This window comes from Ooceraea biroi, chromosome 9 (genome assembly GCF_003672135.1).
Source record: "Ooceraea biroi isolate clonal line C1 chromosome 9, Obir_v5.4, whole genome shotgun sequence".
NCBI classification, from domain to species: Eukaryota; Metazoa; Arthropoda; class Insecta; order Hymenoptera; family Formicidae; genus Ooceraea; species Ooceraea biroi.
Window position 1 is genome coordinate 5,482,871 of NC_039514.1, and position 72,089 is coordinate 5,554,959.

Here is a 72,089-nt window from a genome sequence, read left to right on the forward strand (position 1 = left end):
CATTGCTTATAGCATGTCGTACAGCTTCACTTAACTCTCCTAGACACGGTATTTCCTCATATAGGTTGTGTGTCCTTTCATCTAAAGGACCGTACATCCAGAAAGCTGTAGGTATTGTAGGAAATTGAGGATATATATGTTGTCGTGTTGTTGTTTGTGTTGCGCCTAATATTTTAAGCTGCATCAAAATGGGCTCTGGTATTGCAAATGATGTTTGTTCCATCAATAGCAATAAATCGCGTTCTTCTTGCGTTAACCCTTGTCTAAGTTTTACTTTTAAATTAATTATACGAAACCACAACACCTAATTTTTTACAATAATTGCAAATTAATGGATTGTCGGGTCCGCTAACCCGCAATCTCTCAGTATGGTACTGTGTTTTCATTATAATGTGTGAAATTTTTGCGCTAAGAGAAATTGAGCTGTACTTTTGTGTAACCCGCCTAAGGAGTGGTCTATTAATTTATTCGCGGCGAAAACTCTTAGCCCTGCTCTAACTGCCGAATCAGGATAATCGGAGATTGCAAGTATCATTTCGGAATTTAAATTTATTATTTCTGCTTCCCATAGTTTGTCGTCAGGATCGACTAAGTCAGAAACCCCCTTACAATCGGCCGTAAATTGTGTGACCGGTACATTTTTGCCATCGAACACTGGTAAGAGTGATAAACTTTGACGAACAGGGAAATAACTACCATTGCTCGCAATAGACGATCTTCGATTTCGTCGGTCTATGTCTAAATGATCCGCTTCTTCCGCAAGATTCGCTAACCTATTCGCGCGATCGCTTGCCCCGTCCATTATTATTTCCGTTAAAATCTAATGAACTATTGGTAATACAATGATTTTTACAGTCTCTAGGAATTTGAAAATTTATTGCTTACAGTAGTAAGATGCGCAGCATGTCGATGATCTGCCTCTCGAAATGTTCTACTTCCTTCGCTGTGACCCATTATTGTGTTGATCATCCACGGAATTCCGTCGTCGTGGTTGCACTCTTCAATCACTGGTTGCCACGTTCCTCGAAACGCTCTAGTCTTCGCCTTTTGCCTCGATCGTCACCGTCCGGGCTTTATCGGTCGCCAGATCCCAGCATATTGTTCACGCTCTGGAGCTCGCTCGCACTCTTTACCAAATAGGGATATAAGTGACCTGAAGTCTTCTACTTCACAAGTTTTCTCGAACTCTAGTCCTCGAAGTCCTCCACTTCTTCCTTATATTCTCGTGGATTGTATCCCGATGGATAAAGAGAAAATTTTCTTGCACTTCTAACAGCGTATCCCACCGCTGCCACCAATTGTTACGTTCTGCTCAGGAAAGGACGTAATAATATTTTAGGGTTACGTTGTACACAGTGCCTTTATTAGAGTAAAACTCACAGAGATGTTGCTTGAGTGCGATTCGGACAAGAAGTAACTAAGGTTGGACTACGGCTAAAAATGGTGCAAAAGGGATCCGTACAGGGAAGGGATGATGTTTACAGCATGCATTCAATAGATGAGTCGGAGTTGTAGTAATAAAGTTAGAAATTCGGAAAGCTCTACCGGTAAGGTTACGGCACGTAAACTACGCATAAGGCGCGTAGGAGGTCTATCTATTTTTGGATAAATTCGTCTTTCGGAATGACATTGTTATACATGATTGGATTCGGTATCACGTAGAATACCCTTTCATTTGATCAAAACAAAACTTTTATGTTAAAAAAAATAATGAGTGGTGAGGATATATTAAACATTATGACACTTTCACAAAATCTAGAAATGTCATTATAAGTACTTTTGAAATCATTAAAGTTTTATTAAACAATTTTTCATAATATTAGAATAGCACGTTAGCGGCCAGTAGAGGCGCTAGTGCAAACAGCTGATACGATGCGTCCTATCAGTTGTTACTCTTTGAGAAAGTATTGTTAATTAATGGCGCTCCGAAACTAACGCAGCAGGCTAGACAAAGCACTCTCCTTCGGGATGTGTAGCGATATAGTTCAGTTGAAGTCGCTTACACGGGAGTCGTTTCGGATTACAGAGTACAAGAGTTGTGTTAAATTGTTAAGAGTTATATTCAGAGTTACATTTAGTAAAATACATTTATTAATAGGTCATAGCGATATAATCTAATGTTGATTTATTGGTATTCATACAAATATACGTTTCCGCGATCCGTCATTATCCGATAGCCATTCTTCCAGAAAATTCTGACATATTATTTATATCCTTCTTACATTAATATTAGTGATATACTAAAAGAAAAAAACTAGGTTTTATCAAAAGAGTGTTTCACTCTTTAAAAGTGCATATGGACATGTATAAAAAAATGGACATTTATAAAAAATATAAAATCGTGTGTTCTATTTTTGTATACATTTTGTACACATGAAATATTTCAAATTCATCACAATCGGTAGCGGACACTTCTATGGGTTTTCTTGTAAGCTACATTCATCAAAATTGGCATTATTTTCCTCATCTTTATTTTAAATTGTATCGTTACTAATTTGCAAAGCTTCTATTTTATTAGTTTTCCTTTATTGATGAGGAACACAAATAATAACTAAATTCTGTATATACTCAAGTTGTAAACAGAAGTCCAAGAGAGGTAGAAGAGTAAGATACGTGCGTGCGTGCGTGTGTGTGTGTATAAAGTAGGGGTTAGAATAGAAGGTTGGGAAAGTTACTTTTTAAAAGGAACGCGTTACCGTTACCGTTACTTTCGGTAAAAAGTAACTTGTTACCGTTATTCGTTACCGATTATAAAAAATAACATGTTAACGCGTTACCGTTAGTTAAAAGTAACGATAAAAAAATCGTTACTTTTCGTTACTTTTTCCTTAATATTTACCCTTATCGTATAATGTGAAAAACGGCACTTTATCCGTACAAATATGGGTCTTTCGAGTCCGACAATTTTTCACTTATTTCAAGTGGTTCAAAAAATCGGAAATAATTCATGAACATACTTTCAAGTTTATAGAACAAATGTCCTTGATTTTGGAAAAAATTAAAATGTAGTATAAATTAATTACCGAAAAATAAATGAGCGAATAAGTGCGAAATCACTCGAATTCAAAAGATTCAGGTTTGTACAATAAGAGTTAAGACAGAGTTATAAGAAAGAATGATAACACAGAATATACCAGTCAGTCAGAAAATGGTTCGCTCAGTAATTGATGTTTATGATCGGATTATACCTTCAGATTTATAATCTAGAGGAATGTACCAATAGCACTAAGCACTCACTCAACTATTGTGTGCGCTGATGATGACCAATGACTTATTTGCCTCGGTCTCCCGTGTAGGGTGCGATGTAAATTCTCCATTTTGAGACCGGTTCATAGAAATGTATTAAAAAGTAACGATAAAGTAACTGTCAATTTCGTTATTGTTACGAAAGAAAGAGTAACGCCGTTACTATTTCGTTACAAATAGAGAAAAGTAACGGCGTTACCAAATCGTTACCGAAATAAAGTAACGAAAACGGTAACGGCGTTAAAAGTAACGCGTTACTTCCCAACAACAGATATAGGTTAAGTAGATTAAAGTTAAGTTAAAGTTAGAAAAAGAAATTAGTTTATAAGTTATGTATATGTATATGTAAATGTATTTATATAAAATTTGTAAACCCTAAGAGGAAGCAATAAACTATTCAATCATAATTTATCTCAATTAATTAGACAATTTTTATCATTATTAATGAACTATCCATAATAATAGAAACTACACTTTTTAATAGAAAGTCCATAGTGTCTATTTATACACTATTGTAAGTATTTACAATAATGGAGCCACTCCCGATTTCAATAAGTTTTTAATATGTCATTAAGGTCATCATCCTGAGTGACGTTGTGAAGATTTTAGCCAGCGCTCGTTATTTATTAAAAAATTATGGTAAACCTGGATAAAAGGTCACACTTCACGGATTTTATTGCTGTTTGGATATGTTGTAGCAGACATTCTTCTGAGTAGATTCCCGTAAGAATCAACTGGAGGACGGCAGTAGTTTAGAAGATATAACAAATTAAAGTTTAATAATTTAAATACCCAGATAACAAAATGCACGCACAGTGAGCTCATAGCAGCAGACAGATGCATCCTCAATTGAAGCTCATATGGCTCGCACGCATGATTGCGCATGCGTGCACGCATATCGCTCGCACGTTGTGTAAATACATTTTCAGGTTGTATAAAAATATATTATTAGTATTCCCCACCTTGTGAAATAAAAGAAAATGGAATGTTTTATACAAAATTTTTATTGCAATTGTAACATTTTTAAACATGTATAGTTTTATAATTATAATGTTAATGAAATACATATAATATTCGACAAGAAAACATGTACAGCGATAGAAAAATAAAGAATATACTATAAAATTGCGAAACGGTGACATATGTACGTTTTTTATATTGCACGTTTTTATCTTGTCACATAACTTGCATTAATTCTGGAATATAAATTATTATATCAAGCGCAAATTAATACTGTATGGTTAATAGAAAGAATAAATCAGTAAAATTATTTTCCTTGCTAGTCATCGGAGTCATTCGAATCATCTATCATGTTCTCAACGTCTTCATTTTCGAACTCATTTTCTAGTAATTGCAATGGCTGCATTTCCTCCATGAGTTCTACATCGTCACCATCGGTGTCACGATCTGACTTACTCATTTTTGTCAAGCTGTTGCGGAACCTTTGTTTTGTACTTCGCAAAACTTCTTGCATTTCGATTTTGAACATGATCCTTTCTCATGCATCCTGACTTAGTGGAAACACGCAAATTTCAAGATTATTATTAACAAAATATGTGTGAATTTGCTGAATATGAGTATAGAACAAAATTCGCGGTCAACATAACCTTATAATTTGTGCATGCCGTTTTCTTTATGATCGCTCAGTACTTAATATCTATTAGATTAACTGAAATATATTCTGCTATGTTGCTTTGCGTTTTGTATGATATAAATGAAAATGAAAGATTATACCTTAGATTAAATTCAGATTTTGGATGAGCGAAGCTGGTCTGCGGCTCTGCGGTCAACACTGATGCACTAAACTGAACACTGTCAATAGCGCGAGTAGTGGTGGAATATACGGAACATTACGCCGCATCCAAAAATGGCAATGTCTATAAAGCCACAATACGTCGTAATCGTAATACGATCGAAGAATAATCGACCGTGATTGGTCGATTCTCTTACGACTTACGGTTACGACGTACTGTAGAACTGCGGCCTAATTGTATTCTCGCACGTATATATATATATGTATATATATATATACACAGGGTGTTTCCTAAGTAAGTAGACAAACTTAAGGAGGATATTCCTTGGCTTATTTTAAGAAGAAAAGGTCATATAAACATATGTCCTAAACTGCTTTGTTTTCCAAAAAAAGTACATCACTGTTTTCGTTCACTTTTCGGATAGCGTGCTTTTGCAGTACGAGTCAACAGCGGTGAGGATGGAGTGGGGATGGTCTCGCGGCGCCGCAAGTGAACACTCGTTTCAGACTGCGCCGCGCGGCCACCGCGAGACCATCCCCACTCCATCCCCACCGCTGTTGACTCGTACTGCAAAAGCACGCTATCCGACATCACTGCTATCACGTTATCTTTGACGCAAACTTTATTAGTTCCTATTAAGTTTAGTAATTTTATTAATTATGGTAAATTACACAAACGCCAAAATGGCAGATATGCATTTCGTATACGGTCTTGCTAATGGAAACGTTCGTCAAGCAAGACGTATTTACAATGACAGATACTTTTTTTTGGAAAACAAAGCAGTTTAGGACATATGTTTATATGACCTTTTCTTCTTAAAATAAGCCAAGGAATATCCTTAAGTTTGTCTACTTACTTAGGAAACACCCTGTATATATATATATACCGTGTCACGCTGTGTGCACACATTGGTTGCATATTTGCGGCATGGTGTGATTGCACACGTGATGTCACAGTGTGATCTTTTACGCATGCATGCGTGTGATCATCACAGCGTGAGTGCGAGAATGATGCGTTTTTGTGCTCACGACGTGAGTATCACGCGGTGAGAGGGATGTGAGTCGCACGTTTGCTATTTGGGTACTTTCCTTCACATATTACAAACTGCTATAGAAACAACGACGTTTGTGTAGGTTGTAGTACGTTTTTTCGTATGCTTGTTTATATTAATTGAAGAATACTTGAGTCATCGATACATTTTTTCATATACCTTATATTTTCGAAGATATTCGCTAAAACTGAAAAAATCCATTATTTTCGAGGGATAGTTTCAACTCCTAAATGTCGAGATACGTTACTAAAAAAATATAGGTCTAATATCTTTCGAAGCTCTACAAATATATCCAAAGCTCATCATTGGTGAGGGACAATTACGATCGTTCCCTTGTCAGTACGATCAATGTAATATAAAACACGCATTTAACGGAGAAATGAATAAGGTTTGATTAACATGTGAAGATATTTAACAAAACTTTTTATGTGTATAATAAAATTATAATTTTAGGTGTAAAGATTATATGTACATATACATATATATATATATATATATATATATATATATAAAAGGTAAGTCGGGGGAAGATGCCACAGTCTCGTATTTTTTTAAATGAACTATAGGTGGAGCTACTATATTGCACTAGATGTAAGAAAATTTCCCAACGGTTTGGGTAAAATGCTACTTTTGTGATTTTTCTTAGAACAATTATATTTAAGTTTCATTATTTCTTTTGCCAAATCTTGAAATAGTGAATTAAAGAAAATTAAACATTAAACTTGATTTTGGTTTATTTTTTCTCCCTTTAAATTATATATTTTTTTAAATATTATACTTCAAAGTTAACTATAGCATCTCTTCCCTCGACTTACCCTATATATTGCAACAATTAATGATTTACACAAATATACTATATAATATATAATACATTTTTTAATGTGATGATATAATTCTTTTAATTGTGTATGTGTTCTTTGCCATACATATAAGAATATTTTCATATTTTGAATTATTTTGATATTACAGACATATTTTAGTCAAACTATTAATGCAAAAGTTTGTGCCGCTTTTTCATTATAACTTATATATAATATTGTATTTTATTATCTTAAAATATAATTAGTCAATTAATTACATACTGTTTTATTTGATAATTTGCCATCTTTCGGATCTCTGCATGATCCTATATTCATAAAACTTCTATAATTTCTGAACAAAATATTAATCCATGCTTTTTGCAAGCCTTTAAAACAGTGACGTTCAGAACTGTAAGCGAGCGGTTTCTCGTGCTGCAAATCGCGCGTTTGAGTTTTATGTCACGATTCGTTCGAAACATATCTGTTATAAATGATCCGCCCCACTATCGATTAAGCGGCGAATAACATCATTAGAATCAGTCATTCACTTTATTGATCCGCTTCTAAAAAGCGGGGAGACGTCATTATCTCATGTATATAAGCAATGTGTAAAACTTGAAGTAAGAGAAGAGAATAAATATGGTGTACGCGCGAAATGATGCACGGGCGAGACCGCTGCGTGGATATTATACGCGAAGCAAGTAGTTGTGCGCATCATCGATTATTTATTAGATCTCAATAACGGCTGAACGAAGTTCAAGTTCGTAAAAGCTTAATCGTTAGCTAAGTCATTTTATATAGCCGAATTGTTTTTACGTTTACTCTTCGTGCTCTATTAATGGAGATATTTTAATATAAAGTCCAAGTGTCAAAATTTATATGACATATAAATGTTGACATATATCTTTTCCATTTTCACCATGATGTTTTGATATCCACGAAACGATCTTTGACTTTTTCTGTCACACCAAGCATTGCATGTATTTGACGTCTTTTTTACATCTTTTTAAAGAAAAAGTAAGTTTTGTACGGATACATCTCTCCCGAGCATCACATTATATCTCGCTCATCCAGTGGCACAAGCATCCTGGCAGTTTACATAATATTTAAATTGTTCTGCAGAGATTTAAATAAATGCTAATCAAAGACTATAAAATTTGATGAATGGATCAAGAATAAATGGATTAAAACACATTCCTATTAAGTTGTATAAATTTTTGCCAAAAATATGTATGATTTATCGTAAAAGAATACAACGCAATAGTGCAGAAGGCAACGACACATAGCCGAGATCAAAATTGTCTTCACGCAAGCGTTTGAACTACTTACAACATGTAGGATCATCAATAATATCTTTTCTATAGACATCATATATTTACTTCAAGTCTGCGATGTTCTTGACTTTCCGGAAATAAAAAAATATATGATATATCGGAAATATTCCTCGTTTTTTAACATTTTTAACTTAAAAAATATTTTTCAAAAGTCTCAAAATTTTATAAAATGTCATCTTTGAAACAGCATAATATAACTTATTGTTACAGCATACAATTTATGCGTTTAAAGTTGATAACAATTCGAATTTGCGACACATTGCTACGAAATGGCTAAACCGAGACAAACTTTTGTATTAATATTGCTATCAATTATTATTTGCCTCAATAATACTAAACGATACTTTTTCGGTTTGTAAAGGTTAATTTAAAAAAAAGTTAAGTTTTCTAGAACAAGTCGCTTTATGTGGTGAACGAAGATATATTAAATCCGTTAATGATGAAGAAGTATAGTTCATTGATATCGCAAATTTAGCCGAATCTTGATTACACATCCTGATCACCCCATTCAAACTCTTCGCCGGAAGTAACCTCCTCGATCTGCGATTCAACTTCAGTCGCCAACGGTCCCATTTGCAGTTTATTCTCGGCTCCTGCTGGTTCCTCGACGAATGCATCTTCAGTTATTTCGATGTGTTCCTCTTCGGGAACATTTTCCTCCTCGACCTGAAATTCGGACTCTTTGTAATTGATTCGTTGGCATTTCGATCGTATCGCATCATTTATTCAAAAACTGTTGTCTCTTAAATAAGTGAAGATTCGAAATTAAGCTCTTCGCAAGTTGAGCGAGGCAGGTCTTTTAATTTAAAAAAAAAAATGTTTTGAAGATATACCATAACCATTTTTAATAACAGATTAAAAAGAATTACGAAAAGGTTTGTATAACTCCAGATTAGAGATTACGTTTATTGTTGTTTTATTGCCAACATTTCGTGAACATTTTAGTCCACTTTATTAGGGAGAGAAAAAAGCAACCTTATTTTATATAGTAAAGAGAGTAATAAATAATTTTCAAATTATTAGATAAATGCTTACCCGCGTTTCATCATCTGTGGCAACATCACATGGTTTTTCCTCTTTTTCTTGATCAGTCATATCACTTTGATTCATTGGATCTTCGGCACAGCTAATATCTCTAGGTTCCTCGGCTGATAGTTGTGTAACATCTGCTGCCTCTTGTTCCTGCTTTTGTTGCTGTATTTCTTCGAGATGTTCCTCGACTATTAAGCGTTCTTGCTCCTGTATTAGCGCATTAAGTCTTGTCTCCTTGATTAACCTATTAGAAAAAAACATCAGATTAAAATTAGATACTTACAGATATATAATACGAACATGACAGACACGATGTACATATTAACTCGCAGATAAATATAATCCCTAAAAACTGTGATATTATTACATATGGTTGAATTTTCATAGAACAAAATACTCTTTCATTTAGACGAAACAGGTTTTTTTCTATTATAAAGAAAAATGGTAAGTATGTAAAAATTATTATAACATTTTAGCAAAAACTATGAAAATATCATTATAAAGTACTCTTGAAATCATTTAATTTTTATTCAAATAAGTTTTTTCTATCTTTCATAATTTCGTTGATATACATTACGAAAAAAAGCAACTTTCTCAAAGTGATGCTTCATTCACTAAAAGTGCGTATGAGCACATATAAAAAAGTACATGTCCCCTATTTTGATCTACAACATATTTCAAGTTCATCAAACTTAGAGGGAGACGCTTTTGTGGGTTTTCTTGTGAGATAATTGCAGATGCCTAAAAATGCTTAAACTTATCATGTTAAAAGAGCGAACCATTTTTTTATCAATGTTTTTGTGAATAAATTCTTCTCGTGTCTTCCTCAGATAATAAGCTTACCGTTCACTTTCTTCTATTTTTTCCATTTCTTCGCGTTCTGCTTGCTGCTTCATTTCCTCCTCTTTTCTTTCGGCTTCCTTCCGTTCAGTCTCCAGTATCTCACCGAGTTCAGCTTTCCGTTCTTGTGCTAGTTGCAATGCCTCCCATGCTTTATGTTCCTCTGCTTCAAGCTGGAGACGTTCCATTTCTGCGGCTCTCCGTCTTTCTTCTTCCGACCTTCGGAATACAAAAATTAAACGTTACTCATGATAAACCAATATTCAAAATCAATATTCACACACACAACGAGCGTTCTTTTAGAATAGTATCTCAAAAATACGACTGACCACGAAAATCAAATATATTCGGTTGGCTCAATTTCAGTGCAAAACGACTACATTTATTTTGATGTAATGGCTCATCCTTGAACGTTAGTCTTGTTCATAAGTGTTTTCTCGAGACATATCACTTTTAAGCAAGTATACTTACTGTGCTTCCCGTGCTGCTTTAGCAAGGTACTCTTCAGCTCTTCTCATGGCATCCTCCTTTTCTTGCCTCACTATAATATAGAGTAAAATTTAGTTAGATTCTCGATAACAAAAAAAATGTGCCGTATGGAAGATTTACAGCGCGCACTTCTGTTGAAGAAATTTTATTTGTAAAGAAATATTCTAATGTGATACATATCTTTTGTTCTAATATAAATGTATTGCAAATATTTATATTTTCCAATAGCTTGTTTTAATTCTGATACATGTATCGAAAATATTGTTTTTTGTTTTGCATTATTTGGAAATTATGATGATTTAAAGAAAATCTAATTTAATTCTTAAATATATTTCCTCAATTCAATTCTATATGCAATGTTAGTATGTTTTCAAGTCACTTCTTTATTCTCTGCGATTAAATTAATCTATCTTCAACATCGATGTTATATTACAAAAGATAATTTTAGAAAAGATGATTGTACATAATACGTGATCAAAGGATGAAAGAACGGAAAAACAAATAAGAAACACAACCATTTAAATTGGATACGTTTATCTTCATGCAATCAATCACGAGGAATATTGTTAACAACATGACAATATAACACTGAATTTTTGTCTATCCAAAAAAGATACCTGACTCTTTAAGCAGTATCCAATTATTGAAATAAAATAAGAGTGACATCATCTGCGGCATCAACTGTAAAAGATTATCAACATACCTTTTTGTTGTTTTTCATCTTCTACTTTGTCACTTACAGCCTCTGCTTCTGTGCTTTCATTTGGTACTACGTCCTCTACAACTGGCTCTTTTGAAGTCTCTAATTCCTGTACTGTACTTTCTTTTGTCAGTTCAATTTCTGCGATAGGTTCCGGTTCTTGTATGGATTCGGGTATGGTTACAGATTCTGATTCTTTTTCAAGTTCTAATGTGGGTTCTGGTTTAGCTTCGACTTCTTTCTTGGATTTCGCCAATTTTCCGGATTTTGTGCCTTTTGACGGTTTCGAGGGTTTTACAGGTTCTGGTTCTGGAATTGGTTCCACAGTTGATTCGTTCATAAGTTCTGGTGTTGGTTTAGATTCCTGTATCGGTTCTGGTTCTTTTTCCAATTGTGTCTTCTCCGACTTTTCCTCTGGTTTTGTTTCTGATTCTGAAGCGGGAACTATGATGTGTACAATAGGATAAATGTAAGTAATGATGGAGTTTACAAGGGATTAAATTGAATTTTATTGTTTCACGAAGAAACTTACTTATTTTTTCTTCTTGGGGTTCTTGGGGTTCAACGTGTAATGCACGTGCTAAAAAGTTGCGAAGAAACGTTAAACATAGGGAGAAGATAGAAAAGACATAACAGAATTAAAAACAGAAAGTATGACTCGGTTAAACTACGACAGAAAAACAAAGGAATAATAAAAAAGTTTAAATTAAAAAGGATTTTATTAACAATGATAGAATGTTGAAAGAGCGTAAATTAATATATATAATAATTTCTTTCACAAAGAAATCTTTTAATATTAAAATAGAATTTCATATATTTGTCTAAAATATTAATATATGGAATGTATGTTTTATTTATAATGATCTTCGTAATTCCAATTTTATTCCATTATACATTCTTTAAAATAAAATAGAGAACATTTTTTTCTCTAAATCAGATTTCAAGAAATGTCAGATTTCACAAGCTGCTGTTTCGAGACAAAAGAAACATAGAACCATTAAAAAAAACATTTTAAACAAGGTTTCTATTTTGAAGTACATTGCTTTTAAAATGTTTTTTTAATAGTTCTACATCTTGAAATTATAGCAGTTTAAAATTTGACATTTGACGTTTTCTTATTGAAAAAAAGCATTTTCTATTTTTTTGGAAGTATGTATTCTTTAATACACTTTCATACTCGAGATTATCTACTACCTAATTATTAGGAAGACTTCCCATTTACGGATAAAAATGTTAAAAAAGGTTGAAAATTGTCAGAAAATGATTGTTGAATCTCTATTCAGAATAATTAAATATCGGATTATAAGAAAGCAGTAATATTACAAAATTTGTCGAACTGTCGCAGCACGACTGCTTCTTCATGTTGTTAAATATAAGATTTTTGTTTCTGTTGTAGTTCTTTACTTCTAACATTGTAAGTAATCATAATAGTTCAGCATGTACTGCCTTTATCAGATTTGGCATCAGCGCGGACCTATTCTTTTCTCTAAAATTGCAAATTAAATTAAAAGGACAAATTGATTTCGATGGAGAAAAGCATATAAAGGACTGTGATTGTCGAATGAAGCACTATATTATTCGAAATCTATCAGTGTTTTTAAAATTTGTACAAACCTTGGAATCGTTATATTAAGTTAAGAGAGATTATATTGTAGATAAATAAATGATTCAATATTTTCTATGATCACTCTCCTTTTTTTACAAATTTTGTATAAAAAGAGAATCCTATTATTTAGCGTGCACATTGTTTGATTATGATTTGATTGATACGTGAAATGTACAACCGATTAAACATAATAATGACTACTTTTCATATGTCTACTGACCCTTTCGTACCTCTCGTTCTGTCATTGGTTGATTGGAGGCTGTGGATGTATGAAACATAAAGGAATGATTAACAACAAGATTTTTTTGAAAATCGTAGCGTTAAACTAGAGAAAGTGACAAAAGCTTTGCAAAGGATTATATCTTGTAATGTTAGAAAGCGATTACTGTAATCACAAGCAGCAAGAATGCAAAGATGAAAAATGATGTTTCGATCATTATGTATGTTTGTTAATTAATTACAGATTACGTGAAAGAAAAAGACTACAGTCTTTTTACGCTTACATTTCGATGTACAGTAAATTATTGTAGTTAACCGGTAACGACGAAAGCATCCTGAGGATTAAGGATGAATTGTTGATCTGATCTTTCGATAACGCAAAAGTAACGCACACAACATGTAACAATAATCGATGTCTAATTTATCAATAAATTTGGCGAAATTTACGAGATCACAATCTCCGTCCTTCCTGGCGAAGATAATTTGCTGATTGTCACGATTGCGTGTAATATCCGTTTAAAGATAATACTTGGTATGTCTATCGACAAACTTACCGGATTTTCTTTTCTAAAACTAAATATTTGAATAAATGTACTTTTCAACTAGAATTACATATAATAAAATACAATCGGACATATGAATCTGTTTTTTCTCTATAATATTTAATTAAGTAAATTATTTATGTTCTTTCTAGTTTTTTACACATTATTAATTTCTACCACTTTAAAAAACTTAAATGTTCGATTAAGTAATATTATTAAATATTGTATATCGAACAGTAAAAAATTTAGTTCAATTTCTGCGTCAAATTTTACTTTATTGCATTCGGTAAAACAAATTATTCTTCAATCAAATAATCATTGTTGTCCGTGATTAAACATTATTGCCTATGATAAAGATATTAACATTGTTATTTATTATACATTGTTGTTACGTGTAAATTGATTTGAAAAATCAAAAAGTGAAAATCGAACCGAAGTTTTTGACTGATCCAATATATGCGCACACGTATGTAGCGTCTTTATAAATATGAGAAACAGTTTTTATCTTGTTATTATTTTATTATTATTATTTTTATTATTTTAATTTTTACTTCTTTCCTTACTTATTCTTTTGTAAAATTAAAATTTTTTATTAAAAAACTGAATTTTTATAATAACATTTAAAAAATAATAATTATTTTATAACATTATCCTTAATTAGAAAAATTTATTAGGTTTCAGAAATAAAACGATGTTGTTGATTAAAGTATAATATAAAGCACACGAAGCTTACCTCTAATACTTGAGCGTTTATTCGCTTGTTAGTCATGCCTCACTTATATTAGTTATATTTTCATGCTGTCTCATATAATATAAAATAATTATTCAAAGAAACTTTTGGTAAATTTCTATATTAGGGGATTCACCTCCGATTTTGTTCAAACTTTGCACAAAGCTTCCTTTTGGCCTATAATTAGGAGTTATGATATTGTCAAAGCGGGCAAACAACATGACAAGGTCATCTTCAGGGTCAAAATGAAGGAAATGCATAATTACCCTGCAGGGGGACTAGGAACGAATGACATAGAGGGCGGTGTGGGATGGTATCGGCATTGTTTTCAGCTCGCTTCGCGGGAGGGCGGGGGGCAGGGGCTTCGCCCCCCCGCCGGAGCCAGTGTAACAAATTTCACACAGATTTTGATCACTTGGTACACGGCACGGATCCCGGCGGGGGGAGGGGCGAAGCCCCTCCCTCCCCGCCCACCCGCGAAGCGGGCTGAAAACCAAGCGTATGTGTCCGGGGCTCCAATTTCAGAAAATATAACCGGTAATTATGCACATAAGGAGAAATAAGTTTCGAAAATATAGTAGTTATTTTGAATATGAACGAACAAAATTTATTTAAAGCAGTGAATTATTAATATATAGAATAGTTTATTTATAAATACAAAGTATTCTTTATTTTAACCAAAAGCACAAAACAGGTGTATACAAATTATTTTCTGCTTTAATCGAGTTAATGTTAAGTTTAATTTTTGTTAATAACTTTTTAATGAACAACGAGCGCCGGCTAAAACCTTTTGAAGGTCACTCAGGAAGGTACTGTTGACAACATATGTCAAGGTCAAGGTCATCGGAGCTGACTCCCCTATAATGCATAATTATCTAAAAAATGAACAAGACGAAGAACGACCTTAAATAAAAAATCAGGGTTGGGTTGGGTTAGGTTAGGTTATTTTTAACAGTAGTGGAGCTCCCCCGTAGGGGGGCGGAACACACGGTATCCACGCATGTACTTTGCAAGACCAAGGACGACCTTAAATAAAAAAGCATTTTGGATACCGCAAAAATAGTTTTCCTTCATTTTGACCCTGAAGATGACCTTGTCATGTTGTTTGCCCGCTTTGAAAATATCATAAGTCCTAATTGTAAGCTAAAAGGAAGCTTTGTGCAAAGTTTGAACAAAATCGGAGGTGAGCCCCTAATATAGAAAACCAAACTTTTTTCTCATGGCGAAATTGGTTTTATTCATATTATTATTGTTTAGGTATTATTTCATATGTTCTTTTTTGATACCTTGCCAATATGATAAGTATGAATTGTAATTGCAATTACAATAAAACAGGATTTGCGAAATTGGTTATACAAACACTATTATACATGGATTAATGTCTATACTTCTATTTTATTTGTTTTTTTCTTTGTTTTACATGATAAACATGTACAAATTTTCTGGTTTTCCATCGGATTAATTTAATTCAATATTTCTTTCTTTGCATCTTTAGTTCGTTATTTTTTAAAGTAAATTTATTCGAACGCCCTATACTCAATAATTTTAAGTTTTGTTAATAATTGAAACTTTAGTTAAACAAAGTTTTCAATTTAAGATTGAAATTATGAGATTATGTTTTTTTATTAAAATATAGAAGATCAAAAATTTGCTTTTGGTATATAATTCTGTGTTCCGCGTGTCATACGATGATGCTTATCGAATCGGTACTTTTCCGGACACGCCTCTTCCGAAATGTAAAAGCAAATAAATTATGTTGGCCAGTTCGTCGTCGCACGATGATCAAAACAATGTCGAAAGTGTCATTCTTCGGCAGGAGCCTCTTCCTCCGCCTCTTCAAATTCGCTCTTCTTGCTCGGCTTCTCGTACAGCTCCGGTACCTTCTGTCGCCAACATTTGCCTGAAACGTTCAAAAAAGCCGCACTGCTTCCTTTGTGCTATTTGCTGTTATCTGCGTGTATCATGATATTCTGCTTTGGCGTGCTTTGATTGCTTGCTGTTCTGCATGGAGTGGCCTTTGTGTCTTGCATTCTCTCTATCTTTCTCTCTTTCTCTCTTTCTCTCGTTTCTTCGTGAATCTTTTGATTTGGTTCTCGGTTTTCTGTCATCATGTCGTATTTTTTTGCACTTATCGATATCACAACAAAAAACAATGATTCACTCTGGTTCGTAAAAAATTGTAAATCGTCGCGGAACTGATAAATCAGTTTAAAAAAACAGAAGGTTGATTATATTTTTCCCAAAAGTATTATGCATCAAATTTGGAAGAAAGATACATGATTTGTTCGTACATTCGTATAATAATTTCATTCCCTTTTCACGAAAATCAATTGAATTGCATATATACATGCAGAATCATAATAATAATAATAAAAATAAGAAAAACGCATTTCTTTGATATTAGACACGTATGACGAGGTAATTGTCAAAAAACAGGTGCTAGGTATAGGAAAAGGAGTTGCTGTAGTACATTGATTAGACACAATACTATCGAACAATGATGCAATCACGAAAAAAAAACGTATAGAAAGAAAAATAGTGGAGGGTAGGACTAATTGTTGCGTGTAACAACAAGAAAACAGCAAAAATACCAGAGAAAATAACACACGTGCTTGCCAGCACAAACAAAAATTCCCAGTGTAAACCAGAGGTGCTAGAGGTCCAAAGGGTGAAAAAACCAAGTTGAGAAACGAGAGGGCAGGGGCATAGACAATGGAATGCAAAAAAAATAGACAAAGAGAGAATTGCACGCAACGGCGTCGTGGGGCCGCTTTTTATTTTCTTAAATATAGTAAAACACCGTGTTTTAAAAGAACGTAGTGTAACTTTTCTTTTCATATGATTTTCTATGAAATTTTGCAAGAATTGCTTAATACTTCAAAAACATAATACATCAACATATCACATAGTTACAAGAATGTTTAAAAACAATAGCTAAAATATTGCAACATGTATAATTTTGATATTTTTAAAAATTGTGATTTGCCATTCAAAAGAAACACGTAATCTAAATCAAAATTATTCTAAATTTAAATATCTAAATAAAATTATATTGTAAAAGTAATATTATTAAAAAAATTTTATTGTAAAATTATTATTACAGGAATTTTTATTATTATAAAAAATATTATTATCAAGATTTCCTTTCAGAATTGAGAGATTATACATAACTCCGATTTTAAATAGTTTTCCGCTACACTACATTCTCATTATTCCAGCTCTATCGTGTTTTTATGTGCTTCATATGTACGAATTATCTCATAATAGCATCAAGATAGGACCATTTTTGAATAGCACGTTGTTTTCAACTAACAAGGGAACATCGTGAAGTAGAAAATTCTGATTTTGATGTATCTTTATACAAATATAGGGCGGGTTAATAGATGAATTTAGAAATTATCCGTTGTGGCCCAAAAATGGTTTTAAGGGGTGAAACCACCCTTCAAACGTAAAACGGCTTTTTGCTTTTTCTCGATATATCTCGGAAATTATTCGAAATCTCGAAAAATGTTTTACACAAAAGTAAATTTTTTAAAAATATAATCTGGAAAAATGTTTTGAAAAATTATATTAAAAAAATTTATTAATGTGGTTAAATAGAAATAGTTTTACCATGAAACTTTTGTATAAAACATTTTTCGATATTTTGAATAATTTTCGAGATATATCGAGAAAAAGCAAAAAGCCATCTTACGTTTAAAGGTTGGTTTCACCCCTTAAAATCGTTTTTGGGCCGCAACGGATAATTTCTAAATTCATCTATTGACTCGCCCTACATGTGTATAAAGTTTCATCAAAATTAAAATTTTCCATTTCGCGATGTTCCCTTGTAAGTTTGTATAATAAAATAATACTTATATAATATTTAGTCAACATTGTTTTCCTTGCATAAAATATAGATAAAATAAAAAACGACACGAACTTATTGGACAATTCAAAAGCTAACCACTATGAAAGTCAGTGATAATAATTTTAATACATGGAACTATATATTTTTTATCATCGATAATATATAAGCACTAATAAAAACATGAGAATACGGATTAAAATGTAAATCACAATATGGTCTCCATCTTTGTTAGCCCTGTCATCGTCATTGTCGTGATAATCATCGTCTCATCTCCTGATTTTGTCCCTGTCATCGTCGTGAACAGATATACTTACAGGCATTTGCGGCCGCTTGACGGTTCTTGCTGTAATAACTGAGGAAATTGACATCGTTGCGGATGTCGAACGGCCGAAGATCCGTGATTTTGAAGTACGGCTTCCTCACAGATTGCGGTTTACCAGCGACATATTTAACACACGCCAACGTGCCAAACGAGCCCCGCTCGGGTATTTCGTACCAGCTCAAGTAGTCAACGTCTCTCTTCGCATTGTTGCGGCCGCTAAGTAACCGGCGAACATAGTCGTGACTACGCATGCGTTCCGGCACGATTTCCTCAAGAAAGTCACTGAAAAGTACAAGGACATTACTTGGTTGGTACTTATTAATAATTATTCAAGAATTAATTATGTTATTTCTAGCTTGAAAATAAATGTCTGGACATTGCAAAGACTATTTTGTGTATTTTAGAATATTTTAGTACAGATTGATATTAATGTATAGTAATACTATAATAATAATAATATTGCATGTTTTGATAGCGACAAATATAATTTTCTCTTACTCAAAAATATTTGCAGATATAATATATAATATATTTATATGTATATCAATAAAATCAATAATTTCTTTTTAAACCATAGAATTATCTAGTTTATCTGGAATAAATAGAGTTTATATTCCAAAATATTAATTTTTCTGTTTATTCTAGCGTACAAGTATTATACATGAATTTAACAAATCTCTTAAAATGTTTAAAATTTGAATTAATTGTGCTAATCGATGTTATATTAATTAAAATTCAATAAATTTCATTGATTTCTTTTATTTAAAGAGATATAATATATTAAAGCTCATAGTTTTTCCAAAACTGTTTTAGAAACTCTTCAATTATGTGTATGACATGTTTCATAATAACATAGAAAGTAAAGCAGTAGTAATCTTTGCAAAATTAAATATTGTGTTAAAAATGGGTATTATATAAAAAATACTAAAGACACTTGCACAAAATTTTAATTTATCGCTAAAATTTTCCATCTTTTGAAATAATACTAATAATACGAAATAAATAATTGTCTCTTAAACTTATAAAGACATTGGGTGGAATAAAAAGTAATTTCGTATTTTTAAGTCAAATTCAAAAACAAAATTTTCAGATTAAAAAATAACTTTATTATACAAGGTATGCACCATTTTTTCGATAACATTTTGCCATCTTTCAGGCAATATAAAAATTCTATCCCCCGAAAACTTTCCAGTTTTCTGAGCGAAAAACTCCTCAAGGTGTTGTTTGCAAGCCTCTAAAGAAGTGAAATTTTTTCCGTTACGTGAATTCTGCAGAGATCTGAATAAGTGGAAACCTGATGGTGCCAGGTCAAGTAAATACGGTGGATGAAGTAGGATATCCCAGCCAAGCTGCAGTAATTTTTGACGGGTTGCCAAAACTAATATGATATTATGAACTGTTTGATATGTAAACTTACATGTGCAAAACGGAAGAAAAGATTTTAAATAACAAATTGTCTGATACATGTCAGTGACTCAGGACTACAGAGAGTGTAATAAACTATTTACGTGATTCGTATGATTTTGTCGTACATGTCAGGCAAGTTTTCAATGTCCTTTTGTAGGTTGATGATGTTGTTTTGTGATAAGAAACATCTCCGCGATCTCTCTTTTTGTGTTATGCTTTTCGTAGTGTAAAATTTTTGGTTTTAACCAATCAAATTCATGATTGTTAATAAGGCGATGTTTGCTAACAACCGAATGATCATTCACATATGCTTACAAAAGTTAGATTTGTGTTCCCTAATTCTAGTCTCCAAACGTCTTTTAGTTTGGCCAATATAATTCGTGTCACAATTTAAGCACTCAATTTTATAAACTATTTCAGTACGTTGTAGGTTCGTCAATGTATCTTTACTTCTTTTAATAATGCAATCCAGCTTGTAAACCGTAATAAAGGTACTAACTTGCATATTTATCTTGGCTAGATTAATTAATTATACACTATTCTCTTTCCAAATACCTTGCCACTGCTCTCGGCACGAATACGTGGACGCGTCGTAGAAGAGAATCCACCCTTGCTCGTATCTCCCTTGTCTCATCGTCGAAGAGCTGTGAAGAGACACATGTAAAATGTTATTTATATAAATAAATTGATCGAACTCATTCACATGCATATATTAACATGTAAATATTGTTAATTTAATTAAAGTGCTTTTAAATTTTTATTTTAAAATAGAGATACGATTGCAATAGTAATAATTGCAAAATTGTAGCTTATATTATATTATATTTTATATTTAGTGACAAGAAGTATTTAAACAATACTATTTCTAATATAATAATAATTCTAGTCAATTAATTTTTACTTAGTTTACAATTAAAAATAGTACAATAATATGATATAATATAATATAATAATAATATAATAGTTTTTACCAGTTTTATTTTTTATCTTATTTATTATAATATTAATATCGCGCGGAAAAGATAAATAGAACTTCATGATTCAAAGATTTATCGTCATAATTTCTAATCAACTCTTTTTGCCTATCCTATACGTATTATCTTTCTTATCTGTTATTAAAGCAAATGCATTTAGATTGTTGTAACGACGATTGTTGTAAATCTGCTTGCAGCATCTGACGGTGAGCATCAGTGAAGAGTAACGACGATGATGATGGAAACGGTGATCCATAAATGTCGACGATGATCTCTTATAGCATCGCATATATTTTTATGATTAACAGGCGTGAGAGTTTCATGAGAGTCGAAGAGAGATTAGGCCGGAGAAAGAACATGATTAGTTGTTGAACTTACTATGTTATATCGGGAATTTAGATAGTCCTCAAGGTAGGATCGAGTGGTCGGTCTTGGCAAGTCGCGTATCCTGTTGAGTTCCGCTGCGAGAATGCTGGGCCGCACGCGCGCCCGCACTCTTATTGGTATCATCGCACCAGCATAGTATACATGACGGACTGGCGTATGGATTATGGTGACGAGCCTCTTGTGCGCTACGTACGGCATATGAGGAATGCCCCTCAACTGGCGACACGAATGTCTTGTCTTTACTAATTATGCTCGCGTGGCAGTGGCAAAACGCGGCGAAGCCAAACACGTCAAAATGCAAGCCAAAACGTGGCGCTCAAGCAAAAGCTTTTGACAGAATTAACACCTTATCGTCGGATGACTCAATACCGCTTCAAATTGAATATTGTCATCTGTTATAGATGAGGCAATAGCAGTGTTGCCAGTAGTGGGACTCTAACAGTAGACGGTAGTATTGGTGGGGATGGAGTGGGGATGGTTTCGTGCGCGCCGCGATTTCAGGTAACGTCGGGCAGTAGAAGAAGACAAGCATATCACTGTCTGTCTCACTCGCTCGCCTGTTCGCTCGCTCGCGAAGATCGCAACGACGAATTGGCATTATTGGCGATGCGCGGTACAAATCTGAATACAAACGTAATCTGTAATTCATCTCTTTATTGCTATATATATATGTATACAGGGTGTTTCCTAAGTAAGTAGACAAACTTAAGGAGGATATTCCTTGGCTTATTTTAAGAAGAAAAGGTCATATAAACATATGTCCTAAACTGCTTTGTTTTCCAAAAAAAAGTACATCACTATTTTCGTTCACTTTTCGTTTATTATAGAACAGTTTGTGTTATTGCAAATGAAACAAATGAAAAACAATAGTAACCAAAAAGAAAAATTATAACGAAAAAGAAAATAGTAACTAAAAAGAAAAATAATAACATCACAGTAACTGCTGAAAATGTCCACCTGCAGCCATGATACACGCCTCAACTCTCCTTTCCATTGATTGACGTACACGCTCAAAAATACCTGGAGTGTTACGTATTCTTTCACATCCATCTATTATGCGATTTCTGAGATCTTCTTCATTTTGAATAGGTGTAGCGTAAACTAAAGATTTAAGCTGTCCCCATAGAAAAAAATCTACTGGATTTAAGTCTGGGGATCTTGCAGGCCATAAATGGTTTGGTCTTTGAGTACCTCGACCGATCCATCGATTGGCAAACTTCCTGTTCAAAAATTGACGAACTGCTAAGCTAAAGTGGGGTGGAGCGCCATCATACATAAACCACATTCTATTTCTGAGCATGAGTGGAATATCTTCCAAAGGTAGCTCATCTTCAAGAAAATGTAGATACGAAGCACCGTTAAGTTTCAAGGGAAGAAAGACAGGACCAATCAAAAAGTTTTTCATTTGTTTCATTTGCAATAACACAAACTGTTCTATAATAAACGAAAAGTGAACGAAAACAGTGATGTACTTTTTTTGGAAAACAAAGCAGTTTAGGACATATGTTTATATGACCTTTTCTTCTTAAAATAAGCCAAGGAATATCCTCCTTAAGTTTGTCTACTTACTTAGGAAACACCCTGTATATAAAAGCTACCTTCTGTTTGTTCATAACTATATAAGAAGAATATATTTGCAGTACGAAAACAATATATTGTGAAAATATACTGAATATATTTTTATGAGAAACAAGTTGGTGTTGCTGCGTGAAACAATAAACGTTATAATAAAAAACGTTAAGCGCACGCGTGCATACACACGCAGACACTCCTTTAATATCTAATATTTATATCCTTATTAAACTATTTTCTGACAATATGACCAATTTATTATTACCTTTATGCATATCATGAGTATTAGTCATTACTATGACATTCATTTCATTTGTTTCCTTATGGATACGTGAGAAGTATAAGAAAATAATAAGTACATCTGTAAATATAACACGGAGAAATATATTACAAAAACATATAAGTTAATTTTCATATAAATATGTTAATATACAATAAAATATTACATAGAAATAGTACAATAATCATACAGTTGTGAGGAATATAGCGTATAATAAGAATGAATGTCATAGTAATGACTAATACTCATGATATGCATAAAGGTAATAATAAATTGGTCATATTGTCAGAAAATAGTTTAATAAGGATATAAATATTAGATATTAAAGGAGTGTCTGCGTGTGTATGCACGCGTGCGCTTAACGTTTTTTATTATAACGTTTATTGTTTCACGCAGCAACACCAACTTGTTTCTCATAAAAATATATTCAGTATATTTTCACAATATATTGTTTTCGTACTGCAAATATATTCCTCTTATATAGTTATGAACAAACAGAAGGTAGCTTTTATATATACATATACATATATATATATATATATATATATATATATATATATATATATATATAGCAATGAAGAGATGAATTACAGATTACGTTTGTATTCAGATTTGTACCGCGCATCGCCAATAATGCCAATTCGTCGTTGCGATCTTCACGAGCGAGCGAACAGGCGAGCGAGTGAGACAGACAGTGATATGCTTGTCTTCTTCTACTGCCCGACGTTACCTGAAATCGCGGCGCGCACGAAACCATCCCCACTCCATCCCCACCAATACTACCGTCTACTGTTAGAGTCCCACTACTGGCAACACTGGGCAATAGTGCGTCAAAATTGAATATCACGCTCAAGAGACGGCGTGGGTGATGTTTTCACATTCAGTTGTTGTTATGGTTATTACAGTTGTATTATAGTTCTTATTATCAGTGCCAGTTGTATTACCGATTTATATGTTATAAATTGAAATAAAGCTAATCTTTATTTTATAGATTATTTATTGAAATTTCACAGCATATTTCTATATTTTCTCTTTTCATATTTGGTCAAAGTAATCAGCGCTATGGCCCCGTAAGGTGTTAAGAAGGTAATAATAAGATGTTAAGCGAAGCGTAGCGTTTTATTTCTAAGCGATGAATAGTAACGATGTGTAAAATGATTCTCGAGATATCGAGATGTGTAAAATGAAATTTTCGAAAAATATTAAGTTATATTGAAAAGTAGTCCTCTGAGACAAAATTTTCTTCCTACTTTTGAGAGAGTTTAAGTTTGCAGTATTTATAAATATCTGTGAAATTATGATAACATTAATAAATATCTATAACATTATAATAAACTTAACATGTACGGCATTTGAGTTGCTGCTTCATTCATAATAGACAAAAACAGACAAAAGAAACAAACAAACAATTTTCCATTTAAAAGTTTGGAAGATATATACACTTTCGATAAAAACATTATAAATTTAAATTCGATGTAAACTAATCTTAAAGTTTAAATAAGGGAGATTATTTTAAAAGATTATTTTACTTTTTGTAAATCTAATTTTACTTTTGGCAAATGCCAAAATTGTCAAATTAGAAATGGTGGATTAAATGTGACGGATGTTAAAACTTAAAAAAATGTTTAGATTGTTACAAAAATTAATGTATAGATGTCTTTCATGATACTAAATACGAATTCAATGTCGAAAACGCAAAATATTGAAATTAGTATAACGGATAAAAATTAAATAATGTGTGTGTGTGTGTGTGTGTGTGCGCGCGCGCGCGCGCGCGCGCGTGCGTGTGCGCGAACTAACTGAAGGACCGGAGTTATTCAGATCCTCATATACTTTTCATATTTAACCATGGATATCTTATGATAATCCATACCAAAACTTCCTTTTGAGGGTTGAAAGTCCTAACAACATACTTTATTTTGATTGCAATTAAACTCCAGCACGTCACATTTTGTAGCTATAATATGATGAAGTTCGTCAAAATAGCCCTTTTTGGCAATTTTAATTGCAAATTTCTCAAAATTGTGAAGTGATGGAGCAATTTGGAAATTGGATTCGTGTTCTGTGTCCAAAAAATTATAAAAACTAATAAAAATTATAAAAACGACTAGTCTCGTTCCGATATTCGAAAAAAGTCATTTTTTGTTGAACAGTATAATTAATTTAGAGTATTCAAATTTCAAGGCTCTTAAGACTCAAATTTTTTCAAAAACACCGAATTAATTTGCGCGCCTAGAAAATATTTGAAAAAAAATACCAGCGGTATGTCATCGTCTTCCCCTTGCCACGTATTTACGCTCATTGCGAAAGTATTTAATACGGACGTTCCGTGTTTAGAGCATTCCATATACTTTGCTGCGTTCACATCACATGAGATTTACACGCTCAACCGTCAATTTTCTTTAATTAATATCTTAAAACTTATTGCGAATATCGTAAAATAGTGCAGGACTTTTCTATTTAACTCAACTACTCTACCTTCTTACGAGCGTTGATATCTTTATCATTGTACATCCTATATACAATATATTAATACATACATTCGCATACGGATCACGAAGTATTTGATATTTGACGAATAGTGTTGTTAAGTCCTTTCAAAAATTCGTAAAGTTACAAATAAATGACTGTAATTGTTTTTCTTAAAATTATTTTTTAAACGTTAGCCCCAATACTCGATCAGAATTAATAGTTGACTTCATTTCCGAACGAAATATTTAACACAATTGAAAATGGAATCAGATAAAGTTTATCTTCCCTACTAAATGCTTTACTATTTCAATCGAGGTAACCGCTGCAACAACGAAGAGACTAATTTGAGAATATTGTGTCCGCTGCTGTGAGAAGTGATTTAAAAGGTTTAAATGGTGATAAAATGATGAGTAATAAATTCTGGTTGCTCAAATGAGATAAAGAAAACCGATTTGAAAGATTTGTTTAACGAATGCTCGGTTCAAGCGTTACAAAAGCTAAAAGAGCAGCTTAAAGTTGATAAATCAGGTATTCCAGCGTTTAAAAGCAATGGAAAAAATTCAGAAGAAAGGAAGATGATTTTTAGATGGTGGCATGAACTGGAAATTCTCTGCAATTATAAATTGGTTCAAGATCGGTCTCTTTCTCTTACAGGCAAAAAAGAAAGAGCTTTTTGTGGTAAATAGTTACGGGTAAGGAAAGGTGGATCTATTTAACAGTAGCAATGATATTGATAAAATCACAAAACGCATCATTCACTGTTATAAAGGTCTCCTGTATATCTGGTAGAACCAAAAAATAATGTTGTATTATGAGCTGTTATCATCAGGACAAATTCTGAAATGCTGAGGAAGTGCATCCCAAAAATAGATCGATGAATGGATTGCCTCAAAAGATGAGTCATTTCATCGATGCGAGATCAAACTATTGTTCAAAAGATGATAAAGGATTGTTGATAGCAACGACTAGTATAATATTATATGTTAATAATATTAATAAATATAGCTTTATAAAAATAGCTTAATAATATAGCTTAATTAAAAATAGCTTTATAAAATCATACAAAGTTTTGCAAGCACTAATATATTGAAGTCAAATAAAGAGATATCCTTTTTTGTTGTTTGTTATAATATCACATTAATCGTATGCTAAATTTAATATAATTAATTATCAATTTGTTTGTTTCATTATATTATCAGAGTATCCATTATATTTAGAGTTATATACATCCACAAAGAATATATGCACAGAAAAAATCATAATAATTTAACTATACAATTGTATATTATAAATTTATTTGTTTGTGTGTCACTTCATATATTGATCACAAGTCATTGATTATATTTACTGGCATCAAATAAGATGTTGGACATAACGTATAAACATAACACAACGTATTAAACAATTATTTGATACCTTCTTTGATTAGTAACAACGTATTAAGAATACTTACCTGGATAATGCTAGAGAGCGGTAAGATGATAGGTCTCTGCACAGATGTTTTTTTTTTTTCATTTTGTATGTGGACGTCCAATGGCGATATTGTTGGCAACGACAGCGATGTCAGTGGCGGAGACGACAACGGCGAGGAACAAGGAGTCACATGCGAAAGGCAGAATAGATAGAAAGAGAAGAATAACGCTTGGTTAGTGACGGGTGACGACATGTGCTCCATCTCCTTCATCGTTTTCTCTTCGATAATCTTTTCGTCACGTGCTCTTAATATTTTTTTATAGCATCTTGAGAGGACGGAAATAACAAAGGAAATAAAGGTCACTAAAGGAAAAAAAGAAAGAAAAGGATGCAGAAGATCTTGCATGCCGCGACGAATTTCTTTTTTTTTTTTATTAGGTATACAAATATATTTTGGCCCTCTTATATTGGTGTAAGCATAACACTATTAAACAACAATAACAGTAAAAAATAACAAAATTTTAATATTTTTCTACCCTTATGATATTTTCTAGTATCGACATTAGTATTGATAGCTTTCTAAAACGCTATATAGGGTGTCCCAGGAAGACAGATCAATATTCTGGGAGGTGATAATATCAGTCATTTTAAGCAAAAATGTTTACATGAAAAAAATGCATTGATGTAGAGACGTTGAAATTTTTGAAAATTTATTATAAATTATGCCACCAGAACAATAAATATTAGAAATAGTATATAGAATCTCTTTTTTATCAGTAATTTTGCAACTATACATTCAAATAGTTCTGACTCGGAAAATCGAGTTCGAAATAGGACACACGTTCATATGAGTATTTTTTTTATTAAAATGACCATTGCCTGCAAATATTGACCTTTTGATATTGAAGGGGGAACACCCTTGATCGAATGGACAACTATTTTATTTCATAAAATAGTAGTAAACATAACCGATATTCGGCACTGCATTCTTTTCGCGTTTGAATAACAAAAGAACACTGCTAATTAGATAACTGAAATTATTTGATAAAGATTTAGATGGCAATAATTTATAAAATATGATATAAATATTTATATATAATTTATGCAATAATAGGACAAGAAATTTTGTAACGACCGTTGATCTTAAAAATTAGTAATATCGACGTAACTCCAAACTTCAAAAACTAGAGCAGCTATTGGATGAAAAAGTCGTCCAATCATAACAAGAGCTCGCAAAACAATTTAGAGTAACGCAACAAGTCATTTCTGTTCGATTACATCAACTGGCAAAGGTTCAGAGAGAATTCTGCATGTGTCTAGATTTAAAAGAAAATACGTTCACAATAATATTTGCGTCTTCCAAATCTGGCCTCATCAATTTCGACGATTGCGTTTAAACTTTCGATTTGTTTTTCGCTGTACAATATCTATTGTACCAGAAGCTATATGAAAATATGTAATTAAAAGAAGAAATTGAATAAAAATATATTTTATATTTAAGTTGTGAAACATACCTTACGACAAAAATTTATCCAATCAACAATCGTGTGAGATCTAATAGACTTTTTTTATTTGCAAAAATAATTATCGTGAAAAATTCAACAAATAAAATAGAAAAAATAACAAATAAAATGACATATTTTTGATAATTCCAATATATTAACGTACAAATAAACTTAATAAATAAACATACTACAACTGTAATAAATATTACAATGGATAATAAAAGATTGCACTATATTGAGATATATGAGTTTATTATATTGCGGACATTTTTTACTCAGTCACGACGTTATGATAACTTTTCTATGCCAGAAATACTATTAAACTGTTATAATCATATGTCAAATGCAAAATTTTGTGGTATTTTGTGGTACATAATTATAATGCCGAATGTTAGGAATTGATGTGTTAATTGAAAGATATGTGAGGCATCGTTTACTATTCGAGCAATCTCTTTGTTTATCTCTAATGGATATAATAACAATGTAGAGTAATTTCGGAATAAATGGTCATTATACGAAAGAGATAATCACTGTAATTTCGCTACTGGCTGCTGTGTTATCACTCAGTCTGTGAACTTTAATTGTATGCGCAATATGAGTTATAGTGTTCTGCAGAAAAACATAGTTGTGAAGATATTTCCATTTAAAATTTTAAACTTTAAACTGTTTGCTGACAATTTTTTTATATGTTACTGTTTCCGCACAAATATCAGAAATATCTGACTTGAACTGAGAAACCACGATTTTAGGTTTATTTATTTAGAGCTCTCGCGCGTAGTTGACATCATACAGTTTCCATTTGTGCTCGCCATGTTTTATGAGGTGTTATGGTTATTTTTTTCGAATAATCGGGAGAGATAGCCGATTATGAGATGGACTTTCGCATTAATTTTAGGGTTGAGCAATTAACTTTATATCTTATGGCCATCTCCCATAACATAATAGGAGAGATAGCCAAGGTCTTTGCATTTCTAAAATAATTTTGTGAAGGTTATATATATTTTTTTTTGTTCTAAAAACAATGTTTTATCAAAGAAATTTATTTAAAATAATACTAGCTTATTTCTTTAAGATTTTTTTATTACAAAATGCGATATGGTTTTGGCATTCAGAAAAAAAACTATGGCCAGCTGTCTCGAACTTGCTCTAAATATAAATATCTTTCCATTCGATAGTTATTATAGAAAATTACGTTTTAAAATTTATCTTTTATTGAACTTGGTTTATTAATAACTATTTAATAAAAAACGAGCACCAATTAAAACCTTTTTCTATTCAGGATTTTAAGCTCTACGATATAGGTCAAAGTCAAGGTCATTGAAGCTGTATAATGTATAATTACCAAGAGTTTTTTACACCAAATTATCACAGTGATGAAAAATGGATTCTGTATGGCAACTATAAATACAGAAAATTGTGGACCTCGGTCAACTATCGATATCGACTGCGAAATCTATGCTAAGAAGGTACTACATCTGGTGGAATATCAAGGATGTAGGATATTATAAGTTGCTACATCCAGGCTAGTTACTGCAGATTACTGCTATCAACAATAACTCATCCGTTTCAGTAATGAGTTGGAGCGAAAAAGACCATTTGTTGGCCAGGGAACTTGGCAAGTCATTTTACAGCATGACAACTTGGCCATGTATCACGAAGAAGACGAAAAAGTTTATCTTCACTTTGGGTTGGAAAATTCTCCTTCACGCGGTGTATTCACCAAACTTAGCTCCTTCAAATTATCACTTGTCATGATCGCTTCAATATTACTTGCCTGACACTTATTGTAAAACTATGGGAGAAATCCGAGAAAGTATCGATCAACTCTATCAACTCATAACCGACAAGGTTTTATTGATAAAGGATTCGCTAGCTGTTTAATGGAACTGTAGCTGGAGCAGTCTTCGAAAATATTAAACAGTATTTTGATGATTAAAATTGTTCTTGCTTTTTACAAATACATCTTATAATCTGTGTAAATAATAGGCACCAAATTTATATTTGTATACCTAATATTAATATCTGATTTGGCCAATTGTCGCGTTGTGTGTCTATCGAGATGAGACAATGACGATAACGATGATAATGATAATTATGATTATGATCCTGTCGATGGTAATGATAATGAGAATGAAATAAATAAATAAAGAATAAATAAATAGATAGATAAATCACTGTTAGTCACGATTAGTACAGCACGTTTTGTTTGGTGAAAAGATTGCTGCATGGAAAGCAACTGTTCTTAATATCAAGGTAATCATAATTTCAAAAGACAAGATAATCTATTTTTAAGGCATGTAATTCTTCAAAGATGCACAATATACAAATTTTGTGTCTGTATGTGCGATGTGCGTCTGTGTACGTGCATGCGCACAACGGCCGCTCAAAGTTACACGAATAGTTTCGATGATATTTGATTCTTGCACAATTTTCAAAAAGTCTAAACATTAAACATTAACATACACGTTGAATATTGCCACATTTTTTTCTAACAAAGTTTAATGCAAATAAATGACATAAAATTGCCACATATGTTTCTTCCGTAACAATGAAAACCTGAAAAATTGAATAAAACTTTCTATCTTTATTCCTAATACTATCATTATGATAGTATTTCAAATAGATTAAGACAGTATCTCTTTATTAAAGCGATTTCTTTGAGAACCAATTCCTTTTATTCACACACAACACTTCTTATACTTTCTGAGATTACAATTATCCCAGAATAACGCATCTCGCAAAATAACATAAATACAAGTTGCCCGATTTAAAATCTTAGTTAAACTAAAAATATCATTTTCATGAAGAATTTCATTTGATTACACGAAAAGAAAGAACATTCCCAAAGTAAGGAAAGCAGGACTGAGTTAGACAGGAAAAGGATAGATATATTAGACAGTTAAATATAAACACAACAACGTTACACAATTCGCGAACTTATGCAAGCAACATTTGATTCGTAATTGAATATCGTGTCATAAATGTCTTCATCATATCGATTAAAATCGCATAATAATGGTATAAAATAAATACATATTGATACAATGCTTTTCACGTATTTTACTGCTTATTTAAAATTGTTGCGTTGCACAATATAGATTGTTTTAGAGAAATCGTCCAAAATATAAAATTATTGTTAAGAATCACGAATTCAAATTAAGTGTGACAATTTTTATGAAAAAATCAGAAACTACTTGTCTTACATAGCTACATTGTTACATCGATCGATAAAAAATGCCAGCACGATAATTTTCGTTTACTACTGTTATCGCTATTAGCATGACTAGCTATTAATACCTTTCTAAATGCAGCTGCGTAATGCTTTTTCTTTTGTTTTTTAGGCTACAGGGAATTCGAAGAATAATAGTGTTCGCACGCGCGCGCGCGAAGATATCAGAATCGTTTCCTTTGCCGTTTCTTGCCATTTAAGGTATAAAAGATTTTATCGAGCAAATTAAGCGCTAGAAAAAAATTGATAAAAAAAGAATCTTGACGAAATTTAAAAAATTCTGATTCAATAGGCGACAGGAAGACGATATCCCGATTTCATCAGTTCTGACAACCATTCCGAACTAACGTCTTTGATCTTTCGATTCAAAAATTGATGTATAATGATTCCTACTTTTTAATAAATAAATTTAAATTATGATACAAGATTTTTAATTTAACGCATTCTTATCCTTTCATTGCTGCTGCTACTACGTCGAATTTGACAGTGCTTGTCGAAGTAGAAATTTTATCAACTATTCGTAATATTTAATAATGCGATATTCTTCTTGGAACGGAACCTCTGCTTACATATAGTAATACATATATCGAAACTTTCGCATTCTTTCCAATAAATAACACGCGTTTCGACTTTTATTGACATTTGTTTTACATGAATAAATTCTCACGTCTATAACATGATTTGCACAGATTAAGTTCGTGATATTTCGTGATGTGGCAAAGTTTTGCAAACTTAATATCTTTAGCAAATAACGATAAAATGCAGACGCGTTATTTCGGTGATTGCCAAGTCGCCGGTGCGAGGAGAATTTGAAAAGTCATCAGAGTCGATGAAGCCAAAGTGTAATCAACGACGAGAAATTTCGAGAAAATTTAGACGCGGTAAGAATAGTGACGGTAACTGGTGCCGCCGGGCAGACGACCGGAAGCGGTGGATTGGTAAGAGGAGCGATAGCTCCCGGGTCCGCCGCCGGATGATGTCCTTGTTGACCTCTCGGTCGAGTACGAGCCATATGGGCCGCTCTCTTTCTTGATGACACTTTCCTGGCTATACGTAGTTCTCTGCGGACGACTGCTGTACGGATCTGACGATGAGCTGGACGAGCTGGAGTTGACGTAAGAATAGTTGTACTGTTCTTGAGCGGACCTCACTCCAGCCTCCGGATAGTCACGGACCACGTAGTGACGGGGTGTCTACGGATTCCGGGTTAATTAAGGTCAACGACATGGAGGAGAAAATGAAATTGTTTAAGAAACGGAACGACGCTCATCCATGATCTGATCTTTATGCAACTCGGTACGACTGTATCGCATGATCTGCTTCTTGTTAATATTGTTAATGTACAATTACTTATTGTCGCCTCTGTTTTATTCAAAGAAGTTAAGTTTTGCAAAATTAATTTCATGAAGTTAATTGGTTAAAAAGTAATCTCCGAATCGTCGAAATAACGTGGGAAATACAAGGAATTTTCGTTTTCTTTTGAACGTCTCCGCCTTTTGAAAATGATGCAAATCAATCGATTTGAGACGTAAACACGCGTAATTTCATTTCGCGCACAGCGATACGATTATTCTATTAATTATTATTTACAACAGATATGGAAAAGTTAAGAGACTCGAGAGAGAAGGAAATTGGAAATGAAGGTTCTAACATGATAGCGAGCGAATGGTTCGTATTCATTAATTGTATGCAGAAGTCTGATGGATCACGACATGTGATTGCGATAATATTACATATATATGGCACGTCCATCTATCCAGAGTAGACACACAACGTGTTGAGGCCAACTATAAACGCGCAATGTGATACATAATATGTAACATTAATATCTCCTTGCCGAGATATTCGAGACACTTCGAATGTTGGGCAATGATACGCGTCCTTGCCAAGAAACGTGCGGATAATATTGCTAATGTACGTACGTAGCGCATGTGTGCATAAATGTATGCATGCTGTGTCTATGTGTGCCTATGTGTTTGTATGTCTGTGTGTGCGTTGCACATATCTATCTTGTTTGATGCACTCGGTGTCTCGTTCAAAATCTTTCTCAATTTTTTTCTAATTGACAAACATGTATGTTTATCATACTTGACTCCAATTATAAATATTAAAATATTAGATATACAAATACTTAAATCCACTATTTTTTTATGAAATTTAATGTTTATTATCAAAATATACAGATTGAATTCAATCATGAATCTAATTCCCATCGTTCTTTTAATACTTTTTTCCATTTTCATAGATTCGGGTTCAATAAAAAGGTTGGTCTCTAGTTACGATGAATTTATGAAGCTATTTTGTTATTTTTCTTTGATATTTTAAAATTTTCTATTAGACAAAGCATGCTACAGAGACTAAAATAAGTGATAATTTATGTTCAATGAGAACGCTGAATGAATAAAATAGGAATAAAACATTTCAGACAATTCCAGCATGACAATGTCCTTGATCAATTTTTTTGCATAAGACCGTGCAATCCTATACAATAATTCGAGTGGACGACAATCTTTTCATATAAAGAGCTTTTTTTATGCAAAACTTGTAACTTTTTGGTAATTCTGAAATGCAGGCCTACAAGTTTTTTTAATTAAAATTTAATTTTCCTACAAGTTCTTTTTGGATTAAAATATAATTTTCATCTTGTAACTTTTGGATTTAGATAAAAATTTCGTTTTAAACCAATATTTACATATGTCATATGATACGATGTTCTTGCTGATAATACAAATTGATTTATACGCTTTCGCAATATTTTTTCCTTACTGGAATGCGTATAAAATACAATAGAGAATATGCTTCTTCCTTATAGCCACTTTAAGCAATATTATTTTTGAAGTTACGTTTATCGCCTCAGCATATCATTTTTATTTTTATTTTTTTACTTTTTAACAAAGTTATCGATTCCCATCACATTGCAAAATGTCGCAAAATACAGTAGATTGCAGTAAAATTACTGTTTCATATATATGTATATAAAATAGTAGATTACTTATTTGTACACCTAATAATAGGAAGGTTTTAACTAATAAAAATTAAGATTGGAATAGGCAATAGTCTCACTTAAAATTAAGTTCGGATGTTAATATGGATTACTTAAACTCTCGATTACTAAATCACATACTGAAATCAATACCGGAAATATCATTTGTATTGTCTATAACGAATAAATGGATTTGATACATTTTGTATTTTGATACTCTTTGCAAAGTGTAGTTTTAGAAGGAACAAATAAGTCCGATAAACTTTGTATTCTTCTTTGCAAAATAATAATAACTTTATTGACTTCCTCATATACATGTGTGAATACAAAGTATGCATGTTCATTCGTGCTAACAAAAACTAAAACTTGCTAATCTGAGTAATCCAAAAGAAAACAAAACTTGTGGAAATGTGTAAATAGTATGGAATGCATTAAACTGCATGAAAAAGAAATTAATATGAAATCCTATAAGCGTTGTATGTAACTGTTATGCGTTTATGCTGTAATTGTAAAGGTCATTATCGTGGAAAAGAGATCACTATTTTTAAATTTATTACAAGATCAACAAATAATATACACACTGCGTATTTAAATAGATGTAGGTATATAAATTCTTTTATGAATAAGTTATAAAAAAAACTACAAGAATCCGTACTCGGTAAATATGCGTTCAGAATCGTAGATGGAAAATACAAAGTAAAACCAGTAAACGCTGATAATAATAATAAATATTAAATGTCGTCCATTTTTATTCTTTTATACTATATAAATTAATTATATAATGTCTTTAGCATTAAAATCCGAATTTTGAATATTTTATTTGAATATTTATAATTGCAATAGTTTCATAAACGTTTTTATATTATGTAATGTTATAATTTCTTTGCATTTCAAGAGACTATTAGATAAAAACTTTAAGAGATAAACAGATTCAACATTCCACATTTCATGCAACTTGAAAAAAGTGTTTTAAATAATCAATAGTGACTGATTTATTATCAATATATTGAAACACAAGTTAAAATGTAAGCTTGTAACGTTACATAATATCAGCGATAGAGATAAGAAATATTTTCCTAATATTAAAATATCGATGTGATAATTTCCACTTTGCATCCTTGTTTCGTAGAGATGAGACTAACATTTATATGCTTAACAGTATAATATACGTTTTACAAATGTCATTTTGCGATATTATTTATTCTTCTCGATTTTCCTTCTCGAAGAGCATTATCGAAATACATAACTTCTCTGTCTCTTCGATTTTCCAATATTTCATCGTTAGAATCGATACCAAGATGGCGTTTGCAAGGCCATCAAGATCTTGGTACGCCCAGTGGCGGGCCCAGTAGCATGTCGAAGTTTATTAGGCGGCCGTGCCAGTACACCTTTTTTGAAGACGTGGCCGCGGGTGGCCAGTTCAGCAGCGGCGTCCAAGCTGATTTTGGAGACAGCGCCGCCATCCACCAATTGACGAACGTGATCTTCCTTGGCGATGTCCTTGCCACGTACTACACCCTCCTTATCCGGCAGGGTAGCGTACTGATAGAACTCTTTGGACGGATCCTGCCGTTTGCGACCCCACACAGTGAACGGCTCAGACACGAGGGATGGCCGCGGTACAAATGGCACCTTTTCCCATGGGAAGTAGTCCTGCTTCCTCGTTTCGTTCTGCAAGTTCGAGTGTATACTCGATAAAAAGTCCATCAGGGTCATCTTAAAGTCCCTGAGCATTAATCCTCTCGCTAATCATCAATTCGAAAGATCATCGCAATCGCCCAGTTTTGAACTTTGGGTCTTTATTCGTCCTTTACTCGTCCGTAATTCCATTGGGATCGTATTGGGAATCTTGAAAGTTTTTGAAGTTTTTCGACAGAGTTTTTCTCGAATTCGATAAGTAGTGTTCGAGCGTTTTCGCGCTCACCGACGTCTTCGAGCTTCCACACTCCCATTCTCCCATTACACTGTCATGTCTATTTTTTTTGCTTAAATTGTGGCCGTTATCGTAGTACTGAGACGTACAATCCAGTTTTAATTGAAATTTCAATTAATTATGATGCTTTGTTACGTTATTCACTGTCGTAACTTTCACGCAAAGTCAAATAAAATTCTCCTTCTTCAAATTTGCACGTTATGCATCTCCAAATTCTGATTACAAAATAATCAAAGACAAAGGACGCGATTAAAAATACCAAAACGATGACTGTTCACTCAAAACACTCGCGCGCTGAATAAATGGAAGAAGTCTTTTGGATGAAGTAATTTAAGCAAAACACGTCTATTTTGAATTTATTTTCAAGATATCTATTGCATAATAATTTTTGACATAATAGTTTTAATAAAAATGTGCGTTACATGATATGGATTTCACCCAAAAAAGAAACATTATATAAAAAATTCCAAAGATATAAAAATGATATTTTTTTTACAAGGGAAACGTCGCGGACTGATTTTGATTTTGATGAAACTTTATACACACATGTAGGGAGGGTTTATAGATGAATTTAAAAATTTTTACTTATGGCCCAAACACGAATCTAAGGGGTGAAATCACCCTTCATACGTATATAGAGCAATCTTTTACTTTTCTCGATATATCTTGAAAACTATTCGAAAAATGTTTTATACACAAGTCTTATGGTTAGGTAAAAATGCCTCTATTTAACAACATTAATAAAATATTTTTTAAAAATTTCAAACATTATTTTTTCCAACTTTTCTTATCCATCCCAAATATGCATATGTACATTTTTTTTCTTTTTTCTATTTTTGCAATTCTTCTGCTGGATTATACGAATCTATGTTACATAAAATTGTGTTTTACAGGAGTGTACTATACATTTATGGAGAGAAAAATTAATCAAAAATTTTCGTTAGGTTTTAAAACATTTCATGACATATATGAAACATATTTCTTTTTCAAAAAGGATATACATTACTAATAATGTTTCAAAAATTTCACAGCAACTTGAACAAATTGAAGTACTTATGATCGCCACCATAAATTCCTAATTGCTGATTATTGTTAAAGTATCAAACAGGTGTATATACATGCTTACACAGCAAAAAATTGTGTTAAATTCAATACATTTCTCATGTTCCAAACGGTCCACTCAAATGGTTATGTTAATTTAACATAATGCGAATATGTCAAACAATGACTTCAATATTATGTAAATAATTTAATATAAAATAAGTAGAAAAACTACAATATTTGGAAGTAAATTTTATATAAAATAAATATTCATAACGTTAAATTTTATTTAAGAAAAATGTTATTTGTACGGTTTGCAACAATGTTACACTGTGCGTCATCGTTTGGAAAAAGTTGATTTAATACGTGATGATTATTGTAGAGTGAAAGTCTCAATATTACATATAAAATATGAAATATATTATTTTAACACTTGCAGTATAGTTGATTATAAATTTAACATTTTTAATAAAGTTCAATTTTAACACAACGGCAATTTACACATGAATATATTGTGTTTTTAACATACAAATTTTAACGAGGATTGAACAGAAACACAATGTATTTTTGCTGTGTAAGTACAAAGAATAGAAATGTGTCATCAGTATGCTTTTCTATTAAAATTATCTCTCTTCTATTACCGTTACTTATTTCACAATCAATGTGTAGTGATGATATGTTGCAAGCGCATACCTATATCAAAATTGTGACGTAAATCTTTGTTCAGACATACCAGTTATATATCTAAAGTTCAGTTTTAGTGCAGGGTAGTGCTAATAATTTAAATATCTATGTTTAAATGCATTTTGAATAGTGTAACTAATTTATTATAGTAATTAAAAACTCGATGAAGAAAGAAATTTATATTATAAAGATATTTATGTTATAAAGATATTAAATATGTATTTTTGTTTAGATGCACTAACTAAATATACGTGAAAGCAAAGGCCTGTATATGTCATATATCATAATAATTTAGAGAGAATTACTGCACATTGCATAGTCCATCAGTATAAAAAATTGATTTTTATTTGTATATTATATTATAATATTTTATATTATATTATAATCTTTATGTTTATATTATATTATAATTTTATTTATGTCTATTATTATTTATATAAATAAAATTTAAATTATGTTTATATTTACATTATATACATTATATATTAATTGAAACTCTCCATCCCGATTCGAACATAAAAGACACTTTCGCATTAGACAAAAAGGCATTAAAACAAACCCGAATGAAATTTAACGAAAATTCGGAGAAGAATCTTTCCTCGAACTCGAAAGAGAAAAATGTTAATCGAATCGATTAATCGATTAATTAATGTGGATATATAAGGATTATCGTAAACCAAGGGAGCTCACAATCAGTATCAGAGCTCAACCCTGATGATGCGGACTGCAATGTCTGCGAAACGTCGGCTGTCATGAAACGCGGTATCTATCCGAAGCCATCAGTAATTACATTTATATATATTTTATATTTATATTTATATAATTACAGGAAATGATATGAAAAATATTTCGAGGATATCATATATTTTTCGGAATAATTTAGATATGATAGATCAAACCATTTACATATTTTTTTGCGACTTTATCCCAACTGAATAAAAACAGATTGACATCAAATATTTCATCAATATTTCTTCAACAAAAAAATAAAATGCGAGTAGAATAAATCAATGAGTGCTCCACGAAAAGTAGATAGATGGTGATACAGAAAGAGACGATATCTTGCGCTCTTTTTACGTTGCCACATGCTGGCGTCGGCCTGCACATATATGAATTCACGCGCTGCGAAAATCGTCGGAAATCCGACGGTGGGCGTCGGCTTGCGTCGCGCCGCCGCGGCCGGTGTGTCTAAATTAGGGCAGAGTAACGGAACACCGATTTTCTCCCTGAGTCGCGGGAATGTAGAACGACAAACATTTTAATAATCATCGTGGATGATGATCTGCAAAGCGTAATTTTACGTGTGCGCACCATTATAGTTAATACCTTTTAATAACCTTTTAATATGAGACAATTTCTATCAATAACGCGAAGCAACATGTATTCTATATCGATATCAAAAAAGTTTGAGTTGATATTTGATATAATAATTGCATATGTATATCCTCTTCCTTATGTTGTCATTATATAAATGTAATCGACCATAGATATAACTATCGTTGGAATATCTAATGATCATTATATTGATTGTAATTAAATGTAATATATAATATTATTCTAATCCAGATAATTTAGTGTAATTAAAATAGCATAATAATACGTTTTTACAATTACAATCTTATATAATTATAAAATCTTATACAATAATAAAAAATACAATTATAATTAGATAATAAATATAATTATACAATTAAAAGAATTGTATTTTATTATATTGTAATAAACATTTTTAATTGTAATATATTTATTAATATGTTATTGTATAATATAATTGTAAGGTATTATTAATATTAATATATTAATAAATGTTCGTAATTATAATCTGTTATTATTGCTGTAATCAGCACACACAAATTGGCATGTTGGACACAATTTGGAAACAACATTGCATTGCATTGCAAATCTCTTTTTATTGTCTCTTACTATAGTACTAATATATTCCATATATTTATTAATTACTAATATATTCCAATTTTATTGAATATTATATCGTCTTTTCAACTAATTTTATGGTCCTAATTTTTCGCAAATGATACTTCCGATATTTAGCGATTCTGCAAGATGAGGAATTATAATTTTAATCTTCACAAATAAATGTATATTAAGTACGAGCGAGTATCAAACAATGCTAATCACTACGTAACAATTTGATGTACTCTTGACATACAAAGTGTAATAAAATAAAATACTTGTAATCTGAATGTTCTCACGTTATTAAATGTTTACGTGGAGCACACAGTGACATATAAAACCAGTCAGGAATCATCCAACATCAGAAAATCCAAAATCATTATAAATAGATTTGTACCGGAGAGCAAGGAATTACAGAACGGAAGCTATTCATAGCGTTGCAGCCGTTTTCCGGGACTTCGCGGTGTTAAACTTAGACGTGGCGCGACCCAACGAGAATCTTGGATTCGCTGGTGGAAAAATGAATTTGGCCGACAATTGGAATTGAGCCCGACAGGATTTATATGAAGCGTATAAAAAAATTTCTGAATAAATCTTCAAAAAGAATTTCTTTCGAAATGCAACAAATTCGTTTGTAGTTTCTGTTTCTGTTTCTGTTTTCTGAAAGTTTCTGACTTTGTGATATCAATGAAGACAATAATACGTAATTTTGTTCTTACATTTTCAAAATTTATATCTCTCAATACTTATAATTTTACGTAGTTGCTACTGGCAATCGCAACTGTAGCTTCCGATGTTATTATTTGCAGAGTTAAAGTTTTGCCATGATTAACCATGAACTGAATATAAATCTTTGAATCACTTTAATTTCTTTTGCAAAGGCATTTTTCTGTTAATGTTATACTATTTGTCTTAATACTTTGGCTTTCCATTTATTATCAAATCATTAATTAATCTATAAAATTAATATAGATTCTTAATAATTCTATGTCTAAAACAAGCCTCTCGTCAACAGTAATAAAGTAAAATCTCTAACAAGCAAAACTAATGATATCTAATATACATTGAGTAAAACGTTTAAATTTATTATACATTACCTATTTGTGTAATAATTATTTTAAGGACAGGTACGAAGATAATTTTTTTATCATAAAGTCTAGATCAAATCGATTTAGTTTTAATCAATATGATTGAGAATGTGAAATATTATGTCAGCATCTTTCTTCAATTCAATATATATTTGAGAAAGTACATTCTTTGATATTTCTGACCTGTATCATATTTGCATTAAAATTACACATAACTTTTTAAAAATAATCATGATATGTATTGTTTCCATGGTCTAAAACTCTATTACAAAATCAGAAAAGATTGTGTAATTTTTACAAATTTTACATTTTGATACTGTCTTCTTTAAGCTTTTACAACGTAATAATTACCTGTTAAAGGAACACTTATTGGCTATTATTGTATAAAATAATTTTATAAATCTACAGTTTTCCGTAAAAAGTTCACAATTAGCACGAACGGTATGCGGCGAGTTTTTTTCCACACACGCATAGATGCTCAATATCGATCCAAAACCACAGACATAGGCAATACGTTCATAGAACAGAAGTCAACGCTAGTCTTCTAATTTGTCAAAAATGTAATAGTACTAAACATGAATAAAAGAAATCACTAAAATAAATCCCCAAGAAAGATCTTTATGAATCTGTTTATTTATCGGCCAGATTCGCACTAATTTAGAATCCAATTTAAGTATCTTATTATTAGGGAAATCTTACTATAATATTACTTAAGGGAAACAATGAAAAACAAAAAATACCTTAATTGTTATGTTTATTGCGAAGACTATTGAAAACAGTATGATAAACAATATGTGTATATAGTCTGTCAAAAACGATTGTAAATAACATAACTTTTGTTCCAATCTCACTAGAGATAGTTTATATCATACATAAAGTACAAGAAAGGTCGCATTAAGGTCTCAACACAAGGGAAAACGTAAGCAGTAAGGGAATCGACAAATCATGATTAAGATTTTTGACAATACCATCTCGATCATGATTTTTCGACTCCTTTGCTGCTTACGTATTACTGTCTATACGTATTACTGTTGTTCCTTATGTCAAGGCTTTTAGTCTCTATAATGTATTATGCAACACGTCTTAATTATCTTTACATCTTTGTAAGAGAACAGTGTTTTCAATAATAAATGGAATGAATAAAAATATATAATTGATTTAATTTGATCTCTTAATGCCAGTGTTACAAAAATTATGTTTAGAATACCAGGAGAACAAACCTTCCTTGGTTAACACTGCCAAGTAATTGTGTCACTGTATTATAATCGATTTAGCAACCTTTGATTTAAGATCACGCAGTAAGCTTAAAATAAAACGCATGTCTTAAAGATGCCAAACGCTTATCGGTAATAGTAGCGATTGAACTACTTAACGTGTAAATATAAACTGTTAATTATATGAATTTATGTTATTAAATAAACCATTTAATAGAAATATATTTAATTCTAATCAATATACCATGTACATATTTTTGTTATTAGATTCTTATATTAACTGGCTTTAAAGTTATGTCGGTCATACTCTTTTTTGACAAACTATAATCATCTATAACAATTTGTTCCTTACCGGAACTTCTAGCATTTCCTGTCTCTACTTTTTTTAAAAAATCTTTGATTAGAAATCAAAGGATTAGTCGTTTACTGTCCTTTCGGACACCGAGTGCATGTTCTCGAGTACAAAGGAGCGATAATAATGGTAATAGTATACGTGGTAACATAATGCTAATATAAATAATGGTAAAGATATGGTAGTATATAATGATTGGAGTGAAGTGTGGAAGTCGAGATCTGTCTGGTGATGGAATGGTAAGTCGCGGCAGAGGCGACGGCGATGACGGCGCCGAAGCTCAATTATAAACTAGGATGTGAGAAATCCTCGATCGGAAGAATCGTTAAAGGCTTTCGATCGCGCCGTCCGTTCTCTATTACTAATCTACTTCATCAACGGACCAAGGGGTATAAGTGCCAAGTTTTCGCTTGTCTGTCATATGACGGCGCCTCACAGCGGAATGTTGGTCGTGACCGCAACAAGATTGCGATCAACAGAATGCAGGTCAGCGTTACGATTTTGTCATCAGCTTACATTTTTGCCTAACCGTTCCTTTAATTATAATTTTGATATTTTAACTATCCACACAATCACGTTCTTTTGATCAACAGTTTTAACTTAAACTGATTTTTTACTAGTTTCATTTAATTTCTAAAATGGAAATGTAACATCTACAACCACAAATCTATGTTTACAAAATCAAAAAAAGAATTCAATGTATCAAGTACATGTTCATATATCGAGTCGAAAATAGGGATTAAGTTTTTTTTCAATCGCAATGAGACGTCGGCACAATTCAACACATGTAGATATTCAATTGACAATTACAGGGATGTACAGTCACGGAGTTCTCTCTCTCTCTCTCTCTCTCTCTCTTTCTCTCTCTCTCTCTCTCTCTCTCTCTCTCTCTCTCGCTCTCTCATTCTTTCGCATTTTCTACGTTAGTGTCACATGTATCAAAAACATTAAAATTGCCGGCCCGCTCTCTCTTGACATGAAAAGAAAGCCCCAAAAAGTAGTTCGAAAATACTGACCGTTACGCTGTAGGAAGTGACGAGCGGCCGGGAATAAGGCCGTCGGGTAGTGTAGAAGTCGCTTTCGTACACCATGGTTTAAGATGATGTCTTCTTCTCTTCTCTGTTTATCTCGAAATTTCGATACTGTTAATTTTTCGATCGTGTCGAGTTTCACCTAAGGGATGAATTGATACTTTCGTGCGCGCGTGCGAGTGCGATAGGATACGCGACGACGATGCGACCGCGACGGAGGTTCGTACAGTTCTGGCTGTCACGCTGCTTCTTGGAGCCCTCCTTTCCTCTTCATGTTCCTCCTCATCGCGACCTCATCCGCTTACACACGCGTGAGTCGCTTTAAGCTCCAAAATATCACATCGCCTTTCCCCAGTCCCCGCATCCTCTCTCACAAGCTGATGCATCCGCAAGCAAACTAGAATTGTGTTAAAGTTTTAAATAGCCACCCTTGCCGACATAACTTTTTTTTGATCGGCGAAGCGAATTATTCGGGTCACGATCAGTCACTGCTCATTTCAAGAATGTAAATGTAATAAATTGAAAACTGCGTATATGTATGTATATAGCACGTCATAAATTTATGATGCATGTGTACATGTGTGACATATAAGATATACTAAGTTTATAATAAAAGTTTGTTAACTAACATGGATAAACATGAAATGAAATAAAAACATAGATTTATACTATTTCTATTTTACTTATTGAAAATTCGGTATTTTGATCGTTACTTTTCTTCCCAGATCATTGAATTACATTTAAATTTTAATTTAAGATAATAATAATAAAGAATTTAAAATTAAACTCATTCAATTTATAATCCAAAATCTTGTTTTCAAAACAGTTGTAGCCAAAAAAATATATTTAGCTGAAGGATATTCTTAGAATAAAGCGCGTCTCGTATTCATGAACTGGAACTGGATAATTGTGTGTCAAGGTAATCTACATGTTCAAAACTTTTTTGAGCTACAAACTGACATTTATCTTGTGTCAGGATAAATTATTGATTCACAAATATTTCGAAAAATACGTCTTAAATAAAAAACTATTTTATATAAAAGTTGTGTAGTTAAGGGGATCCTGGAGTCGTCTCACCGACGAAAGTAGTGATTTTTCAAGAAATGGATCTTTTTATTTGTTGCACAGAACGAAAAATCCTTTTGCACGATAAAAGTACACATAATGTAGTATGAAAAACAAGACTTTACTTTCCAAACAGAAAAAATCGAAAATTACAGTTATCATATGAGCTTGTTGGCGAATGTTGTACAATAATAAAAATTTGGCACTGTGTACATCCGAAATGACTATCATCCACACTGAGGACACAATAAACGAATACGAGGATGCTTTTAGAAGTAAATTTAGAATGTAATAAAAAAGATTCATTTTGAAAATTATGCGTCTGCAATCATGGCCAAGCGTGCCAACAAAGCACAAGATTAGGTCCTTGATATCGTGCAAAAGGATTTCTTTCATCGTGCAAAAAGATTTTTCATTCTGCGGAACCAATGAAGAGATTCATTTTTTTAAAATCTCTTCATTGGTTGCGCAGAATGAAAAATCCTTTTGCACGATATCAAGGACCTAATCTTGTGCTCTGTTTTACTTTTGGTCACGATTTTAGAGATGCACATGTTCTCAAAATTTTTATTCCAACCTATCTTTTTTACTACACTTTTGAAGTCTCTTTTAAAAGTTTCCTTATATTCTTCCCTTCTGTCTTCTTTGTATTTAGGTCTCATTTTGTACGTACAAACTGCGCACCTTATATATTATAAGCATATTATCATAGGAGGAAAGCCCCAAGTCGGTAACAAAACTGTAATTTACGAAATGTTTTTCCGTTTTTAACATAAAGTCTAGTCAAGTACAATGCATTTCTGTGTGTATTGTAATTGTGAAAAAGGATTTGTTGTTCTATGCAGCCAAAAAAATTGTAGTTGGAATAAAATTCATGGTAAAACAGACGACTCCAGGATCCCCTTAAGGGGTTCGAAAACAAAGCTTCGAAACGGGAAAAAGTTCGAAAATTACAGGTTTATTATTGGCTTGTTGCCTAATAACCTCGTACAATAATGTGTTTAGTAGAACAATTTGGCGCTTTGTATGTACGAAATGGCTATCATCCACACTGGCCACATATTAAATAAATACGATGATGCTTTTCGAAGTGAATTTAGAAACGTAATAAAAAATTAATTGTTTGGAAAATTCCATGCCAAATTTCATATGCAAAATCGTGGACAAGAGTACAAGATTAGTTCCTTGATATCGTGCAAGAGGATTTTTGACTGTTGTTCCGAAAACGACCATGCTCCGATTTCGATCAAATGGTAAATATTTACCTTTACACAGCCCGCACCAAATGACCTCCGATTGACCTTGACATTGACCTTGACCCCTAACAAGGTCAAGGTCATTGACCTTTTCCAATGCTCATTGTTCATTAAAAAGTTATTAACAATATAAATTTAATACTGATTCTATTACTTCTTGGACACATAATACTTCCATATTACACAAATAATCAATAAGATTATTATAATTGTAGGTAAGATGAAGAAAATCGTTTTTAAAGCAGTGAATCGTTGTTTAAATTAATTTAATAGATTCTATTACTTCTTGGACACGGGTTGGATTAGACTTGTATCTTTAAGATAGATTTGAAGGACGGGCTTCGCCTGTATTTATGGCTATGTTTATATACAAATTTTCACAGTCATATTCTTATATTGTCAGAAATCAAACGTAACCAGTGTGTTGTATAGTCAGTGCGTTAAGTGTTCGATTAATTTTCCATTAATTATATAAATAATGGTATATTCAGTTCAACAAATAAATAATAATCCTTAATAAGTCTTTAATTTCGATTAAAGCAGAAAATTATTTGTATTTACCTGTTTTGTGCTTTTGGTTAAAATAAAGAATACTTTATATTTGTTACGTCCAGGAGACTCCACGGTTCCCCGCTTCCATAGGGAAAACATAAAATAAACGAAAGAAACAGATAAGAATTAATCCCCATTAGCGGGAAAACGACCAGACAAGCGTAGGGGGGAACAGGTGATCTTATTGTAATAGATATCATGAAACGATACGTAAACCATAAGGTTCACAAAATTATTTCACACACCCCCACCTGCGCTCGGCTGAAACGTTCGATAAGAGAAAAAGAGGGAAAAATCACCCGGAATCAATAGTTAATCACTAAACAAAGACCGCTTCTGATTTGGAAAGACGGAGCGGGACTTGGGAATTGTCACTCGCTGACGGCAATAAAAGTAATCCACCGATAAGGAACCCTGCCATACAGGGTCAGCTGTGAAATAGATTAAGGAAATGTAAACATGGATTGTAATATGGATGGTCAAGTGAAGGGTCTTCACAAGTCAAGCGCTGGACTCTAATCCTTGGAAACGATAACGTAAATCCATCAGATTGATAGTAATACAGAAGCAATGGACGCTTCATTAGAAACAATTTTATTGCCTTTTTCCGTTGTTCTTTTTTTCTGGGAAAAGAGTGACCCCGCCTACACTTTTTAGCCCTATATAAAGGGAAAACTTTGGCCAGAGAGCCTCTTCTATCTTGGCCAGCCTGCAATTCACATCGTTACTGTTACGTTTCCGTGATCGGGACATCGGGCTTAAATATTAGAGTCAGTGTTGGACTCCACCCGAGCGATTCTGGTCTGGTTGGCTCCATCGCCTGACTCATTGACGATCAACTCCATCCGAGAACCGATACAAGAAAAGTAAGCCTTTTTTTTAATTATTTCATTTGATTACCCTCTAATCGTTTCGCGATTCCAGTAGAGCAATTGTCTATTCCGATTTATTTCCGTTTAAGTGGCCGATAATATTCGCGGACCAACCGATTCCTCAGCAGATTCGGATTATTCCTCATCGGCAGATTTGCTATCGTGCGACCAAACTGCACCCCTCCCCGCGCCGGAAAATGTTTCTATTCTATCATTTCAATTTAAATTGTAATTTTTTATTGGTAATCGTAAGAGTCATAGGTATGTTCAAATCCGAAATTCATTTTTCAGAATTATAATTATGTTCAACCCGCAAATCATTTTTTTAGATTATAATCATTTGTAATTGTAAAACATATGTATTTCTGATGTTATTTCGACAAATATATTGTTGTTTTTAATTAGTAAAAGCTAACAAAATTTCATTCAGTTAATTACCCTCGTTTCACCCTCGTCCTTAACAGATCGTACGGGTCCTATCCTTGTGTAATAGGGATGCATTTCCCTTACCAAAAAAGGACCATAGAGTTGACCGTTTCGAACTATTAGGGTAGATCGACTTAGGTCGTTGACCCAAAAATCGAGTGTCCGTTTCGAATAATAGGGTAAAATCGACTTTGGTCGTTGACCCGAAAATCGAGGGACCGTTTCAAATAATAGGGTAAAATCGACTTTGGTTGTTGACCCGAAAATTGAAACAAAATTGGTCGGCTCGAACACACGAGGTACTGCGGTTGTGTGCCTACGTACCTCGAGAGGCGTCTGGTTGCGCCCTTTCTCGAGCTCACGGAGCTCTGGACGTAACATATTTATAAACAAACTATTCTATATATTAATGATTCACTGCTTTAAATAAATTTTGTTCGTTTATATTCAAAATAACTACTATATTTTCGAAACTTATGTTTCCTTATGTGCATAATTATTCCAACTTGTTTTGTTACTAATTTACAAATTCTTATACTTCATTCTCTTACTGCTTTTGTTAATAACTTTTTAATGAACAATGAGCACTGGAAAAGGTCAATGACCTTGACCTTGTTAGGGGTCAAGGTCAATCGGAGGTCATTTGGTGCGGGTTGTGTAAAGGTAAATATTTACCAATAATTATAATAAATTGACTTTCACTACCAGTTATGTATGTTATTTACGTCCGTTGTCAGTTGCTAGAGTCAACAAAGCATCTTTATGCCTGTTGCGTATTCGGACTCGATCAGTATCAGATTAGACTCGCTCGCTATTAGATCATAAACAGGTGTATTTTGTAGTTGTTGGAAATGTCGGAACGCTTAAATTAATTTTCTCTTTTTAAAAAATTAAATAATCGCTAAACAACAATAGAGTGGCTTAGAGAAATACAGTTAGTTCCAAGTGAAAAATGGTGGAACACACTGTATCCACGCATGTACTTTGCAAGACGAAGCAAAGTTCATTCTAATAAGTAAGTCAAAATTAGATGTAGAGTAAACATTGCTTTGTAAAAAAGCACCCCGGTTTGTGAGAGGCGAGGAGACTCACGGTAAAAAAGCACCCCGGTTTGTGTTTTACGGGCCACAATACACTATTCCGTGCAGTTTCAATAAAAACAGTGAGGAAGAGACTGTTACGTCCAGAGACTGCATAGTTCCTTGCTTCCAAGGAATTTAGCGATATCTTTTAATTGTCGGTCGATGAGGCGACGCGTCGGGCCGGTCGCGTGCGATCAATAGGGCCCCAGTGAGGGATTAGAAGAAACGGTGACACAGCTGTGTCGGATCCGAGGAAATACCCTCATAAGAACCGCGGGTTGTGACGCACGTGTCCGGGCAGGCGCGATATTAGATCCGGATACCGAACCCTTCGGTCTTATTGATCAATTTATTAAAAAACGAGCAACAAATTCGGTCGCGCGTGACTGTAGGTTCGCGGTGTATCACTCTTCCTGGAAGAGAAATGATACAGCTGTGCCGGATCATCCCCGGGTAGATACCTCACAGGAACCGCGAGTCCGGCCACACACGTACCGGTGCTTCCGGCTTAAAAAGAAACCATCTGTGGACGGTTTATCGCCTCATAGACCAACCGCCGATATTTGCAATTAAATTAACTAACGGCCCTCGAAAGGTGGTTTCCCGAAAACGCAGTTCTCGGAAAAGCTACCTCTTTTCCACGTCATCCCTATCGTATAAAAGGTGATGACCACTCCGGAGGGCAGCTTTTTCATTCTGTCCGTGTTCGCGAACGCAGCTCATTCATTTTTTTCGTGTTCACGAACGTACCTTGTCAGTCTTCGAAATTTGTGCAGAAGTTTTGTGAAGTGAGTGCCGGGTTTAAACACCTTGTTCCCCGAGTTAATTACCACCAACTCAAAACTCGAGGTGCGATTGCCCATACACCACCACGCCATTCCAGAGCGAGCACGAGAATTTCCACCGGACGAGATTTCACTGGTTCATAACCGGGTTCAAGTTTCAGCATATACCTGCAAACAAGTGAGCGTTTTTCTTTAGCTGTCACTCCTTTTTCTTTTCTCTTCCTCTTCTCTCCCTTTTGTTTTCTCGTCACCGACAACTCTCATTCACATTTCCCTCTTCAAGTCTCTTTCACCCTTTTCTATACATTTCTCCTGGACTTATCCGGTATCCCCCTTTAAGTGTTTTCCGGCAAACGATCACGCAGTCCGTCTCCCTCTGCGGGACCATCTAGCAGCGATCAAGCGTCGTTTCCTGGGGGCCATCCAACGACTGAGCCACCACGCAAAAAGATCGTGACCGAGATCGATCCGCGGCCCCCCTCAGCGTGTTTGGCCAGTTCATCGGTCATAATATTAGATCCTTTTCGGCCTCCTTCCCCTGCCCTTTCCGTACAAACAGTTTCTTCCACTTCACATCGGGCATCCCCTGATTCTTCCGTTCAAATACTGGAACCCCTACCCCGAACACCTCCCCCGTTCTCTGTCTCTTCAAGCGTCTCTTCTTCCGCACCCTCCATTTCTTCTTCGCGCTCCTCTTTGCGTCCTTCAACCCCTTCAAGCGTCTCTTTCTCTTTATCTCCTCCTCCTTCCTCACTTACACCACCTTCATGCTATTTTTCGCTATCTGAGACTTCCTTACAAGGAAGTCTTCAAGCGTCACCTCCTAGCTCTCCCCGTTACTCTCCCTCTATTTCTCCAGCTCCCTCCTTCCTACGCTATTCGCCTGTGCAAACCTGGCGATTTGGAGAATTTTTCAAATTCTCCTTCTCCTCCTCGTTCTCCGTCGCCCATCGGGGACGACGTCATAGTCGAAGAGTTCATCCAGCGTTTATTGATAACTCTAGGAGAGCGATTCCTCCACATCTTCCCTCCAGTCACACACCCTCTACCACCTAATGCCATTGTGATAGACCCAGACTTCTTTCCCGTTCCCTCTCTTAGAGCCGCTCTTCGGCACACCGACCCAAACGTCGGGATCCCTCTGATTGTCAGGGGACGCCTATATCCTATCCTTTTCCCCGCCACACTCCTGCGCCGATATTTTTTAAGCAACGATTAATGTTAATCCTAGAAGTAGATTTTAGAAATAGATTGGTCTCAGCCATTTTTATTTACGTATTATTATATTGGCTGAGCTGTTTTTACTTCGTTTCCCTTGAAATAGAATTTACTTGCAAAATAACCTTTAAAGGTAAAAACATTTGTGTATTAAATATGTTAGTTTCGTTTAGTGGATAATTTTTAATGTTAAATTTGGGCAATTGGTTGTTAGTCAATTTATAATTAATTACAATCCGCCAGTAAATTATGTTACCGTTTTCACAAAACACACGTTTATAAACACAAAACAACATGATCACACTATTCCTTTTTTTTCCTGGCGGATGTAACTGATCTTTCAAAATTGTACGCAAACAAAATTTTTAAAAATATAATGTCCATATTAACAAATTAACCGTGTACCGATCATTTTAATTCCCTCTGTTCATCTTCGCTTTCCCAGATCGTACGGGTCCTATTCCAGGTAAAAGGGATTCAGTTCCCTGACCTAAAAAGGGACCAACGGACAGACCGTTCCAGGGCCTACGGTAAAATCGACCTACGTGGTCGTTGACCTTAAAGGGGGAACAAGTGGTCAGTCCGACTCGTGTTTTGGAGCCTACCCGCCACAAGGTACGAGAGGCGTTCTGCTGCGTCCTCCCTTCGAGCTCTCCCGAGCTCTGGACGTAACAAGACTTTCCTTAGTATTATTCTCTTTATACTCGATTTCCTCGAAAACTATTATTCGTACGGTGAAAATGTATAGAACCTAAAATGGTTATCTCTGTGAGATCTAAAACTTTTGTCTAAAACATTTATCATGATTTTCCGTATTTACTGAGATAAACATAAAAAACTATAATTTTTATGGGTTTTTCATGGTTTTCACCATGAAAATCAAATAGTCGCCAATTTTCACTATGATATTCGTAATTAGCGCGTCAAAATATGAAGGAATACTGAGTTTCGAAAAAATCGGGGCATGGCCGTTTTCGGAAGATTAGCCGGATTTTTCATTCTGCACAACCAATAAAAAGATTTCATTAAAAAATGTCATTTATTTCGTCGGTAATACAGACGACTCCAGGATCCCCTTAGAGGAAAATGTAAGACAACAATGTCATTTCATTATACATGACATTTATGGTCATGTAACAGTCATTCCAATTTTTCAAATAAAAATTCTCGGTTTTTAACATATTCAAGACGGAAATACATAATATTACAGTTACAGACAGTACGAACGACAGTAGACAGAACGAAATAAATTTTCATTTATATTTTCCAATATCAATTTCCTATTATTTATATATATATTTTTTAACCAATTGACCAGTGTAATGCCCGATTCCACCAACATCGCTTAATTTTAACCGTAGTTTAACTCACTCTTTGTCTCTTTCTAAGGCGGATAGTTAGAAAGAGACGAAGAGTGAGTTACACTACGGTTAAAATTAAGCGACGTTGATGGAATCGGGCATAAATCTCGTAGACGACGATTACGGACATATTTATTTGCATAATGTATACAATGAAATTCAAGAAAAGAATCATGCCATCAAGACTATTACGTCAGATATTATGTTGGAATTTTACCAGAATTTGCACAATAGTCTGAATTTATAGTCATCGCTAAAGTTTATCTTGCAAAATACTATGCACTGTAATACTGTTCACGAAGTGTTGAATTCAAGATAAGAAAAAAACATGGATTTATAATATAAAAAATAAAATCAGATTAGCGATTCTGCACATATCACTAGATAAACAATACGTTGCGAGGCTAAGTTGCTGAAAAAGTAAATAATCTCATGTGGGAAAAAGTGGAAAAATGTGTAAAAGCAAAGATAGAGGCTGTTAAAAAGTGAAAGGAAGTGGATTAATTGTAAACTAATGGTGCAATGAGAAGGAAAAACGATTCGGAAGAAAAAAAGGGCATTAGAAAAGAAGTAGAAAAGAAGTTCTATCAACAATATATATTTAATATTTTAATACAATCAACAAGGCGCACACGCTATTAAAACATTTAAGATATCTCTGACTGGATGGTGCCTCAGAGTAAAGAACCATAGGAGGGAACATTTGGTTCAGGAGAATGCGACGAAAGTGCTATATAGTATAGGTCTGTTCTTTATTGCTGAACTGCTGTACTAGTTCAGAGTTTATCTTTTTTACTACACATTGAAAGGAAAAGGATAAACTCTGAACTAGTGCAGCAGTTCAGCAATAAAGAACAGACCTTATATCAGCATAAAAAGTGAATGCTCAAGATAGCCGCTTACGGACGCCAAAAATTGAATAATTTTTCAGCATTATAGCATGACGGAGATACTGGAAGTATGTCAAAATTTCAGGCTGTGTTGTAATGCCACAGGCCTGGGAATGCATGCTATTTTACAATATATAATTATTTTAAAAAATATAATACAATACTTTATCGTTGACCAGAATTGGCTATATTTTATTATTAATTTACTTAATTTATAACGTTTCGACCCACGGTTGCGGTCCTTATCAAGTAGCTGAATTACATAGAAGCAAAGGTTACAATTATTTATTATTTTTCGTTTCACCTTCATTAACCTGTACTGCTTCATGTGCAAAATAACATTTGACGCCATAAAAACTGTAGACTTATGGCTGCAAGCGACTCTGATAAATATAAAAAAGTGGATGTTCAAGATGACTGCATGACGTATTTCCGTTGCACAATAAGCATATATCCTCCCTACCGGTCTTACCATCGATATACAGGGTGGCTCATTTTAACCCATCCACGCGAATAACTCGAAAAAGAGAAGTTTTTCAAAAAATGTTTCAAACAAAAGTTATTCGCGTGGATGGATTAAAATAAGCCACCCTGTATATTACAATATAAACTAAAACGATAGAAAAATAATACAAAAAAGTGTTACCTGAATTTTAAACTTTAATAAACTGAATGTTTACAAACTAAAAACTACTTTGATAAATCTTTTCCATGTTAAAATTTTGAAATAAAACAAGCTTATGACAGAAATAAAGAAAATAATCTACATATATCTATATTGTATCACAGAATAATATATGAAATAACTGCTTTAAACAAAAGTATTACTGTTTTTCTGGGAATGGCTTAGTCAGGACACCCATAATTATTTTCTTTCTTATATTTTTTCCCTTTTCTGAAATACTGTTTAATTGTACTTTTATAGATTTCATGAAAGTATCATCTTCTATCGAAACTTTCTTTTCCATATAAGTTGAAATTCTACCACTCATTTGGACTAATGTTTATTCTAACTCCTTTGTTTCGTTAACTTTTTATTTTTCCATCTTTGATGCATCATTTTCTTCAAAATTTGTGATATAAATATGCTGCTTATTTATATTTCCTTCATTGCTTGATTCATTTAGTGATAGGTTCCCAGGCAGCACATGTTAGCCTAATATATGTTTCTTAGACGTATCTAATGTCTAAGAAACATAAAGTACCATTTGAGAAACGGTTTAAATAGAAACCGTTTCTAGACCTAAATTTCAAAACCGTATTTTTCACGTTTCCACAGAAACGAAAAATTTATTTTATTAAATTGATTCGAAATTATATAATTAATATAGAAAGAATAATAATTTCTTAAGTTCTTCTTAATTTGTGAGTATTAATTATTTCTTTTTAATTTGTGAGTATTAATTAGTTTACATCGTTTCAATGTACTCGATTATGGAACAAGAGACAAAAATCAACACAAGTGTGTGTGTGCTTAAGTATACATAATTTTACACTTTTGAAATGCAGAGATTAATTTCAATAATTATATGAATTTTATCTTGGCAAATTTCAAAAAGTGTTGGATATATGGAGATTTTGTTTGTTATAATTACGTAAAAGCTATTTAAAAAATTTTTTCATTGAAAATGATTTATGTATCATACGTCCTTTTATGTGATTATTATATGTCATGTCCATTTATGTGATGTGATGATTCTTTTGTAAGTGAAACAAAAAAAGTTGTACCTATTTTATTTTTAAATTTATGTTTTTATTTATACATTTACATTTCGCGGAAAAATAACATAATTATTGCGCGCGCCGGCATCGAGCGCGCGTTCGCATGATCGGTAGACAAGAAATAGAAAAGGCTATATATTGTTTTCTTCTACGCTAAACATTCGAACGTCGAAGCATCGGCCTGTTGATTGTCGAGCGCAGTGGAACGCACATGTTTGTACACGTTCGTGTATTATGCAGTCGAGTTTTCTTTTGTGTGTGCCTAGGCTATCTTGCGAGTATCGGCGCTTTGGTTAATTGAATTATTAACCTTATTTCCCATTATTGTCTTGAACGGAAAGCTGTTCTGTTCCGCAAAAAGAAGAAGAGTTAGGCTCGGGCTCGATTTCATCATGATCATCTCTCTCTCTCTCTCTCTCTCTCTCTCTACAGAAGGTGGGAAAAGCCAGTTTAGTAAGGTAAGCATTGTGTACTGATTTATTAATATATTCTAATTACATGATTGAGAATTTATTACCTAATTAAGAAATTTATTTATTGAAACAAGTTATCTCGACATGAATATTCTTAACCTATAAATATTGTTACGTGTTCGGGCAGACTTCGGACATAACAATATCATATGATATTGTAAAGAAAGCAAGACAAATTAAATAAAGCAGATAAATTGTTTCAATAAATAAAATTCTTAATAGATAACAAATATGCACTATATCAAAATATAAGACGTGTACACCTTCGTCAAAAACAATTTCTTCTCCATCACGTTTATTTCCAAGACGTTCATCTCTAAGACGTTCACCTTGTAATATTGTACTAAGTTCGAAAAGTTCCTCATCAAGAGGAACTGAGTCTTCACAGCGCTTACATGACATTCCATTAAATACTTCACTTAGGCACTCATCAGGTACGGTTTTGACAGGATTTTTTTTATATTTACAAAATCATAATAGCACCGATTAGCATCGATTGCGAACAAACTAAGTTAGATTTTGTTATTTTTTCAATACTTTTATTTGTCTAAACGTTACATGTTCTTTTCAGATTTGTTTCGTGTTATTATTACAAAATTAGGAGCATTAGAAAACTCAATGAATATACTTCTTCCAATGGTGAAGCAACTTATAGTACACTTCCGACTATCGAAAGTATCTCATATGGAAGGTGTTCCCAAACTTCCAGTTGACAGTGATGAAAATTTGGAAGAATTCGAAAGGTTTTTGGATACTAATACAAATTTTGAGTACATGCCCAGCAAACACAGTCATATAACAATGATATTGCCATAATATAACAGAATGTAACACGCAATATAACATGTTCGTTACATGTAACGTATATGTTAGTTGTAATTTCCCACTCAAACGAAATTGCAGTAATATAACAATAATATAACGTGTTACTAAAATGTTATTTAAATGTTATATAAATGGAATATATATTATTTATTCTTTCTTCCTCTCTCTACAACTACAGGTGCATGTTTAATTTATTTTCCTAAACGTTATGTACAAGTTCGTACTTTCCTCTTATTTATTATTCGTTCAAAAGTGTACCACTTCATCGTAGAAATGGACTTACGATACAAGTTGTGCCCTGCCGTGATCACCGTTCCTATATATATTTTGTATTATATTTTGCATGCGAGAAACGAAGCCATCTACCGGACAACTCGACATCTGAATGTTAAAAATGATATATATTGGGTCGTCCGGAAAGTTCGTGCCGATTTTGAAGGAAAATTCAAAGGCAATATTTTTTTATGTCGATAAATATTTATTGACTTATGTATGCACCGTTTTGTTTCACAACCTTTGTCCATCTTTCACGCAACTGGAAGATTCCATTCTCCCAGAACTTCTTAGGTTTCTCGGCGAAAAACTCCTCAAGGTGGTTTTTTATGTCGCTCAAAGAGTTAAAGTTCTTGCCGCTAAGAGAATTTTGCAAAGACCTAAATAAGTGAAAGTCTGAAGGTGCAATGTCTGGTGAATACGGTGGGTGAGGTAGCACATCCTAGCCAAACTCCAACAATTTTTGTCGGATAGTCAAAGAAACATGAGGTCTGGCATTGTCCTGATGGAACACGACGCCCTTCCTATTAGCTAATTCTGGACGTTTTTCCTGAATCGCTGTCTTTAATTCGTCCAGTTGCGAGCAGTACTTATCTGCATTTATCATTTGGTTGTGTGGTAGGAGCTCATAATATAGGATTCCTTTCCAATCCCACCAGACACAGAGCATGACTTTTTTTGGATGAAGGCCGGCTTTCGGAGTGGTTAATGCTGGTTCATTTCGCTTACCCCAGGATCTTTTTCGTTCTACATTGTTGTAAATGATCCATTTTTCGTCACCCGTCACTAATTGCTTCAAAAATGGTACGTTTTCGTTGCGTTTGTACAGCGAGTCGCAGATGGAAATGCGATCCATTAAATTTTTTCGGCCAAATTATGCGGAACCCATACATCATAGCGACTTACGTAACCAAGCTTCACTATATGATCGTGGACAGTGGTTTTCGATATTTTCAGTATCTCTGCTAATTCACGTGTCGTGTAGCGCGGGTTATTCTCGATCAGTGTCTTGATTTGGTCATCATCAGTAGTAGAGGGTCTGCCCGAGCGTTCTTGGTCTTTAAGGTTAAAATCACCAGCTCTAAACTTAGCGAACCACTTACGTACGGTTCTTTCAGCTAAAGCGCCTTCTCCGTAAACAGAACATATCGAATTTGTTGCTTGTGAGGCATTTTTGCCTTTCCGGTAATAGAAAAAGCATCAAGTGTCTAAAATGTTCTTTGTTTTCTTCCATCTTCAAAAGAGTACAAAACTGACACGAATCAATTTATCTGAAACAACTTTTTTCCTAAAGATGCGTTGAAATGTCACCTTTAAGCATATGTATAAAAATCGTATGTTTTCAATAACATTGATATATTCAGACATGTTCCAACGCCATCTATTAAAAATCGGCACGAACTTTCCGGATGACCCAATAACATAGACATAATATGCAAATATTACAGTTATATAATATCGCATATTTCAGTTATATTACTGTTATATTATTATAACCAATGTATAACAGAGCAATATAACAGTTTTATAACGCAGTTATATTGCAGTTACAAAGTAAATTATGCAACCTCAACATTAATAACATATAACAGTTGTTATATTACGTGTTACTTCTGTGTTATATAATAGTTATATTTTGTGTTTGCTGGGTGGTAATTGTTATTTCTGTTGTCCTCTTTATTTGATCTATTCATCAGTGTTAAATAGTGTTAAAGTTAAACTTTATGTTTCGAACACTGAAATTCTAACACTACAATTTGAAATTCTTTCTTTTGTATTGTGATTATCCTTTTTTATTGCTTTATGTTTTTCATATAAAACTAACACGTTAATTATCATCGTTGTTTGATAGGTTAATACTTTAACCCTCAAAGCACATACAGGGTCTGTCAGACCCTGTCCTCAAGTTTTGTCCTGAATATCTTTTAGGCAGTTTGAAAATTGGCAGGCCTGGGGCTCCCTGGCGGTAGTTTGGGGTCCTACCTATGCGTCCCGGTGCTTCCCCCGTACAGTCCTGCAGTCAGTAGGCGTTCAGAACTGTTCAAAGTCGGTGCAGGGTTACTCAGACCCTGGTGTGTGCCAAGCGTCGATTTTGCCAAATCATTAGTTTATATAACAAGTTCAAGTTAGTGTCGCTGAGTGCACCACAGTGTGGAAAACTTTTTCCTTTGTTGTTCTTCAATCACACAGTGCATGATGGCGTACAATCTACGCACACGTGTGCGGGACGCCTTGTTGCAGAACGAGGAAGAAGAGGATTTTGGTGGCGAAGATTCTACTGAAGAGGATAACGTTTCAGTTCAGTCCTCGACTGAAAGTGAAACTTCAGACTACAGTGAAGCTGAAGATGTAGAAGAAATGACGTTGAATCAACGCATTTTGGAGCAGCGTGAGCGTGCCCGTGGCAGACCGTCAACGACGCTGCGCAGCAAAAATAACACAAAATGGAGCACCCTTCCTCGACCAAGAACATCAGATCGAGTGAATGCTGAAGAAAGAACTCCTAAACCTCGAAATGGTGCTGAGAACTGCAACAGTGTCACAGAGTTTTGGAATTGTCTCTTTGATGAGGAAATGCGTAATAAAATTGTTGAATATACTAACATAGAAATCAAAGATGTCTGTGCTAAAATGATGGCCGACGATGCTGTTATACAGACATACTATCACACAACTGATTTGAAGGAAATCAATGCTTTCATAGCCTTACTGTACTATTCAGGACTATGGAAATCAAACCATGTGAGCATAAAAGAAATTTGGAGTAACACAAGTTGTTATAATCTGTATCGTAATGCTATGCCAAAATCACGATTTCAATTTCTGGCAAATCATTTGCGTTTTGACGTGAGACAGTATCGTTCTGGGGACGATCGATTATCTCCAATTAGAGAGTTATGGGATAAATTTATCCGCAATTGTGAGTATTATTATGAACCGTCTAACGACACAACAGTAGATGAGCAGTTACTGTCGTTCCGAGGACGATGTAAATTCAGGATGTACATCAAGTCCAAGCTTGATAAGTATGGCTTGAAAATAATCACCTTGAATGATGCTCAGAACTTCTATCTGATAAATGGAATCCCTTATTTGGGAAAAACTGGTCATCCGTCAAACGAGTCATCTGGGGAGTTTTTTTCAAGAAAGTGACCACTCCAATTCATGGTACCGACCGTTCCATCACTTGTGACAATTGGTTTACTACATATCCACTATTGAAGGATATGCTCAAAGATCCGTACAACATAAAGCTAACTGGTACCATTCGTAAGAATAAGAAAGAAATCCCAAATGAAATGAAAATCGCATCAAAAGAAGTTCCATCTTCAAAATTTTGCCACAGTGGAGACATTACTTTAGTCAGCTATACACCAAAAAAACACAAATTAGTCCTTGTTGTTAGCACTAAAATTATAACAACAAATATTGGAGATAATGGTAAACCACAGATGATTCTATATTACAATAAAACAAAGGGTAGTACCGACGTCTTTGACAAGCTCTGCCACGCATACACAACTGCTCGCGCAACCAAGCGTTGGCCAATGCGTTTCTTTTTTGGTATACTTGACCAAGCTCAAGTGAATGCAAGGATTCTCTACACTTGCAAATATCCGGAAAAGAATCTTTCTGCCAAGAGTGCTTTGAAGCAGCTGGTTTTCTCTCTGTTGGAGCCGTATTTGCGAGAGAAGCTTGAGAACGCCACACTACGTACGGACATCAGGAAAAGTATACTTCTTATTCTGGGAGAAAATGCAGAGGCTCCGCCACAAGGTGATCGACCAGAGTTGCAGAAAAGGGCAAGGTGTGCACTCTGCTCTTACAAAAAAGATAGGAAAACAAAACGCTTGTGTCGATGTTGCTTGCGCCCAATGTGTGAAGAGCATCAAGCTTATATTTGTAATGACTGCAGTGGCACTGAGTAATTCTAACATCATTTTGATATTATTTGTTCATTTCAATCATATTTCAAGTAAATTTCAATAAAGATATACAATTTTCAAGTATATTTTGTCAAAAATTTATTTGTTTCCACGTTTCTTATAGAAAGGAACGCTTTTTCACACCTAAAAAAACCACCTCCGTCAACCTGCAAAATAAATACCTTTTTTGAAAGATACACTACAGGAGTAATTTTTCCCTGATTGTACCACTATTCGAGAATACAAACCTAAATTTTTAGCCAAAACTATAAAAAATTAAGAAAATTACAATTTTTTACAAAATTTCCTTTTTTTGAAAAAAAAAAAACATTTTTTTCAGGAATTTTTTCGATGTTTTAATATTTCTAACGAGGCATTTGAACTACGGGGATTGATTCTACAATATTTCAAGAATATCTGAGAATTGTTTCAAGTTGATCGGATGAGTAGTTTTTAAATGGTAGATCGTGAAAAAGTGCACAGGGTCTCACAGACCCACAGTGTGCTCCGTGATCGAAAAAATAGGTGTGTGCTCCGAGGGTTAAGCATATCAGGTGGCACAACTGTTTCTCAGATCAGTAGAAGGACTCTGGAAAGAATAATTACAAATAATTATGCTAGAAATTTTAACGGCAGGAAGAACACTGAAGAAATCTTTCAAGATTCTTAAAATAAAGGACTTAGTCATAGGTTTGTCTTGTTTTTTCTTCTTTTATAACAAATTTTATATAAATACTAATCATGATAGACAATACATACGATATTACATATGTTAATTTCTTATTGATGTTTACATATAAGTTTTGCGCTGAAAAATTATTCTGATTAAATTTTCTTCCAAAACTTCATTAGTGTTGAATTATAATTTCACATGTTTATTGTTGTATCATCTTAATTTTTAGTATTGATCAGCATTTATCACATTTAATATATGGCATTTGATCATATGTAAATTTATCTCTTTTTTTAGATATTGTCAAGGCTATTGAACCAAATGCTGCAATATATGATGTAGAAAAGTCCATAAAAGATTGGCTCAAATTAGCACCTCTTCCTGTAACCTTAGCCGATTCCAGGGCATTGAAGACAAATTCAAGAAAAGTATAATTTCTCATCGTTTCAGTTTCAATATTAATGTTTATTTTGTATTTACATATTTCTATCCATTCCATTTCAAGAATTTGAGATTTATTATTTAGTAATTTGCAGGACAATTAGGAATATGTATTATCATAGTATTCTGCAATGTACTCGCACTCGCCACTGAAACGTGTTCTCATTGAAGCATTAAAATAAGTATATATTTCTTTACCACCTAATAATGTATCGCAAAGATGACCGATAATATAAAAGCACTGTTAGTTGTTTTGTTATAATGTTATGCGTAATACAATTATGTAATTAAAAATTAAAACCAAAATCGATAAAAACTTTTAGTTTAAAAACTTACATTTAAAACTTAAATTTAAAACTTAGTACATATATGTATAGGCAATGTGCAATATTATATACTTTTACACATTTTTAGTTGGCGATGTTCCTGATACTTCCCAGCAAACACAAAGTAACAGTAATATACATGTTAGTTACAATTTCCCACTCATTAATATAAATGCAACATAACATACGTGTTATGTAACAATTACATTGTTGAGTGGGAAATTATAACTAACATGTATATTACTGTTACTTTGTGTTTGCTGGGTTTGACGGTGGTAAAAAGATATAACAAAAATTATATACTTTAATACCATAAAAATATCAGTAACAGTTTAGCATTTTATTTTATAATGTTTCAGTTTTATATTATGTATTAGTTTAATATTACATTAACATTTAGTTTATTTTGTAGCTTGTGTGTGTAATGCTTTTATAACTTTTATATGCGTTAATTAATTTTATTTTAACGTTGTTATTTACTCTTTAAACATTAAGTATCACATTTATTCTCATTTATAATACTAAAAACATCGTACTTTTAAGTTGTACCGACATTTTCCTTATAAAACATATACAAAAAAAACCTGAAGTTTTAGTACAAATGTACAATTCTAAATTGTGTTGTATTTCTAAAATGTATTATTTATAATTATGTTCTGCAAATGTTATCAAAAACAGAATATGAAGTTCACATATATATACAGGGTGGTTCTGAAATTTTACATATATGTATATATATGTAAATATAAAAATATAACTTTTAATAAAAAGTGTAGTTGAATGTTTAATCTCTACATGCACGCGTTCGGAGGGGAACCTCTTTGGTCGCTCTAATTTTATCGTCATTGTGTGTGTGTGTGTGTGTTTGTGCGCGCGTGCGTGTGTGTGTAGAATGATTGTAAAGCGAAATCTCAAAGAAAGCGTCTTCTTTGATATAGTATATAAAGTGTAATTTTCTATATTACCAACACCAATTTCAGAAATCGTTTAAAATACTTTTATATATCAAAGTTTTATTTATATGATAAAGCATAAAAAGATATACGTTCAGCTTACCAAATGATTTTTGTACATTAAAAAACAAAGTGACAAATGTTGTTTCTTACTTTGCCAAAGAAATTTTATATGAAGCATTATTGATAAATTTTCAAGCAATATTTGTCGTTATTATTAATTGCACAAAGAGTATATTTAGAAAGCATAATATATCAGTATCTCAGAAGTAGACAGTGTTAAATCACATTTTTTGCAAAAACAAAATTTTTATATTTTATGAATGAGGTTGTTAAGGAAATGTTAAGTTACTTCATAAAATATAAGTCTAGTTTTTTTTACAAAAATGTGACTTAACACTGATCTATCTTTGAGGCATTGATATATAGAATTGATATTTTTCTGACGGTTTCTGAAACGTTTATTTTCCCGAAAAAGAAACGTTTCTCCTAACGTTTTTTTGGTGGACATTTTTCTCCTAAATAAACGTTTCAATAAAATGGTTATGAAACGTTACGGCAAAACGTTTATGAAACGGTTTTGAAACCAATGTGTGCTGCCTGGGCTACATAGGTTACATAGGTCATAATCTTCATCAATTACATTTAGTTGAGATTTGATGCAACTAGTGTAGTTCTGGAAATAAAACATTGTATTACAGCGGATATATTTAAAGAATTAATTCAATAAGTTAATTTACCTTCGTCTTTTAATGACATGATCTAACTTGCTAATACTAACTTTGATGAAAAGGAAATCGAGTAGCTTTAGCAGCAACACTTATTTTTGGATTCAGTTTCAATCTTTCTTTTCTCTGTATTGGTCTCTTAATAAGATACATCTTTTTTGGCGATACGAATGAGTAAACATGTCACCTAAACAGAAAAAATTTTAGGTTAAAAGAATCAATACATACATTATCGTTATTATTTTATTAATTACATAATTTATTGTACAAGTATTGTATTGAAAATTATTATTTTTTAAAATTTATTATATATTATTCAATATACACACATACATACACATACACACATAATTAGTTTTTATGTTGAATTGTAAATTAAAAACAAGAACAAGATTTCAAAAACAGATGTTAAGAACATCTTTTTTAGCGTAATGTACTTTGAAATAGCAAAGAAAAATATTAGTTAACCTAAAATAACAATTACTATTTTGACTCGGTAAATAAAACAAATAAATTATTACATTTATATATATGTGAATAAAACTATTTTTATTTTATTTTAATATATTTACTTACAAACTATTAAGAGATATATTAATATTATTCATTTCCATTCAATCTGACGCACTTTTCGCATCTGTACAACCTTGCACCTTGTTACCTTGCACAACTTACGTACCATATTTTTCTCTGCCTTACTCTACGTCAGTTACGTCTCGTTTTTTGCCATCAGCCAAAGAAACTCTTACACTTCTTCTGAATAGTCAATCACAAATCATCACAGGGTACGTGCCTTAGTTTAAAATGTGATGCTTTACTAGTGAGGTTATGTATGCATGGTATTTGTCGCAGTAGACTGAGTGATTACAATTATTGTAATATGTTTAATGACTTGAGAATGAGGACGTTAAGGAAAATGATGAACTGCTCATTGATGCGATGAAAGCATTCCCACATCCTTATAATCACTAAGATTGTAGTTTTACAAACTATTTGTTCAAAGAAAATTCGTGCAAAAAAATAGCCTCAGTAATAAACATTTCAGGTAAATAAATGTTATATATTATTAAACGATAATTGTAAACAACTTTTGAATTTTATGCCTGGTTATTTTGTGCTAAACTGTTAATAATTCTATTAAGAAATAAGTTTAATAAATATAATTATATTTAATAAGTATAATAAAGATAAAAAATAATACAAAAAGTATTTTCGTCTTATATTTTATATTTTATTGTTTAATATTTTTATTTGTTCAATATTTCGTTTAATAAAAAGTATTTTTGTGTTTTATATTTTATATTTTATTGTTGAATTTTTACAAATAAAAAAATATAAATTGTATTTAATTCAATTGACCAGCCTGGCAATACAATCGGTTATTTTCACGAAAATTTTTCAATTGAATTAAATACAATTTATATAAATACCACCGAAGATAAAATATTTTATTACTACAAAAAATATAAATTAAAATTTATATTATGGCCACCGCGCTCACGTTGGGTATATAATTTTCTCCGACGATCAGCACGTTTTTATTACCCCCTATTTCTTGTCTGTTTTAAATATAGTGAAAAATATATGTACAAAGTGTATATTAAAACTTTTATGATATCCGTATAAAACTTATATTTTAAAAAAAGAGTAAGAAGAATGCCAATTACACGCGCTGCTTGCTTTTATGGAAAAAAGTATAATATAACATCATTTCAACGATAAAAGTTTTGATATCAAAACATTGTTTTATTGTTGATTATAGATAAAATATAACATATTATAATTACATTTTATTAGAATACTCGTTAATTGAATGAATGAAAAAAACTTGGCGCTACTTGATTAATTGTTTACCTTTTTTGTACCTTAATTTTTTTTGATAAGGTTTATGATTTTGTATAAGTCCATTTCAAACCGACCATTTCGAATGTGAGAAAAACTATAGTTGACGGTCGTCAAAAATTAAAATCATGATGCAGTACCAACAAATTTTGGATTTTACTTAAAAAAATCAGATAAAAAATAGTTCAAGCTCGTGCAAAAAGGAATAATAATTATCAGATTTAGTTTAGAGCTTACTTATATTAATTATTTGTTAGAAGAGAGAGCATTTTAATTTGTTTTTAATGGTTATTTTAAATTAATGAATATAATTATATACTTAATAAATATAATAAAACTAGAAAACAACACAAAAAGTGTTTTCGTTTTATATTTTATTATTTAATAATATTTTGTTTAGCAAATGGTTATTTTATATTTTATTTCCGCATAAGACTGTATGGAGAATCACAGTTTTTCAGTTATGAGAATCGGAAATTCTGTTTCTAATGGTCGTTACAATTTAAAAATTTTAATTGCATGAAATGGAATATGAATACCTACTTCATAACAGTAGGTTATGTAACATAACTATGTAATACATAATCTACAAAAAACACTATATTATATAAAAAATGCATTCTTTCCGTTTGCAATACTAAGAGAGAATTTATTTTATTATGTGAAAGTCATACGAATATAATATATAATACGAATTATGTTGCTAATAAAATGCATTATTTTATGTTAGTAGAGTGACGTTTAACATGTGCCTACAAATGGAGCATATATGTCGATATTGTTGACAGTACCAAAGACAAATAACATTTCTGCTAATCAAACATATTAAAATATAACTAGAAAAATTGTTCATTGATTACATAGCGTGTAATTTCATATCTCATTGTCACAATTAAAAAATAAAGATATTTAATATTTAATACAGTTTTTAATAAAACAAATGTTTATTAGTAAAACTACAGCAATGCATAATATTTAAGACAAAAATAAAAGTTTATTTTTTATCTTCGTTATTTATATTTTTCATTTCAAATATCATGCTTCAAAAATCAAAGTTCCCGGTTTTAGTCGAAACATGGTGTCCAACCTAACCCTGATGTTATCTGAGCGTTGCTAATGTCACTAGATATATATCTAGCGACTTTAAGCGTTGCGAGCTCTAAGTGAAACGTATTCCAAGTTGCTCTCCTTTCTCAGTATTACTAATAGTTAATGGTTAGTGGCTGCCACCGCTGCCAACTCATCGAAATGTTGACGGATCTTCGCAACTGCGAAATTTATCGATAGTAGATTGGAGAATCCTTTTTAAGGACGATTGTGCGTCAACGATCAGAACAATCAGGATGAATTGCGCTCACGTAAGCGCTGTCCTGGCGATCTTTTTGATCGCTCAGGCTCACGGTATCATGTTTTACTTGGAACCGAACAGCCATAAGTGTTTGAAGGAAGAGGTGCATGCGAATGTGCTCGTGACGGGCGAGTATGAAGTATCCGAGGCAATAGGTCAGAAAACAGATTACGTTGTAAGTACATTATTAACAGAATAACACTTTATTTATCTTTACTCCTGCGAGAACGAGATCAATGTCGGTTAACCTCGCAGCTGTCTACCATCTGCAATCCAATAACAATTGTCACACTGTTCTCTTGCCATCTAAAAAGAATATAAATATAAATGTGAATAATTTTAACATAAAAAGTTTTAGGATAGAATATATATACAGGGTGTCCCATGACTGAAGGTCCATGTATTAAGGGCGTGTTATTGACATCATTTGGGGTTAAAATTATGAAGCATTTACGGACATATGTTTATTAAACAATTTCAACTCTAAATGACGTCAATAACATGCTCTTAATGTATGGACCTTCGGTCATGGGACACCCTGTATGATATATAAAAACATGGATATAATTATATGTAGAATAACTTGATAATTTAGAATTAGATATACATGCAAAATTAATATTTATTATTTTCTAGATCCAAGATTCTAAAGGACACATATTGTCCCAGAAGGAGGATATCCCTCATGGAAAATTGTTAAAATTTTCCTTTGTGACTGAAACTTATGACACTTTCGAAATATGCTTCATCTCGTATATTCCTAGCCGTATGTACATCTTTATTTTTCAATTAAACAGGGTTGGGAAAGTTACTTTAAAAGTATGTTTTAAAAGTATTTTGTTACAGTTTTTTCACTAAACATATAACTAGTTACAGTTACAAGTTACCGATTCTGAAAAGTAACGCGTTACAGTTATAGTTATTCAAAAAGTAAGGAGTCATTATCGAGCAGTTACTTTCCTGGGATGAAAATAAAAATATATCTACACACAGTGATAACAATTCAATAACATTCTATTCTAGAGATAAAAGAATTAAATCATATAAATATGCTCTCTGAATACACTGATAAATTTATTATTTATATGATTACTTATCTTGAAATTATATAATGTTACATTATTTTATATATTTATATTATAAAATAACTATTAATGTAACTGTTAAATCAGTTACTAGTTACCAAACATATGTAACTGAGTTCAGTTTACAGTTACATGTGGAGAGAAAGGAAGGAAGATAAAGTTAGGGAAAAAAGTAACTGTAACTGTAACTTTGTTAGAAGTAACTTGTTACTTCCCAACTTTGAAATTAAACAAACTCTAGTTCTTTTGTTATGACATAATTCGATTAGATATATAAATAATTAATTACTAAATACATGGCATCCCTTAAGAAGATGAATATAGCATGAAAAATCAAAAAGAATATTACATAAATAGTTGATAAATATGATCACATTAACCCTTTCAGTACTAAATATTCAAGTGACTGGTGTACCCTCTGTGCTGAATTATGTTTTCTTTAATTTCTTAAATCTTAATTTATATTCTTGAAAAACGTTAACTACAGAACTAAACTATAGCAAAAGTTTGGAAAAACTTAAATTACAATTTTACAATATGTGACTAGAATATATAGACTGGAATTGTTTCAAAGAAATATATTATGTTATTCTTAAAAGGCCAAGTAAAATTATGACAATGCACAGTGGGCTAGAAAACTCACAAAAGTGGCAAAAAACCAACACTCAAATTTTTACTCAATTATCACGATATCTTAAAATAGAGTAGTTGAAGTAGCCGTAGCGAAATGTTTTTACAGGTTATTCAATATTTGTTCATATAGGGGCATCATGAACAAGAAAAATGTTATTTGTTTCCTAACATATTTATAATTTCTTTTTCTCATATGAAAAATTTAGCTTATCACTTTTAAAGGTTTTTCTTTTATGTAATATCAGTATTACGGGTATTTGAATTTGAAAAAGCTAGTAAAGATCTGTGGACGTTAACCTGATTTGAGTATCATGACTTCTTGTGAAATCAATTTTATTCATTTCGCTTTTGTACAGGTTATTGTTTTCCTGCTCCCCGAGACTCCACTTTCTAATCAAAAATTGAAGGTGTCAGGATCTTCATTATAATGTCTACTTTAAACTTATTCGGCGATATTTTGCGAATACTGTAATTTGCTATGTGTACATGAGTTTTAAATCGCCTAGATTTGCTACGATTACGCGACTAGATACGTACAATAAGGTGCATTAATTCACGTGATAGCGAATATTTATTAATAGTAATATATTTATTAATGTTAATATATATATTAATATTATATATATGTATAATATATAGGTATATATATAATATTAATATATATATGTTAATATATAGAATGCATTTTTTCACGATATAAAGCTAGTTTGACGGATAGACACCAAAGTTTTAAGTTCGACAATTTATCTCACTAGTTTATTTCTCATTGTTCTAAATATAACAAATAGAAAATATTTTGTCCTACGCAACGGTGCCCCATCTGCTGATAGGCCGCTCTATCGTGCCGGCACTGTCTCTCGCGGCGCTTGTACGCTCCGAGTAGGGAGTAGGAATTTTTGATGTCAGATTCGTTATCAGCAACCTTGAAAACCATTAAATATCAAGTTCCATACAAATCCGATCAAAATTAATAGATATTGACCGCCATATTGGATCCACTAATTTGAATATTGAATTTTCCATGTCAGATTCGTTATCAGCAACCTTAAAACCTCAAGTACCTCGAATTTCAGAAAAGTCTAAAGAAATCTTGAATTTTGTCCGCTTGTGCATGCTTTATGGCCCACTGTGCAATGCTTCATAATTTATTTTATCCTATAATATAGCTCTGAAAAAATATTTTCTTGCATACTTATAGTATACTGTTTATGCATGATAATGCTGCATATCATTTTCTTATTGTAATAAGTCCATTTTCCATAATAATGAATATATAAAATATATAAAAAGAAGGATATGACTTTTTAAAATCTCTGGATCTAAATTTTACGTTTTTTATAGGATTTTTATTTCCGAGGATTTTTTTAAATATCTTTTAATAGTGTGCACAAAACATCAACAATGCATGATTTAAAACAGAAAATTCAATGAAAGTATAAAAGACTTGAGATAATTGGAGAGATATTTTCCAATGAATGCAAAATGTGATGTTAAAACATATTGCATTGCATGTGCGTTATAATAGAAAGTACGCTCTTTGAATATTCTTTTCAATATGTTATTTTAATGTATATTTCAATGTAACATTTTTTTCTTATTTTTGCCAATATTCATTTTCTAAAGTATTGACTGGCATTTAAAAATGACCTTGTATAAAATAGATAAATGATAAATATAAAAAGAAAAGTTGTATGTCTGATTATATAAGTATAGTATAGTATTATATATTTTATATTTACGTGTAAAGATTTTTTTATATGTATAGTTGGATAAATGTTTCATTTAGTCAATTTAGTGCGTGCTCGCTTTAATTTAATAATTAAAAATTCCTTTGTAATATTCAGATTTTTTTATTTATATTGATTAATATTAACCATGTAACAATCAATTGCTTTGTATTCACTATTATGATATTAATTATTTCCAATTGCATATGATTTTGCAAAATATTTCAGCCGAACTTGATGTGAAAATTATTTCAGATCAGCGTGGTGTCAGACAAGAAGTCACATTAATCACGAAACGCGGCATTGAAGCTAAGAATTATGAAGGCGTAAGTGAACATAGCATTGTTTTATTATTGTAAATAATTATATTTCCTTTGAATATTATATCTTTTCGGGATTGTTTTAAGAGGAATCATCTGATGTTACTTTGTCTATTTTCTTTTTATATGTGACTTGTTTCCACGGTGCAGTTGGTAAAGTAGAGTTTGTTTGATATTGTGTTCACTAACATGTTATTAGGCACTTATATAACAATATTCTCAATTTGCTTTAAAAATAATAAGTTAACGTGTAGCACAGTTTCATTAATATTTCAGTTTTTACACAATTTTTTACATGGATATTCTAAAATTATGAGTTTTAACTATTAAAGAAACTATTCGAATTATATTATTTCATTTGTTATTTCATGTCTGAATACATAAGTCAGTTACGAAGACAGTCAATGTAACAATTTAATTTTCACCCTAATTCCCTTTAACAATTATTAAGGAGGCATTGGAGTGGAACCAGGTTTGACGATAACGAAGGTGTAAAAAAAATGTGATGTAAATATCAGAATAAAGATTTCTTTGTTATTGCAATAAAAAGCTAGTATAACTAGTATAGCTAGTATAGTTGGACAATTGTGTAATGGTTGAAGGGATTATGTTTAAAAATAGGTAAATTGTTCCATTGATTGCATAAATCATAATTATAACTGTATGTCTCTTTCTGAATGACTCTCCTATATCTACTTTGTGATCCAATTTTATTATAATTTTATACTGTAAACAAATGTTGTTTTTAACCATTAATGCTTTTTTTTTAGTATTGGGATTGTTATATAAAAAAGAGATTGGTAGTTTTAATAACTTTTTCCCTTCCAGCTTAAATTTCTCAGAAATCCGTGCGCGTGTGTATGTGTGTGTATGTGATCATAATAACAGTGTAAACATAATAATATACGCTAATATCAGATATTTTTGTTCGATCTTCATTGTAACATTTTTTCAATAATAAAAGCACTAATATTACGCAATTATATAATATTCTGGACATAGGAATATTCTCTTCTGTTATATACTTTTCATGATAATTTCTTATTTTTTCTGTTTACAAAATATCTCATAAATTTGTGCGCGTGAAAATGTTCAATGTACTATTCGATATCAAAATAATCAAATATTTGCTTGGATATTTGTCAATGGACAATAGTGGAGTTTATGCATATACATTAAGTATTGTTAAGAATGTGCATTTAATTACGCGTTGCATTACAGGCTCGGTTCATCAAGTGTATACGCAGCTTAAGATCTTTGAAAATAAGAAAGTTTTATTTATAAACTTCTTCATGT

The 72,089-nt window shown here is 32.5% G+C and overlaps 4 protein-coding genes and 3 long non-coding RNA genes across 13 annotated transcripts in view; 5 read left to right on the forward strand and 2 right to left on the reverse strand.

Annotated features, from left to right (window-relative positions):
* Nucleotides 1–6,193: 6,193 nt before the first annotated feature.
* LOC105276625 (calponin homology domain-containing protein DDB_G0272472) lies at nt 6,194–44,304 on the reverse strand. 5 transcript variants are annotated; one of them, XM_011334400.3, is made up of 12 exons: nt 43,977–44,302; nt 27,061–27,096; nt 21,275–21,499; nt 20,478–20,566; nt 18,508–18,797; nt 13,073–13,111; nt 11,779–11,826; nt 11,250–11,678; nt 10,529–10,598; nt 10,061–10,276; nt 9,221–9,461; nt 6,194–8,851 (listed from the first exon to the last, which is right to left on the reverse strand). In XM_011334400.3, the coding sequence occupies exons 1-12, from the start codon at nt 44,049–44,051 to the stop codon at nt 8,672–8,674; spliced, it is 1,938 nt and encodes a 645-aa protein (XP_011332702.1). In that variant the 5' UTR covers nt 44,052–44,302; the 3' UTR covers nt 6,194–8,671. The 5 variants fall into 5 exon arrangements, with proteins under 5 accessions (XP_011332702.1, XP_011332701.1, XP_011332705.1 ...); XM_011334399.3 differs by having other exon boundaries at nt 11,250–11,690; nt 43,977–44,301; XM_011334403.3 differs by lacking the exon at nt 13,073–13,111 and having other exon boundaries at nt 43,977–44,301.
* On the forward strand, nt 18,740–20,432 carry LOC105276624. The gene is made up of 2 exons (XR_893426.2): nt 18,740–18,822; nt 19,672–20,432. It is a non-coding gene; the product is annotated as an uncharacterized LOC105276624 (long non-coding RNA).
* Nucleotides 44,305–54,966: 10,662 nt separating the features above from the next.
* LOC113562515 lies at nt 54,967–56,495 on the forward strand. Its single transcript, XR_003406941.1, has 3 exons — nt 54,967–55,678; nt 56,000–56,127; nt 56,265–56,495. It is a non-coding gene; the product is annotated as an uncharacterized LOC113562515 (long non-coding RNA).
* Nucleotides 56,496–58,388: 1,893 nt separating this feature from the next.
* LOC105276626 (piggyBac transposable element-derived protein 4-like) lies at nt 58,389–62,119 on the forward strand. Its single transcript, XM_011334405.2, has 2 exons — nt 58,389–61,407; nt 61,688–62,119. Exon 1 carries the CDS (start codon nt 58,985–58,987, stop codon nt 59,942–59,944), a length of 960 nt encoding a protein of 319 aa, XP_011332707.2. The 5' UTR covers nt 58,389–58,984; the 3' UTR covers nt 59,945–61,407; nt 61,688–62,119.
* Nucleotides 62,120–63,612: 1,493 nt separating this feature from the next.
* LOC105276632 lies at nt 63,613–65,032 on the reverse strand. Of its 2 annotated transcripts, none has more exons than XR_893430.2 (3): nt 64,415–64,542; nt 63,892–64,025; nt 63,613–63,786 (listed from the first exon to the last, which is right to left on the reverse strand). It is a non-coding gene; the product is annotated as an uncharacterized LOC105276632 (long non-coding RNA). The 2 variants fall into 2 exon arrangements; XR_893429.3 differs by having other exon boundaries at nt 63,614–63,786; nt 64,518–65,032.
* LOC105276628 (uncharacterized MFS-type transporter C09D4.1) overlaps nt 64,501–72,089 on the forward strand; it is a 39,896-nt gene continuing 32,307 nt past the window's right edge. Inside the window, exon 1 of the mRNA XM_011334407.3 lies at nt 64,501–64,623. The gene's annotated coding sequence lies outside the window, so the exon portion shown is untranslated. The remainder of the gene's footprint in view (nt 64,624–72,089) is intronic.
* Nucleotides 66,878–72,089, forward strand: part of LOC105276631 (transmembrane emp24 domain-containing protein bai) — a 7,893-nt gene continuing 2,681 nt past the window's right edge. Inside the window, exons 1-4 of one of the 2 annotated variants that reach the window (XM_011334410.1) lie at nt 66,878–67,203; nt 67,665–67,794; nt 70,729–70,799; nt 70,944–70,946. In XM_011334410.1, coding sequence (XP_011332712.1) covers nt 67,024–67,203; nt 67,665–67,794; nt 70,729–70,799; nt 70,944–70,946 — 384 coding nt within the window. In that variant the 5' untranslated portion in view covers nt 66,878–67,023. The remainder of the gene's footprint in view (nt 67,204–67,664; nt 67,795–70,728; nt 70,800–70,943; nt 70,947–72,089) is intronic. The other variant, XM_011334411.3, reaches the window with a different exon arrangement.

What these genes read in the sequence shown, in the direction of transcription:
- LOC105276625 (XM_011334399.3), bottom strand. Translation starts at nt 44,051, where the DNA reads ATGGTGTACGAAAGCGACTTCTACACTACCCGACGGCCTTATTCCCGG. An exon ending in GTGCCGAGAGCAGTGGCAAG is followed by an intron (nt 18,798 to 20,477) that starts GTATTTGGAAAG and finishes TGTACTTTTCAG; the next exon opens with TGACTTTCTTGAGGAAATCG. An exon ending in AAAGCAGCACGGGAAGCACA is followed by an intron (nt 10,277 to 10,528) that starts GTAAGTATACTT and finishes TGTATTCCGAAG; the next exon opens with GTCGGAAGAAGAAAGACGGA.
- LOC105276626 (XM_011334405.2), top strand. Translation starts at nt 58,985, where the DNA reads ATGATGGCGTACAATCTACGCACACGTGTGCGGGACGCCTTGTTGCAG.